Source organism: Triticum urartu, chromosome 5, assembly GCF_003073215.2.
Source record: "Triticum urartu cultivar G1812 chromosome 5, Tu2.1, whole genome shotgun sequence".
Taxonomy (NCBI): domain Eukaryota; kingdom Viridiplantae; phylum Streptophyta; class Magnoliopsida; order Poales; family Poaceae; genus Triticum; species Triticum urartu.
The window spans coordinates 538,633,444-538,705,532 of NC_053026.1; the positions used below are offsets into that span (position 1 = coordinate 538,633,444).

The 72,089-nt window shown below is 45.0% G+C and overlaps 1 pseudogene; it reads left to right on the top strand.

Annotated features, from left to right (window-relative positions):
* The first annotated feature begins 14,316 nt into the window (after window positions 1-14,316).
* Window positions 14,317-18,320, top strand: LOC125507335 (annotated as a pseudogene).
* Window positions 18,321-72,089: the final 53,769 nt, after the last annotated feature.

Here is a 72,089-nt window from a genome sequence, read left to right on the forward strand (position 1 = left end):
AGACTTGCCATGGGCGCTTGCATATTTCCTGGATTTATTCCAGGTTCTTCGCTGCTCTTTCAACGGTATGGTGTGCCTGTTGGGGAATGCAGTAATTGTTGGGGAATGTAGTAATTTCAAAAAAATTCCTACGCACACACAAGATCATGGTGATGCATAGCAACGAGAGGGGAGAGTGTTTCCTACGTACCCTCGTAGACCGACAGCGGAAGCGTTATGACAACGCGGTTGATGTAGTCGTACGTCTTCACGGCCCTACCGATCAAGCACCGAAACTACGGCACCTCCGAGTTTTAGCACACGTTCAGCTCGATGACGATCCCCGGACTCCGATCCAGCAAAGTGTCGGGGATGAGTTCCGTCAGCACGACGGCGTGGTGACGATCTTGATGTTCTACCGTCGCAGGGCTTCGCCTAAGCACCGCTACAATATTATCGAGGATTATCGTGGAGGGGGGCACCGCACACGGCTCAGAGAACGATCACGAAGATCAACTTGTGTGTCTAGAGGTGCCCCCCTGCCCCCGTATATAAAGGAGCAAGGGGGGAGGCCGGCCGGCCCTTGGGGCGCGCCAAGGAGGGGGAGTCCTCCTCCTAGTAGGAGTAGGACTCCCCTTTCCTAGTCCAACTAGGAAGAGAGAAGGGGGAAGGAAAGAGAGGGAGAGGGAAAGAGGGGCCGCGCCCCCCTCCCCTAGTCCAATTCGGACTCCCCATGGGAGGGGGCGCGCCACCTCCTGGGCTGCTGCCCTCTCTCTCCCCTCAGGCCCACTAAGGCCCAATACTTCCCCGGGGGGTTCCGGTAACCCTCCGGCACTCCGGTTTTCTCCAAAATCACCAGGAACACTTCCGGTGTCCGAATATAGCCGTCCAATATATCGATCTTTATGTCTCGACCATTTCGAGACTCCTCGTCATGTCCGTGATCACATCCGGGACTCCGAACAACCTTCGGTACATCAAAACTTATAAACTCATAATATAAATGTCATCGAAACCTTAAGCGTGCGGACCCTACGGGTTCGAGAACAATGTAGACATGACCGAGACACGTCTCCGGTCAATAACCAATAGCGAAACCTGGATGCTCATATTGGCTCCTACATATTCTACGAAGATCTTTATCGGTCAGACCGCATAACAACATACGTTGTTCCCTTTGTCATCGGTATGTTACTTGCCCGAGATTCGATCGTCGGTATCTCAATACCTAGTTCAATCTCGTTACCGGCAAGTCTCTTTACTCGTTCCGTAATACATCATCCCGCAACTAACTCATTAGTTGCAATGCTTGCAAGGCTTAGGTGATGTGCATTACCGAGAGGGCCCAGAGATACCTCTCCGACATTCGGAGTGACAAATCCTAATCTCGAAATACGCCAACCCAACAAGTACCTTCGGAGACACCTGTAGAGCACCTTTATAATCACCCAGTTACGTTGTGACGTTTGGTAGCACACAAAGTGTTCCTCCGGTAAACAGGAGTTGCATAATCTCATAGTCATAGGAACATGTATAAGTCATGAAGAAAGCAATAGCAACATACTAAACGATCGGGTGCTAAGCTAACGGAATGGGTCATGTCAATCACATCATTCTCCTAATGATGTGATCCCGTTAATCAAATGACAACTCATGTCTATGGCTAGGAAACTTAACCATCTTTGATCAACGAGCTAGTCAAGTAGAGGCATACTAGTAACACTCTGTTTGTCTATGTATTCACACATGTATTATGTTTCCGGTTAATACAATTCTAGCATGAATAATAAACATTTATCATGATATAAGGAAATAAATAATAACTTTATTATTGCCTCTAGGGCATATTTCCTTTAGTCTCCCACTTGCACTAGAATCAATAATCTAGATTACACAGTAATGATTCTAACACCCATGGAGCCTTGGTGCTGATCATGTTTTGCTCGTGGAAGAGGCTTAGTCAATGGGTCTGCAACATTTAGATCCGTATGTATCTTGCAAATTTCTATGTCTCCCACCTGGACTAGATCCCGGATGGAATTGAAGCGTCTCTTGATGTGCTTGGTTCTCTTGTGAAATCTGGATTCCTTCGCTCCTGTATTGTCACAAAAGATTTTCATTGGACCCGGTGCACTAGGTATGACACCTACATCGGATATGAACTCCTTCATCCAGACTCCTTCATTTGATGCTTCCGAAGCAGCTATGTACTCCTCTTCACACGTAGATCCCGCCACGACGCTTTGTTTAGAACTGCACCAACTGACAGCTCCACCGTTTAATGTAAACACGTATCCGGTTTGCGATTTAGAATCGTCCGGATCAGTGTTAAGGCTTGCATCAACGTAACCATTTACGATGAGCTCTTTGTCACCTCCATAAATGAGAAACATATCCTTAGTCCTTTTTAGGTACTTCAGGATGTTCTTGACCGTTGTCCAGTGATCCACTCCTGGATTACTTTGGTACCTCCCTGCTAGACTTATAGCAAGGCACACATCAGGTATGGTACATAGCATTGCATACATGATAGAGCCTATGGCTGAAGCATAGGGAACATCTTTCATTTTCTCTCTATCTTCTGCAGTGGTCGGGCATTGAGTCTTACTCAACTTCACACCTTGTAACACAGGCAAGAACCCTTTCTTTGCTTGATCCATTTTGAACTTCTTCAAAACTTTGTCAAGGTATGTGCTTTGTGAAAGTCCAATTAAGCATCTTGATCTATCTCTATAGATCTTAATGCCCAATATGTAAGCAGCTTCACCGAGGTCTTTCATTGAAAAACTCTTATTCAAGTATCCCTTTATGCTATCCAGAAATTCTATATCATTTCCAATCAGTAATATGTCATCCACATATAATATCAGAAATGCTACAGAGCTCCCACTCACTTTCTTGTAAATACAGGCTTCTCCAAAAGTCTATATAAAACCAAATGCTTTGATCACACTATCAAAGCGTTTATTCCAACTCCGAGAGGCTTGCACCAGTCCATAAATGGATCGCTGGAGCTTGCACACTTTGTTAGCTCCCTTTGGATCGACAAAACCTTCTGGTTGCATCATATACAACTCTTCTTCCAGAAATCCATTCAGGAATGCAGTTTTGACATCCATTTGCCAAATTTCATAATCATAAAATGCGGCAATTGCTAACATGATTCGGACAGACTTAAGCATCGCTACGGGTGAGAAGGTCTCATCGTAGTCAATCCCTTGAACTTGTCGAAAACCTTTTGCAACAAGTCGAGCTTTGTAGACAGTAACATTACCGTCAGCGTCAGTCTTCTTCTTGAAGATCCATTTATTCTCAATTGCTTGCCGATCATCGGGCAAGTCAACCAAAGTCCACACTTTGTTCTCATACATGGATCCCATCTCAGATTTCATGGCTTCAAGCCATTTTGCGGAATCTGGGCTCACCATCGCTTCTTCATAATTCGTAGGTTCATCATGATCTAGTAGCATGACTTCCAGAATAGGATTACCGTACCACTCTCGTGCGGATCTTACTCTGTTTGATCTACGAGGTTCAGTAGCAACTTGATCTGAAGTTCTATGATCATCATCATTAACTTCCTCACTAATTGGTTTAGGTGTCACAGAAACCGGTTTCTGTGATGTACTACTTTCCAATAAGGGAGCAGGTACAGTTACCTCATAAAGTTCTACTTTCCTCCCACTCACTTCTTAAGAGAGAAACTCCTTCTCTAGAAAGGATCCATTCTTAGCAACGAATGTCTTACCTTCGGATCTGTGATAGAAGGTGTACCCAACAGTCTCCTTTGGGTATCCTATGAAGACACATTTCTTCGATTTGGGTTCGAGCTTATCAGGTTGAAGCTTTTTCACATAAGCATCACAGCCCCAAACTTTAAGAAACGACAACTTCGGTTTCTTGCCAAACCATAGTTCATAAGGTGTCGTCTCAACGGATTTTGATGGTGCCCTATTTAACATGAATGCGGCCGTCTCTAAAGCATAACCCCAAAACGATAGCGGTAAATCTGTAAGAGACATCATAGATCGCACCATATCAAGTAAAGTACGATTACGACGTTCGGACACACCATTATGCTGTGGTGTTCCGGGTGGCGTGAGTTGCGAAACTATTCCGCATTGTTTCAAATGTAGACCAAACTCGTAACTCAAATATTCTCCTCCACGATCAGATCGTAGAAACTTTATTTTCTTGTTACGATGATTTTCAACTTCACTCTGAAATTCTTTGAACTTTTCAAACATTTCAGACTTATGCTTCATTAAGTAGATATACCCATATCTGCTTAAATCATCTGTGAAGGTGAGAAAATAACGATATCCGCCACGAGCCTCAACATTCATTGGACCACATACATCTGTATGTAAGATTTCCAACAAATTGTTGCTCTCTCCATAGTACCGGAGAACAGCGTTTTAGTCATCTTGCCCATGAGGCACGGTTCGCAAGTACCAAGTGATTCATAATCAAGTGGTTCCAAAAGTCCATCAGTATGGAGTTTCTTCATGCGCTTTACACCGATATGACCTAAACGGCAGTGCCACAAATAAGTTGCACTATCATTATCAACTCTGCATATTTTGGTTTCAACATTATGAATATGTGTATCACTACTATCGAGATTCATCAAAAATAGACCACTCTTCAAGGGTGCATGATCATAAAAGATATTACTCATATAAATAGAACAACCATTATTCTCTGATTTAAATGAATATCTGTCTCGCATCAAACAAGATCCAGATATAATGTTCATGCTCAACGCTGGCACCAAATAACAATTATTTAGGTCTAATACTAATCCCGAAGGTAGATGTAGAGGTAGCGTGCCGACCGCGATCACATCGACTTTGGAACCATTTCCCACGCGCATCGTCACCTCGTCCTTTGCCAGTGTTCGCTTAATCCGTAGTCCCTGTTTCGAGTTGCAAATATTAGCAACAGAACCAGTATCAAATACCCAGGTGCTACTGCGAGCTCTAGTAAGGTACACATCAATAACATGTATATCACATATACCTTTGTTCACCTTGCCATCCTTCTTATCCGCCAAATACTTGGGGCAGTTCCGCTTCCAGTGACCAGTCTGCTTGCAGTAGAAGCACTCAGTTTCAGGCTTAGGTCCAGACTTGGGTTTCTTCTCCTAAGCAGCAACTTGCTTGCTGTTCTTCTTGAAGTGCCCCTTCTTCTTCCCTTTGCCCTTTTTCTTGAAACTAGTGGTCTTGTTGACCATCAACACTTGATGCTCCTTCTTGATTTCTACCTCTGTAGCCTTTAGCATTGCAAAGAGCTCGGGAATTGTCTTATCCATCCCTTGCATATTATAGTTCATCATGAAGCTCTTGTAGCTAGGTGGAAGTGATTGGAGAATTCTGTCAATGACGCTATCATCCGGAAGATTAACTCCCAGTTGAATCAAGTGATTACAATACCCAGACATCTTGAGTATATGCTCACTAACAGAACTATTCTCCTCCATCTTGCAGCTATAGAACTTATTGGAGACTTCATATCTCTCAATCCGGGCATTCTTCTGGAATATTAACTTCAACTCCTGGAACATCTCATAAGCCCCATGACGTTCAAAACGTCGTTGAAGTCCCGGTTCTAAGCCGTAAAGCATGGCACATTGAACTATCGAGTAGTCATCAGCTTTGCTCTGCCAGACGTTCTTAACATCGTCAGTTGCATTAGCAGCGGGCCTGGCACCCAGCGGTGCTTCCAGGACGTAACTCTTCTGTGCAGCAATGAGGATAATCCTCAAGTTACGGACCCAGTCCGTGTAATTGCTACCACCATCTTTCAACTTTGCTTTCTCAAGGAATGCATTAAAATTCAACGGAACAACAGCACGGGCCATCTATCTACAATCAACATAGACAAGCAAGATACTATCAGGTACTAAGTTCATGATAAATTTAAGTTTAATTAATCATATTACTTAAGAACTCCCACTTAGATAGACATCCCTCTAATCCTCTAAGTGATCACGTGACCCAAATCAACTAAACCATAACCGATCATCACGTGAAATGGAGTAGCTTTCAATGGTGAACATCTTTATGTTGATCATATCTACTATATGATTCACGCTCGACCTTTCGGTCTCAGTGTTCCGAGGCCTTATCTGCATATGCTAGGCTCGTCAAGTTTAACATGAGTATTCTGCGTGTGCAAAACTGGCTTGCACCCGTTGTAGATGTACGTAGAGCTTATCACACCCGATCATCACGTGGTGTCTGGGCACGATGAACTTTGGCAACGGTGCATACTCAGGGAGAACACTTTTATCTTGAAATTTAGTGAGAGATCATCTTATAATGCTACCGTCAATCAAAGCAAGATAAGATGCATAAAAGATAAACATCACATGCAATCAATATAAGTGATATGATATGGCCATCATCATCTTGTGCTTGTGATCTCCATCTCCGAAGCACCTTCATGATTGCCATCGTCACCGGCGCGACACCTTGATCTCCATCATAGCATCGTTGTCGTCTCGCCAATCTTATGCTTCTACGACTATCGCTACCGCTTAGTGATAAAGTAAAGCATTACAGGGCGATTGCATTGCATACAATAAAGCGACAACCATATGGCTCTTGCCAGTTGTCGATAACTCGGTTACAAAACATGATCATCTCATACAATAAAATTTAGCATCATGCCTTGACCATATCACATCACAACATGCCCTGCAAAAACAAGTTAGACGTCCTCTACTTTGTTTGTTGCAAGTTTTACGTGGCTACTACGGGCTTAGTAAGAACCAATCTTACGTACGCATCAAAACCACAATGATAGTTTGTCAAGTTGGTGCTGTTTTAACCTTCGCAAGGATCGGGCGTAGCCACACTTGGTTCAACTAAAGTTGGAGAAACTGACACCCGCCAGCCACCTGTGTGCAAAGCACGTCGGTAGAACCAGTCTCGCGCAAGCGTACGCGTAATGTCGGTCCGGGCCGCTTCATCCAACAATACCGCCGAACCAAAGTATGACATGCTGGTAAGCAGTATGACTTATATCGCCCACAACTCACTTGTGTTCTACTCGTGCATATAACATCAACACATAAAACCTAGGCTCGGATGCCACTGTTGGGGAATGTAGTAATTTCAAAAAAAATCCTACGCACACAAGATCATGGTGATGCATAGCAACGAGAGGGGGGAGTGTTGTCTACGTACCCTCGTAGACCGACAGCAGAAGCGTTATGACAACGCGGTTGATGTAGTCATACGTCTTCACGGCCCGACCGATCAAGCACCGAAACTACGGCACCTCCGAGTTTTAGCACACGTTCAGCTCGATGACGATCCCCGGACTATGATCCAGCAAAGTGTCGGGGATGAGTTCCGTCAGCACGACGGCGTGGTGACGATCTTGATGTTCTACCGTCGCAGGGCTTCGCCTAAGCACCGCTACAATATTATCGAGGATTATTGTGGAGGGGGGCACCGCACATGGCTAAGAGAACGATCACGAAGATCAACTTGTGTGTCTAGAGGTGCCCCCTGCCCCCGTATATAAAGGAGCAAGGGGGGAGGCCGGCCGGCCCTTGGGGCGCGCCAAGGAGGGAGGAGTCCTCCTCCTAGTAGGAGTAGGACTCCCCTTTCCTAGTCCAACTAGGAAGAGAGAAGGGGGAAGGAAAGAGAGGGAGAGGGAGAGGGAAAGAGGGGCCGCGCCCCCCTCCCCTAGTCCAATTCGGACTCCCCATGGGAGGGGGCGCGCCACCTCCTGGGCTACTGCCCTCTCTCTCCCCTCAGGCCCACTAAGGCCCAATACTTCCCCGGGGGGTTCCGGTAACCCTCCGGCACTCTGGTTTTCTCCGAAATCACCCGGAACACTTCCGGTGTCCGAATATAGCCGTCCAATATATCGATCTTTATGTCTCGACCATTTCGAGACTCCTCGTCATGTCCGTGATCACATCTGGGACTCCGAACAACCTTCGGTACATCAAAACTTATAAACTCATAATATAAATGTCATCGAAACCTTAAGCGTGCGGACCCTACGGGTTAGAGAACAATGTAGACATGACCGAGACACGTCTCCAGTCAATAACCAATAGCGGAACCGGGATGCTCATATTGACTCCTACATATTCTACGAAGATCTTTATCGGTCAGACCGCATAACAACATACGTTGTTCCCTTTTTCATCGGTATGTTACTTGCCCGAGATTCGATCGTCGGTATCTCAATACCTAGTTCAATCTCGTTACCGGCAAGTCTCTTTACTCGTTCCGTAATACATCATCCTGCAACTAACTCATTAGTTGCAATGCTTGCAAGGCTTAGGTGATGTGCATTACCGAGAGGGCCCAGAGATACCTCTCCGACATTCGGAGTGACAAATCCTAATCTCGAAATACGCCAACCCAACAAGTACCTTCGGAGACACCTGTAGAGCACCTTTATAATCACCCAGTTACATTGTGACGTTTGGTAGCACACAAAGTGTTCCTCCGGTAAACGGGAGTTGCATAATCTCATAGTCATAGGAACATGTATAAGTCATGAAGAAAGCAATAGAAGCATACTAAACGATCGGGTGCTAAGCTAACGGAATGGGTCATGTCAATCACATCATTCTCCTAATGATGTGATCCCGTTAATCAAATGACAACTCATGTCTATGGCTAGGAAACTTAACCATCTTTGATCAACGAGCTAGTCAAGTAGAGGCATACTAGTGACACTCTGTTTGTCTATGTATTCACACATGTATTATGTTTCCGGTTAATACAATTCTAGCATGAATAATAAACATTTATCATGATATAAGGAAATAAATAATAACTTTATTATTGCCTCTGGGGCATATTTCCTTCAGTAATTTCAAAAAATTCCTACGATCACACAACATCTATCTAGGAGAAGCATAGAAACGAGCGGAGAGAGTGTGTCCACGTACCCTCGTAGACCGAAAGCGGAAGCATTTTATCAACGCGGTTGATGTAGTCATACGTCTTCACGATCCGACCGATCCTAGCACCGAACGTATGGCACCTCCATGTTCAGCACACGTTCAGCTTGATGACGTCCCTCATACTCTTGATCCAGTTGAGGCCGAGGGAGAGTTTCGTCAGCACGACGGCGTGGCGACGGTGATGATGAAGTTATCGGCGCAGGGCTTCGCCTAAGCACTACGACGATATGACCGAGGTGTGTTTCTGTGGAGGGGGGCACCGCACACGGCTAAAATATCAACTTGTGTGTTCTAGGGTGCCCCCTCCCCACGTATATAAAGGAGGGAGGGGGAGGCCGGGCGGCCCTAGGGGGCACGCCCAAGGAATTCCACCAAGAGGGAGAGAGTGGGAAGGAAGGAGAGGGAGAGGGAGTAGGAAAGGGGGGCGCCGCCCCCCCCTTCCCTTGTCCAATTCGGACTCCAAGGGGGGCACGCGGCCTACCCTGGCTGCCCTCCTCTGTCTCCAATAGGGCCCATGGTGGCCCATTAGTTCCCCCGGGGGGTTCCGGTAACCCCTCCGGCACTCCGGTTTTATCCGGAACACTTCCGGTGTCTGAATAACATGGTCCAATATATCAATCTTTATGTCTCGACCATTTCGAGACTCCTCATCATGTCCGTGATCTCATCCGGGACTCCGAACAACATTCGGTCATCAAATCACATAACTCATAATACAAATCGTCATCGAACGTTAAGCGTGCGGACCCTACGGGTTTGAGAACTATGTAGACATGACCGAGACACATCTCCGGTCAATAACCAATAGCGGAACTTGGATGCTCATATTGGCTCCTACATATTCTACGAAGATCTTTATCGGTCAAATCGCATAACAACATACGTTGTTCCCTTTGTCATCGGTATGTTACTTACCCGAGATTCGATCGTCGGTATCATCATACCTAGTTCAATCTCGTTACCGGCAAGTCTCTTTACTCGTTCCGTATTGCATCATCCCGCAACTAACTCATTAGTCACATTGCTTGCAAGGCTTATAGTGATGAGCATTACCGAGAGGGCCCAGAGATACCTCTCTGATACACAGAGTGACAAATCCTAATCTCGATCTATGCCAACTCAACAAACACCATCGGAAACACCTGTAGAGCATCTTTATAGTCACCCAGTTACGTTGTGACGTTTGATAGCACACTAAGTGTTCCTCCGGTACCCGAGAGTTGCATAATCTCATAGTCATAGGAACATGTATAAGTCATGAAGAAAGCAATAGCAATAAACTAAACAATCATAGTGCTAAGCTAACGGATGGGTCTTGTCCATCACATCATTCTCTAATGATGTGATCCCGTTCATCAAATGACAACACATGTCTATGGCTAGGAAACTTAACCATCTTTGATTAACGAGCTAGTCAAGTAGAGGCATACTAGGGACACTCTGTTTGTCTATGTATTCACACATGTACTATGTTTCCGGTTAATACAATTCTAGCATGAATAATAAACATTTATCATGATATAAGGAAATATAAATAACAACTTTATTATTGCCTCTAGGGCATATTTCCTTCAGTGCCCATCAACTACGAGGCATTCGTGACGACTTTGTCAATCTCATGATCTATCGGTTCAGTCTCTCGAAGGTGCTCATAGGGTGTGTGTCTGTGTTAATAGGGGTGAGTGTGAATGCATGCATGTGAGGGTTTGCGTTTGTTACTGTGTTTTTTTAAAGAAAGGGTAGTGGTGGAAGTGGTGGTTAAGATGTTTGGATGTAAGGGCATCTCCATCGTGGACCCTCAACTACCCACAACCGTCTGGACCGAGCGTTCCGGACACACTTTGCCATCCAACGCGGTAGCTCATCGGTCTGTGGACCGGTTTGGACGTCTGTTTCCTTGCAAACCAGAAGCAAACAAGGGGCTTTGCGGTTGTCCAATCCTCCTCCATATAGGACTCCGACACCGCAGGCCCTCCAAAACCGAGGCGGAGCCCGTGCATTTGGAGCAATCCGCAATGTTTCCGTGCCAAAACCCCCACATTTTCCATCCTCCCAGCTTTGGTCGTCGCCGCTCTCCACCCCAAATCCCACCCTTTTTGTATCGGCCTCCGCATGGACCCGATCCACGAGCAGCCGGAGCCGCTAGAAGTGTAGGATCCACTGAAGGCGGGGGCTTGGAGGATCAACTCAGCGACACGACAAACCAACCGCCTCAAAAAGAAGGCAAAGGAAGGTGCTAGCAAAAAGGGCGGGCGTGGCGGGGAACGGGGTGCATGGGCCAGGTGGGGCCAGGGATGCGGGGTGCCACCGCTGTAGTAGCCGTTCGTGTACACACCGTGCTGGCCGCGGGACTGCCGGACTGGATCTTTTGTGATCAAACGCATGTAAAAACTATGGACATCCGCCTCTTTTCCGGTTGTGATAGGCCACTATGAACGCCGCACTTTAATGTGATCCATATTGTTATGCATTTGAAATGAAAATTGGTGTCGAAACTGGGAAAACATATAGGGATGTGGTCCGGACCCGTCCATGAACAAATAGTGTGTCCGTTTTAGGGGACGGTGTTGAAGATGCCTAACACTACAATATGGATGAGTTTTTAACCCTCTCTTCTTTAATACTTCCTTCGTTTCATAATACTTGTCATGGTTACAAGTATTATGGAAGGGGTGGTGAATATGATATGCATGCTTTTGCGTATTCTAGAAGAAAAAAGTATAAGTTTAGGTTTTAAAGAAGAAATTACATGCTCTAACTTATGGACATAGATGTTTGATGTTTCAATGGTTAGCGTCAATTTTTCACTAAACAACATCAGCTATTTTGTGGACATAATCCAATTGTCACACATCAATTGGAACACACGATTTTGCAGAGAGTTGTCTAGTAGTATTTCAAAATTTCAAAGATTGGTGTCTGGTAGCGCCACTATCTCGGTGTGTCAATTTTGAATGTTTCTGTTGCGGGAAAATGGTACCAGGCCAAATTCGTATTCCCAGTTCTTTTTCTGAAAAGACTGGCAACTTTGACAGTGGATAGCCTGTGTACGTACGTTAAAGCAAACCAAACTGGGGAGACCAAGACCACCAGAGACCCGTCTCGACTAGAAATACATCAGCCGCCAGCCCGCACAGATCAGGCGGATTCTCTGTTCTGCTCTCCAAAAAAACCCACCCTTTCACCACTTCCGAAGCCGGTTCCTTTGCGATGGAGGCCTTCGTCGACGGTAACCACGTCTGGCTGCGCAACGTCGGCCGTGATCTGTACCTCCACGCCGACGCCGACGGGCTGGGAGTGTCCGTCCACTCGCGCCGCGCGGTGCTCCAAGCCGCGTGGACCGTGCATCTCTCCGGGGATCACGTCCTCCTCCACTCCGCCGCCTACGGCCGCTACCTGGGCGGCAGGGCTGGTCCAATATATTTTTGGGCCCGGGGCGATGTAAAATAATTGTTTTTCATATTAAACTTTTATACTTATTTTAAACTAAGTGTATCATATTACAATTGTAATTAATATTTTTTATTACTTAGCCACATAAAATGTTTTCAAATAACATTTATATTATTATTTGGTATGCATCTGTAATGTATATAATTGAATATTTTAATTTTACAAAATGAAAAATTTATGATGTACCAAAACTTTTCTTTACTGTTAAGACAATCTTTCATATTTATTTTTCTTATATTGCATAAACGGTGTAGTGTATACACATATAAATATACATGCGTGTGTTCATATATCTTTTCATGTTATATTGAATATTATGATAGAGATTTATAAATTATAGACATACAACAAATATTTTTATAGCAATTTCTAGTGTATATTAGGTGGTCATATTCATGGAAACTTTTAGGGCATAGAAAATGTGGCCTGCATGATAGGTTCAGTAATTCGAAGAACCAAAAATGTTGTTGATTATACTTTTACGCATGATTCGATTACCTAATGTGCTCGTCCAGATTCACTTGGTTTACTTTGGTGCAAATCAGATGCCTAGACGTTTATCAAATTAAAAATTGTGCATTGGTTTAAACATTGAAATCGATATATCATAAATTTTCATTATGATACTAAGACATGCATTGTAAAAGAGAGACTAATGTATTTGAACTCAACTCCGCAGTCGGATTGGTTTGCCTAAGCGTGGTATAACTTATCAGTATGTGGTGTGAACTTATGCTTATGCTAATTGAGGCTCTATTTTATCCATTGAATAATATTCCAGATGTAATGTATACTCTTTTTTTGGAGAGATCTCGCAAGCTTTATTGATTCAGAGACATGTTCATAGGTACAATAGTTGGGTTATGAGGATTGTCCAACCACACATCTCTACCTATGCCTAGATTATATGCATACTTTGCAAGATTGTGAGCCTCCAAATTAAAGTTTCTACGCTCAAAAATAAACTTGCAAGAAGAAAAACCAGAACTACGAGCTATTATTTCATGTGTGATTGCTGCGTTGGGTCCACTTGTTCTCCAGTTGATGTCATTAACTACTCCTTCGCAATCGGAAGCCAGAACCACATCATGAACATCCAGATCTTCTGCCAAAGCTAGTCCCTCTCAGCAAGAAAAGGTTTCTAAGACTGTTGGATCAATGACACCTTCGTAGAACACTGTCGAAGACCCCAGGTAGTTGCCATTCTCATCTCGACATAGTGCAGCCACAGCTTCACCCTTCTGCTCCGAGCTACTGCTTCATCACCGTTCACTTTGACAGTGTCGGTTCCCGAAGCGAGCAAGCGTTGAGTCCTGGCCGCCCGTGCTGACATGCTCACCGTCATGTTCACCTTAGGGATATGTTGCAAGTCCGCAAGGAAGTTGTTCACAAAAGAAATAATTTGGTGCGGCGCTTGAAAGATTGCCTCGTACACAGCTTTTCGCCGAGCATACCAAATCGCTCAAAGTGTGACAACCATTGTTGTAAACTTGGAGTGATCCATCCTGCTGCATAATTCAAACAGCCATCTCTTTGCACTTGGTTCTTCTAGTTCTGCCATCGCTAGTAGCACATCTGCATCCAATAGTGCCCACACACACCTCGACATCGTACAGGAGATCAAAGTGTGCCGCCACGAGTCTTGTCATCCACACAAAGGACATGTGCCCTGGGTTGCCATATTCCTGTGGTGTAACACATCTGTGGTATGCAGCGAATGCCGTGCCAAACGCCAGATGAATAGTTTGATCTTCGAGAGTATAGGTATATTCCAAAATGCCGACCAGGCTTTTCCTTCCTCCTGGCCTGCAGATGATCCCGATCTGCCCTCTAGCCACTCCTCTCGCTGCAGTTTTATGCTTACCAAAAATCTTACTGGTGTAAGTTTTAGTTGGGCCCCTCCCCTTTTGGGGCCCGGGGCGGTCGCCCCTTTTGCCCGGCCTATGGGCCGGCCCTGCCTGGGCGTGTCCGGACAGGCGCCGCGCGGCCATCTTGGCCGTGCCGCGACGCAGCTGGACTTCGTGGTCCGGGGTCTCGAGTCCATCGCCGCAGACGAGGGGTCCACTGATGATGCCGTCATCCTCCGCAACATTACCGGCGGCTACCTTCGTGCCAACGGCAGGATCCGCCGCTGGAACACCGCCGTCAGCGTCAGCGACGCCCCTGCTCCTGGTGAATTGAGCAATATGTCGTTCTGGGTGGCGGAGACCATCCCTCCTCTGCCGGCCCGAATGGACATCCCTCTTCCAGTTGAGGCGAGTACAGTTCGTAGAGTTCCCGAACCTTTCTTATCTGATTCAGAACACTGAGACGCATGTCATGTCACAAATTCAGGCGCCGCATCCGCTCCACCCGATTTCCCAGGTCGGCCCCTTGCGCCAAGTCTTCTACGTGCGGGCCGCTGCTGATGGGTCTGTCGATGAGGATGCGTGGGAAATGTTCGAGGTAGCCATGTCCCATTCCTTGGACAATCTGACGCTGGAGCTACGAAACAGGCTGGGTCTTGACGTGTACTTCACACTCATGCTGTGTATCCGCTCGGGCCGCTACGGGCGCTTAGTCCCCTTGGTGGTCGATCTTCCTAGGAACAACTACCCACTGCACATCGTTCTTCTCACTCACGGCTCACCAGGTGAGAGCGGGATCATGAAAGTTCACTCCTTTTTTCTTCTTTCTACTTTCTTCCCTCATTGTCTGAATCTCATGTGCATTCCATATTGTCATCTTGAATTCAGCGGAGACGGCACTGCGATACCCGAACGTTCATGCCTAGAGATCGATTCTCCAAGTTCAAAGCACTGCTATGATCACATCACTGCTGTGGAAGTCTACAGGATCTAGGGAACTGAGCAAATAAATCTAGTCTGTCTGTGTTCAATCATTTCACTTGTTTGTTTGAGTCTGAGTCTTAATATTTTGTCGGTATCTCTTTCGTGTGTCAGTGCAATGCTATTTTTAGGTTTGTATCAAGTCTTTTGAGACTATTAAGTCATGGACCAGATCAGTAAGCACAAACTTGTAACGTATGTTTGAGTTTGTATCGAATCTTTTAAGAGTATCAAGTGTTGTCTATCATTGGCGAAAACCTCTTGCTGCAGCTCAACTGTTACAGTGATTGTAACCGGCTACTGCAGGATGATGAACCTTGGCTCTTTATGATCTTGGATGTCATATCCGAGAAATCTCTGTTCTTCACGTTGAGTTGAATCATTTATGATTCCCCTGCAAAAAAAGAGAATTAATTATGATTTTCTTTCATTGATTGTATGGCATTGAGAAAACTTGGGACGTTTTTTCTCTTGTTTTCAATGAATCTCTCATTTCTGTTGGCATACCTGGATAACAGTTGGCCTACTCTCTGTTTATTTTGTATACCTTTGTTGAATATATATAGGATTTGGTATTGCTTTGATCTGTTGTGTTATACTGTCAATTTTAACTTGTTCTCTTCCCGCAAAAAAAATATGAACTTCTTCTCATTGAATAGCCTAGTAGTTTAATGACATGCCTGTAATTATATTATGTACCTTAGCTCGGTCACGGAGCTCAATATTGGCTAGAGGCATGTTTTTGTGATTGAGATGTTCATACTTATAATTTTTATACTGTAAATGCTGCTATTTTTTAGATAAATTAGGTCAGACTTTGTGTAGTTTGACTTCAAACAACAGATAAATCATGATGGAGAAGCCAATCGAGCTTGATATATGCCCCAAAATTCATTTATTACTGCTACCAAGACAGTCAGTGCAGATGTGTGTGTATTTGATTATAGCAAGCACCCATCAAAGCCTCCACTAGATGGCGCGTGCAATCCTGATTTACGGCTGAAGGGACACAACTCTGAAGGATATGGCCTGTCTTGGAGTATCTTTAAAGAGGGCCATTTGCTGAGTGGATCGGATGATGCTCAAATTTGCTTATGGGACATCACAGAAAATGGTAAAAATAAAACTCTTGACGCATACCAGATTTTTAAGGTATGGCTCATGATCCTCTTTCCATTTGAGCCCCTGAATGCATAGAGCTTAGTTTGTACCATTGGTTAAAGCTTTCCTCATGACATGCCTCTGGTAGCATTCTGATAGCATGTTTCTTTGAATATATTTGTGTGCTAGTCATATCTGGTATGCATACTTGGAGAAATAATATACATAATATATTCCTGATGGTTTTTGTGAAGGTTATGGTGTACATGAGGAAACAGTCTATCTGCAGCCTAATTACAATACTTTTTAATTTACACCCTCCTAGCTGAAACCATTCACATTTGGTCCAAAAGCAGCTTTCATGGGTAATTTTGGGTGATGCACCGCCCACATCAACAGTCCTGAAGAATAGAATGATAGTCTGTATTTCCCACTCAGACATGGTAGCTCTGCTAGTGTTATTAACCTAAGACCGTCAATTCCATCATTTTGGTTCTCTAGCTGTTAGTGCCGCATGGTCAGTTAAGCATAATAAGTCATAACAAAAATACTGTTTAGTGCTCAATGTGTTGAGTATGTGAACAAGTGAGATTACTGATCTGGTATTTGTGCTGATTTTGTTTTGAAGTTGTTCTTTGTAAGAAGCTGAGGTCAACTCTTGCTTGAACTTCTGCTTTCCAGAATGCAGGGCCATAAAAAAAATCAGTGCTTCACAGTCGCAATACTCAATTGGAAACATATTGGTAGTGCATGGATAACTTCACCTTTTAGGAAAATAATAAGGGGGTCTGTTTTTCTTCTCCACCAAGCTGCCAACGGAAAAAAAGAACTCTTTTAGCACCATGTGTATTTTCAGTCATTGACATGGTCCCCAGTACATTAGACCAACAATTTCCCTAGTTATACTATAGCAAAAACATGGAAGTTCCACTTGTATGATTATTCAACTGATATTTTTCATGTGACCAGCACATCTGTTAGTGGCTTAACACGATATTTTTTTGGTTCTGTCTGTTTAGTTTCATGATGGCGTCGTTGAAGATGTTGCTTGGCATTTGAGGCATGAATACTTATTCGGCTCAGTCGGGGATGATCATCATCTTCTATTCAGAGGACGCGGAAGATGGCATCTGGTAGCAATTTATCATATCACTCTAGTAGTTTCTACTCGTGCATGATTTCTATTCAGAGGCTGTTATCAATGGGCACACCTTGCTTTCCCTATATTATTCTTCTGGAAGAGCCAATTGCCTTTGTTTCTGTTGTTTGTATAAAGAAATATGTTCTTACACTTTCCACTTTGTTTCCTTATGTCACATTTATAGGTGAATTGCCTGGCTTTCAATCCTTTCAATGAATGGGTTGTTGCAACTGGTTCAGCGGACAAGACTGTGAAATTATTTGATCTTCGGAAGATTGATACTTCGCTGCACACTTTTGACTGTCACAAGTATGCTTCAGTTTCACCATGACTTATCTGTTCGAAGTTCCATCCTATTTTTTAGCTTAGAAGAAAATGAGCATGTTTGTGTTATTCATCGTATGCTTGTTTTTATCAATCTTGAATCTGAATTTGATTGTGTAATCAGAGAGGAAGTATTTCAAGTTGGATGGAGCCCAAAGAATGAAACTATACTTGCATCTTGTTGTTTGGGAAGGAGGCTGATGGTTTGGGATCTAAGCAGGTAAACAGCCGTCCAGCTTTCAAAGTTTTTTCAGCATTCCTTTCTGTTTGCTCACTTCCCTCTTGATGCGAATGATGTTTGTGTTGACAGAATTGATCAGGAGCAAACACCAGAGGACGCGGAGGACGGCCCTCCTGAGCTCTTGTTCATTCATGGAGGCCACACAAGCAAAATCTCTGACTTCTCCTGGAACCCGTGTGAGGACTGGGTGCTTGCAAGCGTCGCTGAAGACAACATCCTTCAGATATGGCAGATGGCGGAGAACATCTACCATGATGAGGATGATCTTCCCAGCGATGAGCCGGCAAAGGCTTCGTGAAACCCTTGATGGTAGAACACTCAGAAGGAGATAAGATAATACCTAGCTAGCTTTGTCGATTTTAGGAACCCTTGTTGATTGAACCTGTTGCTTTGGTCGGCTAGCTTTGCAGAGACAGCGTGTATGTCGGTTGTGTACTTGTACTTCTAGCATAGTACATACCAGTTAGACTACTTTCTGTGCTTGGATGCATTTACCTCTTCATCTTATTGTCGGGTCTTTTGATTATTCGGTTGGACTATATAGTAAATTGGGCAAGGTAGTAAAATCTCTTTTGAAAAAATATTTTTTAATTGCAGACTTCACTTTTGTTGCAAACTCGCCAGGGTAATTCAAGACGTTCTCTTGACGCCCGTTCAAGATACTCCACGATTACAGCTGATTTTCCCCTCAGAACAAACTCGTTTGCCTAAACGTCATGTAGAGATGCAGGTCCAACACGTTTATGTTTGTTCAGGGATTGGCACTCTTTGAACTTTGTGTTTTTTTGGGTACTCTTCACACTTATGTCAACCATCAGGGCAGAATGCACAAATTAGTGCCTCAGCACAGGCACTCGCTCAGCAGGGGCGGAGCCAGGATTTGAGTATAGGGGGGCCAAGCCAAGTAGATAAAAAAAAATCTAGTGCAAAGATAATCATCAAGAACAAGGTTCACATTGGCTTCATTGAAAATTTCAATACGTTGAAAACTCGAAGCAACCAGCTTAGAAAACAACATAATCTTAAAACTGTTCGGTGGCATTTTTTCTAATCATAGTAGCTAAATTTTGATCTTAGAATTTCGGTATATTGTATATGTTCAACATAGGAATTTTTTTGCCTCACAAATAGATACTCGAACAAAATAATTTGCATAACCATAATTTTTAAGACACACACAAGATCTGAAGCTTGATAGCGTCTCAAATCACACAAAGAAACAACTAAAATCTGATATGATATCTAGATGAGAACTGGGAGAGATTAGTATATATTGTGATGTGTTAACCTTGGCTAATTCGAGGCTGGAGCAGTCAAGTAGGCTGCATCGCCGCCGACTGCGCGTATGAATCAGGTGATGAGCAGTAGAGCAGGGAGAGTAGAGGCAGACGGACGGCAAGGGGCTAACCCCAGGTCCACGCTAATCACAGGAGAACGTGGCTTTCAGCAGAAGCGGAGGCTAACTGGCCAACAATCTGGACGGTAGTGGGCTTTTTACATGGGCTCCTTTTCCTTTTTCCAAAATACACGTTGAGATAGAGGGGGTCAAGTACGTGTGCGCGTGCGATTATATCACTAGTTACTCATACCTGTTACATGTTCGCTCGATCCTTGGGGGGCCAGGCCCCTGCTTGTCCCCCCTGGCTCCGCCACTGTCGCTCAGTCGTTCACGCTTTGCCTTTTGGGTCACCTGTATTATTATCTTCAGGAGTAGTAGTACAGTGTGTTCATTGACGTTCCAACCATTTTTCTGTGCGCCAACAGCCGTGCAATGTACAGCCGTTGAAGTTGACGGGCTACATCTGTGTCCCCGAGCATCCAGCTTCACAGTTGTACTGATTGGTGGTAGTTTTGGATGTACTCCTTCCGTCCGGAATTACTTGTCGAAGAAATGGATGTATCTAGATGTATTTTAGTTTTATATACATCCATTTTTATCCATTTCTATGACAAGTAATTCGGGACAGAGGGAGTATGTCTTGTCAAGCTTCTCATAGTCTTACGTGATACTATCATCAACTGGATCGAAGCTCTAGTAGATGAACAACATGGCACTTTCATAAGGGCATCTCCAACGCGGACCTTTAAGGCGGACACGCTCTTATTTTTATGGAGAAGCTCAAACTCACTTATGGCATTAGACATGCCATGCCAATCATTGAACATCCCGAAATCTTTAACTTGAATATACATTAGTTCAACGAGATATATGTTGTTATGAATTACCAAAATCACTCGGGGATTAGTTGTACTTTCAGTATGACATTAGAAGAATAATTATATTGAATCGACCCAAACTTGTTTGTTATACACTACTAGGAAAAGGGCTATAGATGGAGATTTTTTTTCAAAACTAGCATGTTTTTTACAGCAATTTCGGAAATTAGCAGTGCTAACAAGTTATTTGCAAAACTAGCACCCCGTCGGCCTCCCATTGGCCGAAGAGTGGCTCTTCGGCCAGCAGTTGACCGAAGAGGGCACTTCTGCCTCCCGTTGGCCGAAGTGTGCCCCAACTAGGCCAAAAAGGACTCTTCAGCCTCCCATAGGCCGAAGAGCACTCTTTGGTCAACCGTAGGCCGAAGAGTCCCCAGGTCCCACCTTTTGGCGTGAACGGTTGACCGAAGTTGCATGGCCGCGCTCTTCTGCTTACTGTAGGCCGAAAAGGGTTTTTTTATTATGACTTACGAATGTTGTGTAACCATTTTGCAATGAAAAAAAAATTGCACAGCCCTTTCCGTAAATATTTTCCCGCCAATTCTTTCCCCTCCATATGTTCCCGCCATATGTTCACGCCACCCGTTTCCCGCCAACCCTTTCCCGCCATATGTTCCCGCCAACTCTTTCCCTCCATACCCCAGTCGTTCTTTCCCGCCATTTTCTCTCCTCTCTACCTATAAAACCCCCTTGACCCGGAGGTGAATAAGCAGTCCAGTGTAGTCGAGATGTCCCATTATCCTTTCGATCGTAGTTTTCACCCTGAGATGAGCAGCACTCTTCTGAGGCTAGCTACCGATTTCAGGATGGACAATAGGATAGTTTCATGGGAAGAACTCACCGGTAGTGACACCATAATGAATGAGTTGGCTCACCAATTACGTAGGTCTGGGTGGCCTGAAAGGACCTATGAGGAGGTACGTAAAGAACTTCTTAGGTTGGATGAAAGGTGGAAGAAGGTAGTGGTGCCGAAGAGTGAAACTTTCAAAAGGACTGCAGCAAATAATCCATGTTTATGGACTGAGGAGAGCGAGGACGAAGATGATATCTTCATGCCGCCGCTTCCGGGTTCTTCATCATCGAAGGGCAAGAGTTCTTCATCGTCGAAGGGCAAGGTTTCTGCATCGTCGAAGGGCAAAAGCTCTTCATCGTCAAAGGGCAAGAGTTCTGCATCAACGGAGGATGACGATGATGACTTCATGTAGTATGTAAGCTGTATTCCAGTTGTACCTCAACAAGTAGGGCATTATGTTGTACCTTAATTTCATTTTGTAGTATGTAAGCTGTATTTATTAAGTTCAACCGCACCGTTTAATTCAGATGTGCTTGTATCTTAATTATCGGTTGTAGTCTCTTTGGAAATGTAACTGGAATAACAATGCGAATTAATAGTAATATGTCTCTCGCATACATAAAACGATATATGTCTCCTGATCAGATAGAAGCAAGTGCAATAGTAACACATACATGAAGCATGTCTCATACATAAATACTGACTCACATATGCGAATAGTCTGAAACTAACATAGATAATGACTCATACATACATAATCATATCACTGCGGGGGTCGACGACGAATCTGGGTCTTCCTCGGGCGAGGACCGGAAGGCGATAAGCGCTGAGGCGGTGGACGATGCTCACGATAACCATGACCATAGATAACCTCGTCTGTCACTATCTGTGTCTCCTGCGACGGTGGTGTGGTGGAGTGTGAAACACCGTGTGCGAGAAGTCATAAGTGTTTTCAGCTTGGTCATCGTCATCGCCATAGCCCTCTAATCCACATCCAGCACCACTAAGTATCGGTGATTGCACTGAATGCATGAACGGTTGCGACTGGTTGCCTACCGCAATATAGTAAAACGGGTAAAATTAATTTGTGAACCTACATTGTTGAAAAGAATGTACAAAGTAGTGTTACCTATTTCCATTTGATGAGACCAGGAAGAGGTCCCTCAGCCCACCATGGCCTCTCCTCCTCCTCACCCCATCATGACTCCACCTCACTTGTACGCACAAATAGCTATCCCATTGGGAAAAAATGACCGTAGGCCGGTGGAGATGGCTACGATCTATCATTTCTGTGCTTTGGATTCGAAAATAGGTGGAGAAACAAAGAGATCAGCGAGGGGGGCGATGTACAGAGAGGAACGAGAGAAACAGAGCAAGAACAGCGAGAGGAGAAAGAAGACGCCGCTCGGGCCTTATCCGCTACTCTTCGGTCGATGGCTGGCCGAAGACCTCTTCGGTCGCTGGCTGGCCGAAGAGGCCCATCTTCGGTCGCTGGCTAGCCGAAGTGGCCCGTCTTCGGCCCAGTTCACGCAAACTTCGGCCTGGCTTAACCGAAGATGTCACTTCGGGCTTCCGCAGGCTGAAAAGGTCCACTTCGGCCAACCGTTGACCGACGGGCTGCTAGTTTTGCAAATAACGTATAGACACTGCTAGTTTCCGAAATTGCTATAAAAAAACGTGCTACTTTTGAAAAAAAATCATAGATGGAATTGACACTAATGGCGCATCAGACATGTGGTGCGCCATTACTATATACTAATGACGCACCATGTGTTGGTACGCCATTAGTGTCCAAATACTAATGGCGCACCACATCCACGGTGCGCCATTAGTAAAATAAATTAAATTTTTTTTTCAAAACTACTAATGGCGCACCGTGGGAGTGGTATCCACGGTGCGCCATTAGTAAAAAAAATTTAAATTTTTTTTCAAAACTACTAATGGCGCACGTTGGGAGTGGTGCGCCATTACTTTGAACTAGTAATGGCGCACCATGCCACGGTACGCCATTAGTAACTTGGCCACCACTTCCACCGAATGCACCCCCTGGACCGCCTTTTCGGTTTAAAAAAAATAAAAAAAGATGAAAATGTCAAAAAAATAAAAGAAAATAAGTTTCCCATGTGATATGTGGTCTAGTTGTTGTGAAAATTTACAAATATGAATTTCGACTTTATTTGCAAAATCTCTCGAGAATTTGTAAAATAGACATAACTTTTGCGTACGAACTCGGATGAAAAAGTTTTTTATATGAAAAATCATTTACTCGAAAAGTTACATCCAAATTTAACAGGAAACATTTTCAAAATCCTCAAAAACCTAACAGAAAAAAAGATACGGGGCTTTTAAGATCTGGAGAGGCAAAAAAATTCAAAAAAAATCAAACTTACTAATGGCACACCTACCCATGGTGCGCCATTACTATCTTCCCGCCTTCAAAATTCAAAATAAGTCAAAAAAAAAGTTACTAATGGCGCACCTGCCCATGATGCGCCATTAGTATCTTCCCGCCTTCAAAATTCAAAATAAATCAAAAAAATAAAAAAAATGTTAGTAATGGCGCACCTGCCGCGGTGCGCCATTACTATGCCGTATATATGGCTGGGAGTGGTCCTCTCCTCCTTACCTCTTCATTCTTCTCCTCCACTCCACCTCTCCTCCACTCCATCTCCTCCACTCCATCTTCCCTTCTCTTCTCCACCATACTACCCTCCTCCTCTCCGGCGACCTCCTCCTCCTCCCCTCTCCGGCGACCTCCTCCTCCTCCTCCTCTCCGGCGACCTCCTCCTCCTCTCCGGCGACCTCCTCCTCCTCTCCGGCGACCTCCTCCTCCCTCCTCTCCTCCCCTCCCCTCCCCTCACGGTTTCTCCTCCCTCCTCTCCGGTGAGCTCCTCCTTCCTCCTCTGGTGAGCTCCTCCTCCCTCCTCTCCGATGAGCTCCTCCTCCCTCCTCTCCGGTGAGCTCCTCCTCCCTCCTCTTCGGTGAGCTCCTCCTCCTTCCTCTCCTCCCATCCCCTCATGATTTCTCCTTCCTCCTCTTCGATGCTCCGGTGAACTCCTCTCCGGCGACCTCCTCCTCCTCCTCTCCGGCGAACTCCTCCTCCTCCTCCTCTCTGGCGATGTAGGCGAGCGCCTCTCCGGTGACCTCCTCCTCCTCCTCTCCGGCGAACTCCTCTCCGGCAAAGAACACGGCAAAAGAACGTATAAGATCCAAAAACAGGAGCAAAATTTGAAATAATATCGTGCCAAAAACGAGCAAAAAATGGGCAAAAAAATCACGATCCAGATCCAAATTCAAAATTCAAAAATAGCAATGGCGCATGGTGGGGGTTAGACGGTGCGCCACTACTATTTTCCCGCCTTCAAAATTCAAAAATACTAATGGCGCATCAGTGGCCTATACTAATGGCGCACCAGTGGCCTATACTAATGGCGCACCACACTGGTGCGCCATTAGTATACCAGATACTAATGGCGCACCAGTGGTGCGCCATTAGTAAAAAATACTAGTGGCGTGATACTAATGGCGCACCAGTGATGCGCCATTAGTAGGCAAAACTGGTGCGCCATTAGTAGCCCTTTTCCTAGTAGTGATACTTTGAGAGTACGTCTGCGCGATCGTTCACTGAAAATCATATATTGTGGAATAGTGAGGGAGGAGATACTCTTCAACAAATCTTCTCAGATTATACGGAAGCCGGGGACGCAAGCGAATTCGTCGCAATAGCCACCAATCTGGCGAAGCGGTTTCGCCGCGCCGAGCTCGGTGAACCAGATTCTCCCGACCCCGATGCGCCTGCGGAAGAGCAGGAGGCTCAGAACTAGATCTTTTAATCCACATAATTGGAATTCCAGTGTGGTTCTAATCTTCTCCCTCTAATTCTCCGGCGACGATTAGCTTTGGACGGCGAAGCGCTGCCTGATCGTGAAGATTGTACGCTTGCAACTCGTGGAGAGGCTGTGCTTTCGATTTTCCGTTCGAGGGATTGTTCGTGGGTCGTTTGCAGGATCGTTCATCTACGTTTCGAGTGACTCCAAGTACGATCTACGTTTCGAGTGACTCCAAGTACGATCTACACTACCTCGTCTTCTTCTGCTGCAAGTCGGAGTTGGTAACGATCAAATCCAAACCGTTAATGCATCTTCATATTGTTCCTGGATGATCGTAGGACGCTTTTTTTTGTTTTCTACTACGTTTCTCAACAATGGAGACACAACTAGCTTCCGAGACCAGGCATGATGCGACCTATTACCTCTCTGATTCCTAACCCATCGCAACATGTGTCAGAGTTTATTAATACAACTACGGTGACATGGGATGAGGCACTAGTGTGTACGATGTTCTTTCTGATTGATGCCGAAGGAATATTGGGAATCCCTGTTTGCAATAGAAACATTAGTGACTTTTGGGCTTGGGATGGTGAGAAGAAGGGAGGGTTTTCTGTTAAGTCTGCGTAATGGATAATCTTGAACACCAGAATCAGTAGGGAAAATTAGATTCGTGAGAATGAAGGATCATATGGATTGGAACAGGAAAGCAACGCATGGCCAGCGCTTTGGAAAGCGAGTTTACCTTCTAAGATAAAGTTATCACTTCCGCTTCGGTAGACCCCCTCTAACACAAGGAAGGCCGAGATTGCTCGATACCCCTTCGTAACAAGGGGCATGATGGGCATATTTTTTAGAAGTGCCCGCCCGGCCGCGGCGTATACGTATACAAATACAGCGGGTTATTTTTTTCGGGATTGACATAGCGTCAATTACCCCGCGGGCGAGCATGCATGGCGCTGTTATCGTGCCGCTTCCATTGCACTGCGGGCGTGCATGCATGCACGGCGCTGTTATCATGCCGCTTCCCCCACTGAGGCGCTGCCGGCTGCCGCGCTGCCCGCCTGCCCCGCTGCCGCGCTGCCCGCCTGCCCCGCTGCCGCGCTGCCGGCTGCCGCCTCGCCTCGCGTTGGACTCCACGCAACCCTTGCCTGCTGCCCGCCTGCCGCCTGCCGCGCTGCCGGCTGCCGCCTCGCCTCGCCTCGCGTCGGACTCCACGCATCGTCTGCCCCGCTGCCCGCCTGCCGCCTCGCCTCGCCTCACGTCGGACTCCACGCATCGCCTGCCCAGCTGCCGCGTGCACCGACGTCTCTCGTTCGCCGCGCCCGTCCAACGCCCCCGACACGTCTCTCCCTTCCCATAAAGTGCCTCGCTCCTGACCTGCGCTCGCCTCATAGAAACCACCCCGACCCCACCTCTCCTCTTAGAAACCGCCCCGACCCCGCCTCTCCTCTTAGAAACCGCCCCCACCCCGCGATGTCCGATCGATCTCCGGCGGCGCAACTCTCTCCGGCGTGATGCCTCGTGGGCGTGGATGTTTCGGCCGGCGTTGGTTCGGTTGGGGAGGCGGCAGTGGAGGCGCAGGGAGCAGTCGTCGGGCGGGAGGCGGCGGTGGAGGCGGCGGCAGCGGCGGTGGACGCGTCGGCAGCGGTGGTGGACGCGGCGCCGCGCCCGGCGGTCTGTGGCCCTCTAGCCTCACCGGGCCGCAGACCGTGAATATCTATCGGCACGGCATCCCCGTGCCGCCGTCGTGTCGCCTAGCACACAGCTGGCACGTGACGAGCACCAGCTATGCCACGCCTGGGCCGGCACAACCCGGTCCATGGAACCCCGAAGGTCGCCTGAACTTTTGGCAAGGCCGTGACTTCGACACCGTGGTCAGCTTCTACAAGTCTCGGGGCATCCGCGCGGACGCTCCAAACGCGCCCCTCGCGCCCCCCGCCGTCCCGGTCGTGCAGGCCCGTGCCGGTCGGCGCGCTCGCGCAGGCGCCCCGGCTAATCCCGCCGCCGCGCCCGCTGCTCCATCAGGCGCCCCTGAGTTTCAGATCCCGCCGGAACTGGCAGCGATGCAAGAGGAGGGCGACCCGTTGGAGTCGCCGGGTTCGATCCGCGCGATCCGGAACTCCACGTCGGAGACCGGTTGGATGCCGTCGGCGGATATTGTTGACCCGAGGGACCCGGCAGACGAGCCGGGATACTGGCAGGCGATTAGGGACTCGACCGATACACTAGCGCAGGAGTCGGCTACCGCGGAGGAATTTTTCGGATACTTGGGCAGTTCCGATGACTCAGACGGCGGCGAAGACGGCGGTGAAGACGGCGGCCAGACCTTAGTGGTTGATCTTCTGAGTAGCTTGGAGGAGTAGTTAGATTTGTTTTAGTGTTAATCTTTTTTCATGTAAAATTTCGTTCGAATGTAAAATATCCTAAATATGAACGAAATTATGTTGCTTCAATGAGTAATGGAATGGTTGTATAATAAACAGGTCTTCGAATAGTAGACGCCCGGTGATAAGTTGAGCCCTCACGGAATCAATAAAAAGCCCCACACCACTGACATGTATCGAAAGCACACACCACCGATGACAGCGCACACATATGCATGTGCCATGCACGCAAACGCACGCATACACCATGGGGTGCACCTAACAGCACCAAGCGCACGTGCATGCGCCATGCACGCAAACACGAGGGTACGCCACAGGGTGCACCTAACACGAACACTGCACTGCACGCAACCAACACATGAAATACCGGCAAAAAATTTAAGTTACTTAAAAAAAAGCCCAACCACCGACGTAGGGCCCCACGCAAGGTTGGAACGAAAACTGACACAAAACGAACGTTATGTCATGTTCGGCGAGTGTTTCTGGCCATTTTCACCGGGAAAATCCTAGGAAATGCATCGAGTGCCGGAAAAATATGAAAATTGGCGTGGGTGCTGTCGAGGGTGATGGAAACGTGTGGAAAAAGTTTCGTGCCATTCGGCGGAGTGAAAAAGAAACGTAGTTGGGAACCCCGCCCCCCTCCGGCAGAACGAACCGGAGCTGGTTGCACTATGTCTATGTGATCGCATGCATGCAATTGCACTAAAGTGGGCGGACATGTGGGCACGGCCTACGTAGGGCCCCACGCAAGGTTGGAACGCAAACGGACACAAAACGAACGTTGCGTCACGTCCGGCCAGTGTTTTACGGCATTAACACAGGGAAAATCCTAGGAAATGCATCGAGCGTCGGAAAAATATGCAAACTGGCGTGGGTGCTGTCGAGGGTGATGCCAACGTGCGGAAAAAGTTTCGTGCCATTTGGCGGAGTCAAATAAAAAAGTAGTCGGGAACCCCCCTCCGGTAGACAGAAAAGAAGCTCGTTGCACTGGGGGTACGTGATCGCATGCATGCAAAATATAAAAAAAAATTGGGTGAGAAAATATAGTCGGTGAAATCAAATTGGCAACATATAACAAAACAAAAAGGTAGCAACTCACTTCTCGTTCAGACTACATGTAGCCTTGTTATGACCTGGGAGACTACACAGACTGCACAAAGGACCAGTTTTCTTCTCTGAAAAATCTTTTGGCCTACCATTCTTTGTAACGTCGGGGCCACCCTTCGACCGCCCCTTCTTAGGTGCACCCTTCGTCAAAACTTTATGAGGATCACCAATACCAGGCTCAACTTGTTGCGCTTGACTTGCCTCCTTCTTAAGCATAGCATACCTTCTACTTCCTATAAGTTCCTCCTCTGAAATCTTTTTCTGCGCTATTATGTTGTCCAGACACTTCATCAACTCGTCGTACAAGAAGGGATCATTTGCTGCAACATGAGCAGCTTCTGCGGTTTTAATGGTTATTGCACTATACCGTTCTCTCTCCAATGGCCCTGACCAACCCCATCCAAACATATCACTCTTCCGCTGCACAGGCAACCCATCTCTCGCATGTTTGGACAACCGATGCATGACACAACACTTTGGTATTTCAGTTAAGTTCAGATGATGGAGAACAAACAGAATGTGTTTGCATGGCAGCCCTTTCCGAACCATCCTACGACAACTGCATGTAATAGTTTGTTCTGAGTTACCTGGTTCATAAACAACATTGTACCTGAACTTGTGGTTATCCTTCCATGTCACCATGAATGTTTGACGCCCAATTCCCACGAGCGTCTCAAATATCTCCAGCTGACCCATCTTATGCAAATCATCTTGCAGGATGTAGAAATTAGCAGGTGTGAATACTTTGGCGGCATGCTCCTCAAGGGCCTTATATTCAGTAACCGACGGTGGTTCCTTCTGGAATGCCTCGCAGTCATCGTACGCCTCGTTCTCACGCAGGCGAACTATACAATTCTCATAATGCACGACCAAATCAATAATTGTCATACCGTAGTTCAGGTGAAGGTGAAGGCAGGAGTTGAGGCTTTCACTCCTCTGGTTACTTCGCATACCAAGGAAAAAACCATCGGAAAGATATGAAGCTGCCCAAAGTCTCCTCTTCCTGTACATCCTGTCAAGCCACTCTTCGGTTCTATCCGTCTTCCACTTATCATAGAAAGCTTTCCATCTCTGCTCAAAGTTCGCTTGAGAGGTGGCATAGTACAGGAGCGATCTGAACTCATCCAGTGACTTGTAATGCAGGTGCCTTTGCATATTTTTCTCGATATGCCAGGAGCAAAGACGATGGAAAACATCTGAAAGGACAGTCCGAATAGCCCGGATCATTGCAGCGTCACCGTCTGTGATTATTGACTTTGGCTTCACCTGACAGTTTGCCTTCATAAATGTCTGCAGCAGCCACACGTATGTCCCTTCCGTCTCGTCAGCAATGATGGCACAACCAAACACTGTGGTGCAACGGTGGTTGTTAACTCCGACAAAGGGGACGAATGGCATACCGTATATGTTCATCTTATACCTGCTATCAAACACGACCACATCTCCGTAGTCCTGATAGTCCCTCCGCGACTGTGCATCGCACCAGAACATACTCTTCAGTCGCCCTTCCTTGTCACGCACATACTCAAAAAAAACTCAGGGTCCTTCTCCTTCCTGCTCCTCATAATGCCAACTGCCGTCTCTGCATCACTCTTTGCAATGAGCTTCATTTTTTCTCTGCAACAAAGATTGTAAATGTCCCTCCTGATAAGCCCGCACTTATCGTACGAACCGTATCTGCTGATGAAGTTGTCCATTATAATATGCTTTCTTATCACGGCCGCTTCCATCGCCAATATCTCCGCCCTCTGGCCATCTCCAATCCGTCTGTGTGACCACAAAAAACAAACCTCATCGGGCCGAGCCATCGCGTGGTTGTGATCATCCACGAATGATGCGACGAACCAAACGCCACGTTCTCTGTCCAGCTTCACCACCATATGTGCACCGCAGTCGCAACGAGTCTCCGGTCTAAGCCTGCGCTTGCGGCCCTCCATGGTTATGAACTTGCTCTGCCTTCTCCTTGCCCTGGAGCAAAGAAACCGCCGGTACCGTATCATTCCCGAAGGGCCTCGTTTCACCTTCTGTTTCCTGATACTAAACCCGTGCTCTCTGGCGTGATTGTTGTAGAATATGTATGCATCCCCTTGCGACCGAAAGGTCATAGCCATGACCTTCCAATGTGTCTCAAGCATCTTCTGCTCCCTTTGAGCCTCCTCAATATCAATCTCTCCCTCATCGTGATCAAGTACAGGACCATCTGACTCCTCCTACAACATTCATTTGAAAATATATATGTCAATTACTATCATTTAAATCATACTATTGATCGATGTACAACATCTAACAACTAACCTGGCTCAAGTTATCTGCAAATGATTCCTGCCAACTATGTTGCACATTGTCAACATCCACATCTTCCTGTAAATTTGTACACAAAGATATATAGTTAGCCATGCCATACTTTGCAAATTCAAAAATAAAAACAAAATATACGCCACTTACGTTGTCGCTATTTGCGCCATGTTCATTATTATCAAAATCCTCTGGAGGTAAGATATCATATGACGAGACGGAATCGTTGTCGCTGCTGTCATCATCTTCATTCAAATTATCGTTATCGGTCTTAGTCACCTTATCAGTACCATTCTCGTCCCTCCCGAATGCGGATTCTTCGTCCATGTCAACACGCCTAACTCACAGAACTGCAAAACATCGTGTGTTAGGTTTAATACAATGCATCATGCCCAAAGCAATGCTAGTTCTGTAAATCATGCCCTAGTCCGTAGAGGAGGCGCTGCGGCGGGAGGTTTTGATGAACCCTAAACCCTAAATCAGTACATGCATGAACTAGCCCTCACTTCTATCCATCAGGCCCGCCCCATGCCCGCTAGGTTTAGATGACAAACCTTGGCCCGTGGTGTAGACGTCGCCGGCGTTCGATGACAGTGCTGCAGAGGCGGCGTCAGACGTCGGGCCCTTCACGTCCCCGGCGTAGGACGACGACAGTGAGATGCAGCGACGGACGACGTTGCGACAGCGAGGGCGGTGTCGGACGGGGTTCGGGCGGCAAGGGCGGCGTCAGACGTCGGGCCCTTCACGTCCGCGTCGTAGGACGACGGTGAGATGCGGCGACGGGCGACGTTGGGACGGTGAGATGCGGCGACGGGCGATGTTGGGACGGCGAGGGCGGCGACGGGCGACGTTGGGACGGCGAGGGCGGCGACGGGCGACGTTGGGATGGTGAGGGTGGCCTCGGACGGGGTTCGGACGGCGGCGATCGGCCACTTTGGAACTACCGTGATCGGCGGGCGGGCGACCAGATGGGTGGGCGAGAAGATGGGGGTGGGCCTAGATCGTGGCTAGTTTTTTTTTCATCCGCGCGGTATACGTATGCCCGGCAGAGCTGTACAATACGAGGTGGGTATACGTTTCTTCCGTATGCCTATTCTGCCCTTCTACATTTTGTTGGGGGGGGGGGGGTATTCCTGTGGAGGTTAGCAAGGAGCTCTATACCTATGGCGGATGTGCTTGAACATAGGAAATGAATACATCAGCGGCATGCATGTTATGTGGTGCAATGGACTCGTGGTGACATACTTTGATCAATTGCTCAATGGCAAGATGCGTTTGAGCGTTATTGGATGAGGATCTTGTTGAACAAATGTGCCAACATGCCAACCAGAGTCTGAGGGACCGGCTTTTCAGAAGGCGGTGTATCACTCATAGGACGATTAGCCCTATGGGTGATTTGGGGAGCTAAGAAGGCGGTGTATGAGAGGATATCTACCAAAGCCCTTTATCAACTCACTTATTTATCCAGTCATCCACTAATGATCAACAAGTTCCGAAGAAGTCGAGGACGCCGACAGGACAGAGTAGAAAAGCTAGGCCAACACATTGGCTACAACCTCTAGAAACATATCGTCAAGGTGAACGTGGACGCTGCTGTCGCCGGAGGTGCGGGTGTTGGATCAGTTGCATATATTTGCAGAGACATAGAGGGTTTATCAGCCAATGTCTGCAGGGGCATCACTGAGTCCACTACACTGGAAGCATTGGCAATTCGTAGGCCATGGCTTTAGCTGGAGATTTGAATTTGCAATCCATACATGTAGCATCAGATTGCAAGGTGGTGATCGGGGACGTCAAGCAGAAAAGTGGGGCAGTCTATGGTGCCATTATACACGAATTCATAGATTACTCTAGTAGTTTCATCTTATATGATTTCGCTCATGCGTTTAGGAACTTAAATTTTGAGGCTCACAGCCTAGCAAAGCGAGCTTCATAGTAAGGGGCTGGCCATCATGTTTGGTTAGGCCATCCCGATGATCTTTCTTTCATCCCTGTAAACATCTAGCAAAGCGAGCTTTACAGTTAGGAGTTGGCCGTCACATTTGGTTAGGACACCCGATGATCTTTCTTTCATCTCTGTAAACATCGTGGCGGGTTAATATAGCTTCGCCTGATTGTCTCATAAAAAAATAAAAAGGTGATTGCTGTGGTGGGTCCATGACCCAAGGCCCAAGGGCCCAAATTTTCCGAACAACTGTAAACATCAGTTCCATTGAAAAAAAAACTATAAACGTCAGTCAATGCTCTTCCGCAAGAATATTGTAAGTATAAACTTCAGTCAGTGCTCTGCCGCATGAATCGCACTTCAAGATGGATGCCGCGGATAGTTCGGAACGTCCAACTAGGCGTGGTGGGAATATATTTTCACTGTTTCTCCCATACCGATAATGCTACATCTACGTAAGCCTACTTAAAAAAAACTACCTAACTAACTCTCCTCACCCCTCCCCTCCTCCCCGTTTTCAAGTGGGTGGGCCCCTTCCTAGCCAATCCTCCAATACTAATCCCCCAGCTGGCTCCACGAGCAATGCTACATCTAATAAAATTTACTAGGTTAAGTTTTACGTAAATAACCAGAAAACTGTGATTGGGATTAGAGGGGAGGAGGGGCCCACCCCCTGGAAATCAGGCGGGGAGGAGAATGTGGTGAAGGAAAGTTTGGTGAGGCTTCATAAGTTGTTAGTAGACCCCCCTCCCACACCTGCCTCTCGTCTCCTTCTTTTTTGAGTTGTGGCTCTCATCCAAGGCAGAAGCCCTCTTGAAGACTTGGCTCCCGACAAACGCTCCCACTCCATCCCTCCTTTCCGTGACTAGCTCTTCCCCTGTTCTCTCTGACCGATCCAACCGAACCATGCATATCCTAATCACCAATCTTTAGATCTCCTTCCTTCTGCATTGGCCCGGCCGCCTCACTCCACCTGTGTGTCAGTGCGTGCACGGCAGAACATGGCTGACACAGCTCGTCACCCATTGCTGATCTTGCTTGCCGTTGTGGCCGCTACCGCGATCATCGTGGCCATCAGTGTGGTTGTAGTGTTGTACCACAAAAGGAACAAGAGGAAGAAGAAGAGGGAGCTCAGCGACGCCGGGTCACGCACGTCTGCAAGGTGGTTGCCGCAATACGCCGTTGGTAAGTCGTTCACATTCGAAGAGACAGGGCTGGCTGGTCCAATATATTTTTGGGCCCGGGGCGATGTAAAATAATTGTTTTTCATATTAAACTTTTATACTTATTTTAAACTAAGTGTATCATATTACAATTGTAAGTAATATTTTTTATTACTTAGCCACATAAAATGTTTTCAAATAACATTTATATTATTATTTGGTATGCATCTGTAATGTATATAATTGAATATTTTAATTTTACAAAATGAAAAATTTATGATGTACCAAAACTTTTCTTTACTGTTAAGACAATCTTTCATATTTATTTTTCTTATATTGCATAAACGGTGTAGTGTATACACATTTGCATATACATGCGTGTTTCATATATCTTTTCATGTTATATTGAATATTATGATAGAGATTTATAAATTATAGACATACCAACAAATATTTTTATAGCAATTTCTAGTGTATATTAGGTGGTCATATTCATGGAAACTTCTAGGGCATAGAAAATGTGGCTTGCATGATAGGTTCAGTAATTCTAAGAACCAAAAATGTTGTTGATTATACTTTTACGCATGATTCGATTACCTAATGTGCTCGTCCAGATTCACTTGGTTTACTTTGGTGCAAATCAGATGCCTAGACGTTTATCAAATTAAAAATTGTGCATTGGTTTAAACATTGAAATCGATATATCATAATTTTCATTATGATACTAAGACATGCATTGTAAAAGAGAGACTGATGTATTTGAACTCAACTCCCAGTCGGATTGGTTTGCCTAAGCGTGGTATAACTTATCAGTATGTGGTGTGAACTTATGCTTATGCTAATTGAGGCTCTATTTTATCCATTGAATAATATTCCAGATGTAATGTATACTCTTTTTTTGGAGAGATCTCGCAAGCTTTATTGATTCAGAGACATGTTTATAGGTACAATAGTTGGGTTATGAGGATTGTCCAACCACACATCTCTACCTATGCCTAGATTATATGCATACTTTGCAAGATTGTGAGCCTCCAAATTAAAGTTTCTACGCTCAAAAATAAACTTGCAAGAAGAAAAACCAGAACTACGAGCTATTATTTCATGTGTGATTGCTGCGTTCGGTCCACTTGTTCTCCAGTTGATGTCATTAACTACTCCTTCGCAATCGGAAGCCAGAACCACATCATGAACATCCAGATCTTCTGCCAAAGCTAGTCCCTCTCAGCAAGAAAAGGTTTCTAAGACTGTTGGATCAATGACACCTTCGTAGAACACTGTCGAAGACCCCAGGTAGTTGCCATTCTCATCTCGACATAGTGCAGCCACAGCTTCGCCCTTCTGCTCCGAGCTACTGCTCCATCACCGTTCACTTTGACAGTGTCGGTTCCCGAAGCGAGCAAGCGATGAGTCCTGGCCGCCCGTGCTGACATGCTCACCGTCATGTTCACCTTAGGGATATGTTGCAAGTCCGCAAGGAAGTTGTTCACAAAAGAAATAGTTTGGTGCGGCGCTTGAAAGATTGCCTCGTACACAGCTTTTCGCCGAGCATACCAAATCGCTCAAAGTGTGACAACCATTGTTGTAAACTTGGAGTGATCCATCCTGCTGCATAATTCAAACAACCATCTCTTTGCACTTGGTTCTTCTAGTTCTGCCATCGCTAGCAGCACATCTGCATCCAATAGTGCCCACACACACCTCGACATAGTACAGGAGATCAAAGTGTGCCGCCACGAGTCTTGGCATCCACACAAAGGACATGTGCCCTGGGTTGCCATATTCCTGTGGTGTAACACATCCGTGGTATGCAGCGAATGCCGTGCCAAACGCCAGATGAATAGTTTGATCTTCGAGAGTATAGGTATATTCCAAAGTGCCGACCAGGCTTTTCCTTCCTCCTGGCCTGCAGATGATCCCGATCTGCCCTCTAGCCACTCCTCTCGCTGCAGATTTGTGCTTACCAAAAATCTTACTAGTGTAAGTTTTAGTTGGGCCCCTCCCCTCTTGGGGCCCGGGGCGGTCGCCCCTTTTGCCCGGCCTATGGGCCGGCCCTGCCAAATACGCGCTTGCCTGCCAGCGGAACGGCACCCTGCCAGACGCCGTCGACCCGGTGATCAAGGACGAGATCACGCCAGAATGCCTCGAGAAATTCGCCGAGACTGCCGTGAGGTGCCTCGCTGACCAAGGCATGGAGCGGCCTACCATGGGGGGCGTGTTGTCGAACCTAGAGCTGGCGATGCAGCTGCTTAATTCCATGCCGATGCAAAATAAACCACTGATACAACAAAATCATATGTTGTATGTGTAGTGGTTTTTGCACTTATTTTAGCAGATTTGCTAATTCACTTCAGGTAGCAGCTTGAAATTTTGAAATTGTGTTAGTCGATTTCTTGTGAGCTGGTTTGGGCTATTTTGATTTTGTTTGAATTTTGTTTCATTTTCTTACTTTTTAAAGGGTAATACCAATGGCATTATCTTATAAAACTTCATTATTTTAATATTGATGTTGTTTTTGTTATTATTTTATTTTCTTTCTTTCCTTGTTATGAAATTTCTTTTTATGAAATATGCACTATCATATGCTTGTACACAACTTGGCTTAAGGGCATTAAGGGTGAACAAACTCCAGTGCGGACTCCGCCTCCAGCCGCAGCTCCTTTGCCTCTGGGTTCTTCAGGGGTACTCGCCCGACTCAGTTGCTTGTTCACCCTTGACACACAACTTGTCCGACATCTACCAACTGCATGCCCATTCTTGATACGTAACTTGGCCCTAGCTGGCCAGTTCCATGTCCTTCTTTGACAAACAACTCACCTGATCAAGTTGCATGTCCGCCCTCGACAGGCAACTTGCCTGCCCCAGTTGCAACTCTACCAACTATGCCCAACTAGGCTTTTTATTTGCCCCGTTTGCAAGTCCATCATTGGCTCGCAATCGGGGCCTCGACCTTTTTTATTGTCAAAGTTGTAAGTTCACACTCCACTAGCAAACTAGTTGTGACTTTTTTTTGTCATAGTTACAAGTCCAACCTCGACTCGCAACTGATCCTTTTTCCTTGTTTCGACCTTTTGCTTCAGTTGCAAGTTCATCCTCCACTCATAATTAGGCCTGATCCTTTTCCGTCCCAGTTGCAAGTACACACTCAACATGCAAAATAACCCCTCAACCTTTTTTGCCCAAGTTCCAAGTTCACCCCAGACTCGCAACTGGGCTGACTTTTTTTGTCTCATTTGCTAGCCCACCCTCAACTCACAAATTGGATCTGAGTTTTTTCTTCTTCTCAGTTGTAAGTCCATCCTCGACCTGCAACTGATCGTCGACCCTTTTTCTTGTCCCAACTGGAAGTCCACTCTTTGACCCGTAACTGGGCCCGACATTTTTTTGTACCAGTTTCACGTCCATCTTCGACTCGCATCAAGGCAAGAGCTACCTTTTTTGTCCTAGTTGCAAGTCCACACTCGACATGCAACCGGACCCTAGCATTTTTTTCCTAGTTGCAATTCCACCCTTGATATGAAACTGGCCCTCGACCCCTTTTTATGCCTCAGTTGCAGTCCGTCCTTTGACCCGCAACTTCACTCTCGATTCGCAACTAGACCTGAGCTATGTTTTTCCCTAGTTGCAAGTCCACACCCGACACGCAACCAGACCCTGGCATCCCCCCTAGTTGCAAGTCCACCCTCAACTTGCAACTGGGGCCCATTTTTTGCCCCAGTTGCAAGTCCACTCTTGACTCGTAACTAGGTATGACCTTCTTTTGTCCTAGTTACAAGTACACCATCGACATGCAACTGGAGGTGGCAAGACCATGATTTTTTCCTCTCTTTATTATTTATTTTATTTTTCTACTTTTCCAAAATTCCTTTCCTTTTCTTGTCTTTTTTCAATAATTAATGGGAATAGAATTGAAATATTTTTAAATGAATGATGTATATAATTTTAAATACACAACAAACATTTATAAAAGACAAGTAAAATATTTTTAAATACGCGAACTATATTTCTCAAATAATGTTAAATTTTTAAACGGATTTGCTAATTCTCATCTAGATGAAGCTTTGCCACATCTAAATTTTCCACTACACGATCAATTGCTAAAATATTTTGTCCAAACTATTTGATCGATGTGTCCTGTGTGTCTCTGCTGCATCGATATGTGTGCATGTCCGTCCCTTGTCGGCCATGTGTTTTGTTTGCATGCCAGTTTTTTTTTTGACGTTTGTTGGCATGCCCGTTGGGCTTTGAGGTTTCACGCATGTGTAGTGTAGGCTGGGGCCAATGGGTGCACGTGTTTTCCAGTATGTTTAAACTGGTATATAATGGGAACAGTGTCCTATGATTTTTTCCCGAAAAATCTTTTAAGAAAAATAACGCGATAGTTTGCATGTCTGCCTCTAATGCGCAATTACACATTGCAAGTCACCCTTAACTTTCAGCTGGTCTGATCTCCCCCACTCTCAGTTGCAAGTATAGCAACAATTTGCAACCAAGCCTAACAATTTTTTCTGCCTCAGTTGCAAGTCCATCCTCGACTCACAAATAGGCTTGAATTTTTTTTTCAGTTGCAAGTCCGCCATCAACTCGCGACTGGGCTCGATTTGGGCCCCACCCTTTTTTTGCCTTGGTTGCAAAGTCACCCTAAAGTTCTAAGTGGGAAAATATTTTTTCTGCCTCATTTGCAAGTCCACCAATAGCTAGGCCCGATCCTTTTTCTTTGCTTCAATATCAAGTCCACCCTCTACTTCTAATTGGGCCCGAAGTTCTTTTTTCCTAGTTGCAAGTCCACCATCGACTCGTAACTGGGCGCGATCAGGCCCAACCTTTTTCCACATCAGTTGCAAGTCCACCATCGACTCGCGATGACCCAAAGTTTTTTTTGTCTCAATTGCATATCCACTCTTGACTCGCAACTAGGCCTGATTTTTTTGTCCCAGTTGCAAGTCCACCATTGATTCGTAACTACGCTCGATCCTGGCCTGACTGATTTTTGTCTTAGTTGCAAACTCAAGCTCAACTTATAACTGGGCCCAACCTTTTTTGCACATCAAATGCAAGTCTATAGACAACTTGCAACCAAGCCCCATCTTTTTTTTGCATCGGTTGTAAGTCCACTATCGACTCACAACTGGTCCTGAAGTATTTTTTGTTCTAGTTACAGATCCATCATCGACCCACAACTGAGCTTGATCTGAACCCAACCTTTTTTGCATTGGTTGCGACTCCACCAACAACTTATAACCGAGGCCAACCCTTTTTTCTGCCTAGTCCTTGAAAAGAACGACATATCATTGGCCGGCCTTGTTAACAGGAGGCCACAAGTGCAGGTGTTTGCATCTCTAATAAAGAGCAACTAGTTGACGAGCGCTCATTCGAGAGCCTCACAACGATCAGCCCACTTGCGCTCTCAGCCGCCGCCACGTGTCGCGCTCTGGGTGCTCTTTCTGATTTTTTTCCGCACACGTTTTCGGCTTTTAAAACGGTTTTCTCGGGGTTTTTTCGGCGTTTTGGTTTTCCATTGGTCTTCCTTAGCTTTTGGACAAAAAAATCAAAATTTGTTTTGAGCGAAAAAACGTGTTTTTTCCTTCCGCGAGAGTCACGATTTTGCTTGTTAGAGAGGCCGAGCCATGATTTTTTCCTCTCTTTATTATTTATTTTATTTTTCTACTTTTCCAAAATTCCTTTCCTTTTCTTGTCTTTTTCAATAGTTAATGGGAATAGAATTGAACATATTTTTAAATGAATGATATATATAATTTAAATACACAACAAAATTTTATAAAAGACAAGTAAACTATTTTAAAATACATGAAGTATATTTCTCAAATAATGTTAAATGATTTTTAAACGGATTTGCTAATTCTCATCTAGATGATGCTTTGCCACATCTAAATTTTTCACTACACAATCAATTGCTTTTTTTAGGCAACATTGCGAAGCTTTTATTGATTCGTCACAATGTTTACAGGGACGAATGGTAAGTTCTCGGGATGTCCTAACCAAACATGGCGGCCACCACCGAGAGATAAAGTATGCTTCGCTAAGTTGTGAGCTTCAAAGTTTGAGCTCCTAAACTCATGACTGAAATTGCAAAAATCAAAAGCTAAAGACTGTTCTACTATTTCATGAATAACTGCTCCATAGCTCGCCAGATTCTCCTTATGTATGTCTTGCACCACCGTTTTGCAGTCCGATGCGACTTGAATGCGTCTCAAATAGAGCTCATCCGTCAAGGCGAGTGCTTCTCTGATGGCGAGAGCTTCCAGAGTTGGGGGATCCACAATATATTTGAAAGAAAGAGTCGACGCTCCCATGAACATACCTCTGTCATCTCTGCAAATGACCACGACTGCTCCACCATAACTGGTTACCGCCGCGTCGACGTTAAACTTCGCATCACCTGAGGGCGGGGCTAGCCATCTCCTCGGTCTAGCACTGGTTGGAGTGGTCGTCGATTGTTGCCTGGCACTGATCACTTGTAGCTCACCCAAATATTTAGTTATAATGCTATTGAAAGAATAAGGTGGCTGAAATATGTTCTCGTGAATTGCCTTCCTCCTGGCAACCCATAGTGCTCAAAGCGTCAACACTAGTCGATCATAGAGCTCTTTCGTCAATATTTCATGCATTGAAAACAGCCACTCCTTCGGGCCCTCTTCCTGGCGATCCACCATATGCTGCACCAACTCCTCCAGGGCCAACGCCCATACACTCGCCGTCATCGGACATGAAAGAAGATCATGTTTCCATGTGTCAACACCCCCACATATCAAGTAGGTATCCTCTGTTGCCAAGCAAGTATCATCTGTTGCCATGTGACGGTTGCTAAAATATTTTGTCCAAACTATTTGATCGATGTGTCCTGTGTGGTTGTGTTCCACATCGGCCCATTTTTCTGGTCGCGCTCTAGGGCCTCTATGTCCCGTGTGTCTCGGGTGCTCCTAATCCGCGCTTTCTGCGCCGGTTACGATAACTGGCACTCATAGGTGGGCTGTATCTGCAAGAGCACATACTCGTTCATTCGACGCTATAAAAAAAAGCTTATTTCGTTAATTGGGAGTAGCCGGACTCAAACTCCTCTCGCCAGCAACAGCAGGAAGCCGCAATAACCACTAGACCGAGCTCCCCCTGACGACCAATATTAGGAAAGTGCACTATTTGACCTTCTTCTAGTACAGCATTAAGAGTACTATTATATACCTTATATAAATTATATGAAAAGAAACATAAAATTTGAAAATAAATTAAGACACTTACTGAAACCATGAATTTTAAAAAAATTAAAAGATTCGTACAAATTAAAAAAAATCATGAAATTTCGAAATAAGTTCACAAAGTTGAAAACTTTCATCGAATTTAACAAAAATTTCATCCAAATTAAGGAAAAGTTCATCAAATTTGAAAAAAATATCGATTTTTAAAAAAGTTCATCGAATTTGGTTCGAATTTGAAAACATGAAAAAAGTTCATTGATTATGAAAAAGAAGTTCACGAATTTGAAAAAAAGTTCATCGATTATGAATTTTTTTTCACGAATTTAAAAATAAGTTCATCAAATTTGAAAAATGTTCATCAAATTTGAAAAAAAAGTCAGTTATGAAAAAAAGTTCATCAAATTTCAAAAGAAATCATCTAAGTCTAAAAAAATTCATCAATTTAGGAAAAAGGTTCCCGAATTTTTTAAAAAACCACGCACTAAAAAAGCAGAAAAGGATAAGAAAAAAGAACCGAACTGGAATACCGAATATAAAAGAAGAAAGCCGAGTAACTATCCAAATGTGGGGTGACGTCTTGATGGTTATGGCATAGCCTTCTCAACAAAGGAGTCGCAGGTTTGAACCCTGGCTACTGCACATTCTTTTACGTTCCTAGAAACAGTAAGAACAAAATATAGAAATGGGCCGGCCCAGCTGGGAGTGCTGCAGGCGTCCGTTCGCAAAATACACATTAACGGGCGCCTGCAGCGCCAAATAGAACTCGCCTTGTGTCTCTGCTGCATCGATGTGTGTGCATGCATGTTCGTTCCTTGTCGGTCATGTGTTTTGTATGCATGCCCGTTGGGCAGATTTCACGCATGTGTAGTGTAGGCTGGGGTCAATGGGTGCACGTGTTTTTCAGTATGTTTAAACTGGTATATAATGGGAACAATGTCCTACGATTTTTTTCCAAAAAGCTTGGCAATTTTTTCTGCTTCAGTTGCAAGTCCATCCTCGACCCACAACTAGCTTGAAGTATTTTTTTTCCAGTTGTAAGTCCGCCATCAACTCGCAACTGGGCTCGTTTTGGGCCCGACCACCTTTTTGCCTTGGTTGCAAAGTCACCCTAAAGTTCTAAGTGGGCAAATATTTTTTTCTGCTTCATTTGCAAGTCCACAAATAGCTAGGCCCGACTCTTTTTCTTTGCTTCAATATCAAGTCCACCCTATACTTCTAATTGGGCCCGAAGTTCTTTTTTCCCAGTTGCAAGTCCACCATCAACTCATAACTGGGCGCGATCTAGGCCCAATCTTTTTCCGCATCAGTTGCAAGTCCACCATCGACTTGCGACTGGACCCAATTTTTTTTGTCTCAATTGCATATCCACTCTTGACTCGCAACTAGGCCCAATTATTTTTTTGTCCCAGTTGCAAGTCCACCATTGATTCCTAACTACGCTCGATCCTGGCCTCACTGATTTTTGTCCTAGTTGCAAACTCAAGCTCAACTTGTAATTGGGCCCAACCTTTTTTGCACATCAAATGCAAGTCTACAGACAACTTGCAACCAAGCCCCATCCTTTTTTGGGAGTTCCTATGCGACGCATTCTGCGTCAAGTAGTCTGGCGTTCGCATAGGGGAGTTTGTTTGTGGGCTTACTGGGCCACGATGCGCTGGTTTCTCTGTTTCTTTGTTTCGTGCGCATTTCGTTGTTTGTCTCGTTCTGTTTCTGCAGTTTCACGCGCTGTATTGCTTCTGCTGTTTCTATCTGTTTCTACTGTTTGTGAAAAGAAGACGAGTTCCAATAAAGTGATCTTCTGTTTCTACTGTTGGATATATGTATTGCTTCTCCTGTTTCTACTATTTGTGAAAAGAAGAACAGTTACAATAAAAGAGAAAACCAATGCCAATCTTGTTTCTATTTGTGAAACTTGAGAAACAGTAGAAAAAGAAGAGTTTCAAGACACCAAGACGGTGAACCTTGTTTAAAAATCCAAGTGTCCAAGAAAGTATCAGTATAGGAGCAGAAAAAGAAACATACAAAAAAAACTATATGGAAAGAAGCATATAAATGTATGAGCTTCTTTACAAACTTATCCTGCAGATTTAAACCTTCTTTAGAACCGAACGTAATGCAAGAAAGTATCACTGGGGAACCATGTTAAAGAAACAACAGATTAGTTTCCTCATGTTACTGTTCCTCATGCTGTTTCTGTGTTTTCAACTATTTTTAAACTGTTGTAAAGAAGATTTCCAACAAGACCATACACAAAGACAAGGTACATACAAAAGAAAGTAGAAAATCCAAGAAAGTAGATTTCAACTATTCTGCTGTTTCATCTGCTTGCTGAAACAGTTGAAAATCCAAGAAAGTAGATTTCCAAGAAAGTATGAGTATAGAAGCATGTTTGAGCTTCTTTACAAACTTTTTCTGCAGACTTAAACCTTCTTTACAACTGAAAGTAATGCAACAAAGTATCACTGGGGAACCAGCAGAACAGTTTCATTGGGGAACCTTCTTTACAACTGATAAAGAAACAGCAGAAGAGTTCCCTCATGGTACTATTCCGAGACCTTTGTAGTTGCTAAGATACTGGAGAAGGAAAATTCCTGAGTCATACCTGTACAAAAAAAGAGAGACATGGAAATTCCAGTCAATTCAAAATACTTTCTATCTTTTATTGATAGTATAGAACAAATAAGTTGTTCACCACTCATATAAAAGCACATGGGAGAGTTCCAAAAAAGATAGAGAAGGCACCTGAAATTGACCTTCGAAGCTGGTACAAATCTCAACTCAAAATTCCCTATGTTAAAAGTAGTATTTCCGTATGTAGCAGCAAACAAAGCCTTGAAGTTGTAGATCACAGCACTAATTGCAGGCAAAAATGCATCGCCACTGTAGTACGGGTTCATGATGTCAAAACATTCCGCTCTAAAGTTAGCAACGATTAATATAAATTGTTTTTCTTTGAATACAGGCATTTTTACCTACAGAAATGTAGATAGGATAAAAATATTAGGCTAATCTCTGACCAAAATAAAATTCTAATGAAAGCACTTGTAACAAAGAAACCTTTTTTTAGAACTATAACAAAGAAACCTTGCTTACCAAAGAAGCATTCAATAAACTGAACCCGACAGTACTTTCCTGTAAGATTAGTTTGTTTGCGATCTGAATGATTTAGCATAGGGTTCATTAACTTCTCCTACATGTTTGTTTCCCAGGAATTGATTGACAGTTAGAACAAGGACAAGATGGTTGAAATTGAAAAGGAAAACTGATGTAAAGAAGACAAAATATAGGCTCAGCATTTCATCAGCGCTAACTATCTGTTATTCACTGTATGGTACGAGGCCTTTTCTTCCTCGGTTGAGCTGGTCTTTATTCTTTAGTTTTGAAAAACAGGCAACAACATGAGGATTTATCCAACCACCAGTCTAAGGATAAAGTGATGGTTTTCTGGTCTACCCAAACTCCTTCAATCTCAAATATCCTCTGGCTGTTAATGGCAGAAGAGCATCATGAATAAAAATTTAAAAAGCCATCAGAAAACAGTTTATAAAATCATACATTTGTTCGTGCTTGAATCATGTGGAATAGATGACATTTCTACATATGCTACTTAATGGCAGAAACATTTTTCAAGTATCACGGAACATTATTTCGTTTTTGAATAACTCAGCAAACAATAATTACAAAACATTATTTAGGGGTCAAAAAATATTGAACAAACAATATTCATGGAACATTTCGAAATGAACATTATTATGGGACATTATTCAAGTATTGAGGGAACATTATTCAGTGAACAATTTCCAAGGAACATTATTTACGAAACATTATTGAACGGAAAGGAACAATTTTGTAGGGAGCATTATTGGCGGAACATTAGTTAGGGATGAAAAAAAATGAGTGAAAAACTTTATTGAAGGAACATTTCGAAGTGAACATTATTAGGGGACATAATTCAAGTATGTAGAGAAACATTTTCCAAGGAACAACATTCAAGTGTTATTCAAGGAACATAATTCAAGTATTTAGGGAACATTATTTGGTGAACAATTTCCAAGGAACATTATTTAGGAAACATTATTGAAAGGGGCATAATTTAGGGATCAAATATTCAAGGAACAATTTTGTAGGGAACGTTATTTGGCGGAATATTATTTAGGGAACTATTCCCAAGGAACATTATTTAGGAAACAAATATTAAAGGAACAAAATTGTAGGGAACATTATTGGAGGCACAAAAAAATTTGAGCGAAAAACTTTATCAAAGGAACATTCCCAAGATAACATTATCAGGGAAACATTATTCAGGTATTTAGGGAACATTATGTAGAGAACATTTTTGAAGAAACATTATTTATAGACCAAATACTGAAGAAACATTATGTTTCCCTAACATTATTAGAGAAACAATTATTCAAGTATTTAGGGAACATTATGTAGAGAACATTTTTGAAGAAACATTATTTATAGACCAAATATTAAAGGAACAATTTTGTAGGGAACATTGTAGAAGGAACAATTTGAAGTGAACATTACATAAATTAGGGAAACGTTTTTCAAGTATCATTATTTAACGAACACTATTTGAACAAAAGGGTCCAAAATATTGAACAACCATTATTCAAAGGAACATTTCAAAATGAACATTATTAGGGAACATTATTCCAGTATTTAGGGGACAGTTTCGAAGGAACATTATTTATGAAACTATGTTAGTACTTAAAAGGGATTGCTAGACAAGTTTCGCTTTTGTGTGTGTGCCCAAACGAATAAGAGCTAAGCAACACAGAGGACAAGGACACCATGAATTATCATGTTATGATAATACTTGCAAGGAGATGATACAGAAGTATGGTAGATGAATGACACCATACGACAAAATCATTCTTAACTAACTATGTCCACGCAAAATGCCGCAATTAACCACAAAATTCTTGTCTGTATAATTTCACAAATATGGTGTGAAAAAAATATTTGGTAGTACTGCTCCTAGAACAACAGAGGAAATTACCTAAAACACCAGAACACTCTACTGTGCAAGAAAAGGACTATTCAGGGCATCAAATGCAAATTAAAGAAAACTTTTCAACATTAAAAAAACGAAGTGGAGCGGGTAGGATGCAACATATGCATCGTTTATCAATACAAACATGTGAATAAATTCATGGCCTAGCATTTACAAAACTACTCCAGCCTATAATATGGAACAAGCGACCTAAATGTTAATAGATGCGTGCTTATCAACAGCTGAATAGAAGAAAACCTAATACATGCTAACAAGTCTCCAGAACTAATCCTGTTGATGCTACAAAATTCATAAAATAAACATAACATTTTTAATACATAGAAAAACTTCTACATCAACCTACACAAACCACCCTATCATCATCAACAAACAAAAACAAAAATCGCAAGGCCAAGTGCCAGAACACACAACCTCCTAACAACAGCATGTTGAATCATACCCCTGAATCCGAAATCTCTGAACACAACCCCTTGTCTAATCTCAGAAACATCCAAATCAAATAAAAAACGCTCCACCACTACAACCAAAGCCTCCTACGAACCCTAGCAACACTAGACCAGCGCTAAAACGGGAAGAAAAATCATGGGCTCCATCGCGCGGTACCACACACAGAGCAAGTAACATAACAGGGGAATTTGGGCGCGTTTACCTTGTCGACGCCGAGCTTGACGAAGCTTGACGGGGACCTAGACGATGCTGACCTTGACGGAACCCTAGATGACGCCGACCTTGTCGGAATCCTAGACGACGCCGACGCCAGAGACACCGACGACCTGCAAATAAACATCCAACGCGACGAAGTCAGCCAGATCTGATGCGGTGGCTCGGATGAGAAGGAAGCACAGGGGCCCGGCGGCTCCTTACGAGGGCGGCGGTCTCTTGCCGGAGTAGGATCCCGGAGGAAGAAGCAGGTGAAGAAGCAGCCGAACGACGGAGGAAAAGGGGATCCAGACACAAGGGAGGAAGGGAAAGCTTCTCTATAGACAACGAACGATGCGGTCGAGGGAGGAACCAGGACAGTGAACAGGAAATAAAAAGGCCGGCCCAAACGAGTCGAGGGGGTGTGCGGTACCTCGACAATTTGAGCAAAACGCGTCAAATAGGATATTCCTCCTTTTTTTTGCCTCGGTTGCAAGTCCACCATCGACTCATAACTGGTCCTGAAATATATTTTTTGTCCCAGGTACAGATCCATCATCGACCCACAACTGAGCTTGATCTGGGCCCAACCTTTTTTGCCTTGGTTGCGACTCCACCAACAACTTATAACCGAGCCCAACCAATTTTTCTGCCTAGTCCTTGAAAAGAACAACATATCATTGGGCCAGCCTTGTTAACAGGAGGCCACAAGTGCATGTGTTTGCACCTCTAATGGAGAGCAACTAGTTGACGAGCGCTCATTCGGGAGCCTCACAACGATCAGCCCACTTGGCACGCTCTCAGCCGCCGCCATGTGTCGCACTCCGGGCGCTCTCTTCGATTTTTTTTTAATTTTCCGCACACGTATTCGGCTTTTAAAAGGGGTTTTCCGTGTTTTTTTTGATGTTTTGGTTTTCCATCGGTCTTCCCTAGCTTTTGGACAAAAAAAATTCAAAAAAAATATTTGAGCAAAAAAACGTATTTTTTTCCTTCCGCGAGAGGCACGGTTTTGCTTCCGCGAGAGTCATGGTTTTGCTTTTTAGAGAGGCCGAGCCATGCCTCTCGGAAACGAATAAAAAAACGCGTTTTTTGTATTTTTTTTCTTCCGCCAGAGGCACGTTTTGCTTCCACCAGAGTCACGGTTTTGCTTTCACGAGAGGCACGGCCGTGCCTCTAGAAACGAAAAAACTGTGTTTTCTGTTTTTTTTTCTTTCGCTAGAGGCACGGTTTTGCTTTCGAGGCACGGTTGTGATTTCGCGAGAGACACAGCCATGCCTCTTTCGGAAAGGGGAAATAAACCGTGCTCCCGGGACGATTTTTTCGTTAGTTTTTTTCCTAAAAAAAGCTCGTCAAAACCTATCAACATGGTATTCAGTTTTGAAAATCTCGACGCGAGTATTTCAACGGTGAGAACGGTTCGAGATTTGGACACACGGTTTAAGAAATAAATTGTTTTGAATAATCGGATCTATGAAAAAAGAGAAAACTCATAGGTTACGACAAATGACGCACATGCAGCACACCACGTCACAATTTGAGAAGGTGAGAGTGATCTTTACAAGAAGTACTTCTCAATTAGTGATTTGGTCTCTAATGTTAGTCAACAAGTCGTTTCCTGTTCGGCGCTTAACGAGCCCGTTACAACGTATTCCGTAGCGAGCGCCCACGTGAGAGGTGTCCTCGCTGTTTGATGGGCCAACCCACGTTAGATCCCCTTTTGCACCCGTTTTAGAAAGCTTCCAAATGTTTTTTTGCCTTTCTTTTTATTTTCCTTTTTATTAGGTTTTTCTCTAGTTTTCGTTTTCAGTGGTTTCACCGTGTTTTTTTGGTTTCCTTTTTCTTTCTTTTTCTTTTTTTATTTTCATTTTTTCCTTTTTCTTTTTTCTTTATCCATTTTAAATTTCATGATTTTTTTAAATTGCATTTTGTTTGAAATTTTTTTAACTTCTTCAAATCGATAATTTTTTTATAATTTTCATGAAGATTTTTAAATCTATGCATTTTTTTCAAACCCACAAAATTGTTTCAAATTTGTGAACTTTTTGCAAATCCGCTTACATTTCTCAAATTCCTGAAAATTTTCTAAATTCGTGAACATTTTTAAAATATGCGTACTTTCTTCAAATTGGTGAAGATCTTTTTCAAACGCGTGAATTTTTTTCAAATCCATGAAGTTTTCAAAATCATAATTTTTTTGTTTGAAATCGCAAACTTGTTTTAAGTGTTACGAGAAAAATACCAGAATGATCAAGATATTGATCCGTGGACAGCAGTGGGAAATATCCTTATGCACCTGAGAAGTACTTAGGGCATATTTCTCGTAATGGACATGATGAAGAGCTAAGTTGTAAAAGATTACACCGATGCAAGCTCGTTCTAAGTTACATCAATGCTATCTTCACCAGTGATACAGATGGTTTTCGATTTTAATTATGGTTTTGTAATTACACAAAGTGGTGGCACAGTAAGTTGGAATTATTTTGAGCACAAACTGTGACATATTTGACAATATAGGCTAAAGTATATCGTTGCTTTGGAAGTGGCAATGGAGGGTGTTTGAACTAAAGAAGTTCGTCATCAAGTATCGTGGTTTTGTCACGACAGATATCCTCGTGAAAGGATTAAGTCTCCAGGTTTGGCCCGTCACGGTGGAGGTAAAATCCTACTCCTACATGATTGATATTGATGATGATCTCAATTACAAGGATTCGCTTTCGCTACCTAGATTTCAAGAGGTTGTAACCTAACTTTAGGTCCTAGGAACTACCATTTATATAACAGGTTGAGTCCCTAGTTTTACAGAAGAATCTAGGTCGTACTCTTAACCCGTATCCTGCTCTATCTCATATTGATCGTGCTCTCCAAGTTTAGGAAAGTTCTCCTAGGCCTCCGCATGCACAAGGCTCATGTGAGAGCCGGTCATCAGGCCGAGTCTTGTTTTAGACCTTCGGTTTCTGTTCTAGCTTGGCTCTTCCATGACCCGGAAATGGTGTGAATCCTAAAGCTCAAAGACCAGGTCATACTTATGTCGGGTCTAAACCGTGGGAAATATCCCCAACATTAGCTCCGAGTTTAGCTTGGATTCATCCATGTTAAACTCCATCCTGAAAATAAGATAAGAGAAAATATGTGAAGGGTTGTACCCCGGGTCCGAATTCCTTCAGAGCCAGCTTCCGCTTCATCTTTCCTATCTTGTCGTTTCTTCTTCCTTTAAATCTTATGGACAGGGTCTCCGACTCTCCGCCCAAAATCCAAATGTTTTCGGGTCTCATAATTCTTCCACACTTCGTGTTTTTACTGCTTCATATGTTACATGATTTCAGCCACTTTGACACGTGTCCATGACCTCGTAACGAATCTTTGAGTGGATATATGTCAAATCTTGTCAACACGAAAATGGAGGCGCCTTTTTAGCCAAAATTTACTGCGCCGCCCGGACGGGGCTTCCCTGCTCCCGCACCATACTCCCATCCGTGCTCCCTGCTCTCTCTTTTCCATCCAACGGCAATGCTTTCCCGTCTCTTTTTCTATCATAAAAAGGCAAACAATTCCTGTATTTTTTCTATCGCTCACGTACGAAAATACACACACTCGCCGAGAAAAGTAATTCTCCCATGCACGGGAGGTCCCGTGCATGTGAGAGCCCTTGATTTGCTTTGAGATCCGGAAACATGCGTAGGTACTTAAAATAGGCAAGCTGTTTCTTTGACCACATGCAAGGACACTGTTCAGCAGCCTACGCTCCACCATCCCATACTTTTTCATCTTATTCCTAAGTTTAAATCTATTCTATCTTCTATCCCAAAAGTCTAAGTTATAATTTATTTACACATTTGTGTTTATGATGACGTGGACTTTAAAACAAGACCAATTTTGAATATATTTAGATAAGTTTTAAAATACAAATTTTGAAACATGGTGATTCAGTTGTCAAAATAATAATTTCTAAAAATATATTCTCTTGTTTTAAAGATCTTGTTAGAAATAACACAATTTTACAGAAATAATTTAAGTCAAACATTTATTTCAAAATATTTTAGACATCCATTTACCTGAATGAAAACTAAATCAGTAGGGAATAATATGTGATTGCATGTTATAGGAGAGAGAAAACACTATCCATATGATGTCAGAGATTCCATACAACATTAATAAAAAAAATGATGGATGCATGCACGGGAGGTCCCGTGAATGGTAGAAAATCCTCTCTCCACACTCGCCGTCTTTCCGACGGGCTCATCTCCGCAGCTGGTCATTCGTCAACAAGCCCCGCCGCCGTTAGCATCACGCGCCGCCGCACACCCCGGTAGCACGTGATAGTATCTTGTCAGCTTTCAGCCCTTCTTCACCATCTTGTCACGGCATGCCTGGTCACCGCGGCGGCGGCGCGCACACACAGGCATAATCGTGAGGAGCAGGTCCCAGCAGCGTGCGCTGCGCAAGCATGACTGCAGACGGCCGTCCCGCGTGAGCACCAGGTGTCGGCGTGGAGCAGCCTGCTGGGTGCGTGCCGGCTGCACCAGAATGTGGAGCTCGGCGAGTTCGCCTCCGAGCGGCTTTTCGAGCTGGAGCCCGGCGAGGCCAGCCACTACATGCTCCTCTGCAACATCTACTCTGCCGCCGGGATGTAGGAGAAGTCAGTGGCGATGCGGGCGACGATGCGGCGGCAGGGCGTGGCCAAGGAGCCCAGGTACAGCCGGGTCGAGCTCGACGGCGCGATCCACCGGTTCATGGTCGGCGAGTCAGCCCACCCGTCGAGCGCCGAGTTGCACGCGCACATGGACGCACTCTGGGAGCGGATGCGGAGCGAGGGGTACGCGCCCACCACGTCGTGCATGCTCCACGAAGTCGGCCATGCCACGGTACCACAGCGAGAAGCTCACCATCGCCTTCGGGCTGCTGCGGGCGCCGCCAGGCGCGGGCATCAGGGGTACAAAGAACCTGTGGGTGTGCAACGTCAGAGCAAAGGTCCACACGTTCAGGGCCTTCCTCATAACCTTTGCCTCGCCGCCGGCAATGCGTGCACGATGTGCACCATGATAGCGACTAAAGGGCATGCCAAAGAATCAATCTAGAGCAAGCTAGTTCTTGCTCCTGCTACTAAATCCATCAAGAATCCTCGAGTCCAGTCAATTTCTTCGAGCAAGTTTGGTACGGTCAGGCTAAGCGACCTGCGGTAATGGTTGTGGTTGTGGACGCGTATGAACGACGGCGCGCGACATTGCCTTGGATCCCGGCGCAGACGGCGCCGCCTAGAGTGCGGGCGGCGCTGACGATGGTGTCGAGTGATGCGACCGAAACCACTGCTAACCGACGTATGTTGGCGGCGTCATGGAGCTGGAGGAGAGTGCGTCTCACGCGTTGGCCGATCAGAGCGGAGACGAGGATTGGTTCTTGTCCACGTGAAGGAGAAGGATTAAGGACGAAATTATACGTACCAGTGAGAGACAGAAATACGGCGGCTACCTGGTTTATCTTTGACGGAAAAGGAGATGCGGGAGAGAAATAAAGGAGGCCGTTAGATGGTAAGGAGCACGGATGGGAGCACCCAGACGGGAGCAGGCAAGCCCCGTCCGCGCCGCCCCGGGGTTCCACCCCGTCTCCTTGATTCTACCATGCCTATAAATAGGCCAGCGGGGTCTCAGATTCACTTTTTACCCCGCCCCTTCATGCTCTTCTTGTTCCTCTCGACTCAGTCACCCTCGCGAACACCTCGAGCCCGTCGACTTCAACCGCAGCGGAAGCAAACCCATTGACGCTGTCGCCGAGACTCAACAGAATCGTCGCAGCCGCATCCATGAAGCTTGAAATCTCCAACCCAATCTTCGTACATCTGTAAGTCTTGCATCTCATATGTAGCATTCTTCCAGTGCCATAGTTCTTCCGTAGTTCATCAAGTTCATCGGTGATTCGTTTTAGGAAAATAATCGTAGTTCGTCCATAGATCTATTTACCATTTCTTGTTAAAACCACTCCGTAGTTGATTTGATCTTGTATTGAACTCCTTTTACTGCTGAAGTAGATCCCTTTCGTAACAATCCCGTAGCCGTCGCCATAGTTAGGGCTTTTATTTTCCTTTTTTCTCATTATTTTTCAGATCTATATCTGTCGTTGCATTCGAATAGTAACTGTTTGTAACCATTTTGACCCGGAAATTGCTCTGTAATCCTGCTGGCTCTTACTTTAGAAAACCTAAACATATTTCGAATCGCCCTCTTCTCGGCTCTTGAATCATGATAATCCCTTTGCCGGATTATACTTTAAACATCCTTAGTCACCTTTGATATTCATAATGCGTATGCTTCTAGCGGACTTATAATTGTCCTCCCTTTACTTTGTAGACTGATTTTTTTTTGCGGGATTTTGTAGACTGATTTTGTATGCGCTTGAAAACCATGGCTCCCAAGAAAGGATCGAATGTTATCAAGCTGGTGGTCAGCAAAGCCGCCAACTGGACCAAGTCTTGTATGCCAGAGCTCATGCTCGATGACCTGGTAAATACTGGTTTACTGCCGACCAAGGATCAAATCAAATGGCGGGTTCCAAGTTTTTTCGCGATATCCTGAACTTCCAGGTTTCTATCCTAAGGAGGGCAATCTGGAAGAGGTGGAGGAAGAGGAAGAAGATGCGGTAGAAGAACTTGACTCCCATGGTCGCTGATACGTCTCCAATGTATCTATTATTTTTTACTGTTCCATGCTATCATAGTATCAATTTTGGATGTTTTGTATGCAATATTATATCATTTTTGGGACTAACCTATTAACTTAGTGCCAAGTGCGAATTGCTGTTTTTTGCCTGGTTTTGGTTTTTCAGGAAATCAGTACCAAACGAAGTCCAAATGCCACGAAACTTTTTGACAAAATTTTCTAGACATAAGAGACTCTAGAAGCTTTGGCAGGAGGCCAGAGGGCAAAGGAGTAGGCCACAAGCCACATGGGCGCACCCAGCGGGGTAGGCGCGGCCATGTGCCATGTGGTCCCCTCGTTCCTTTGTTTGACCTAATTCCAGCTGTATAAATTCTCTAAAATCGAGAAACCAACACAGAGCCACCTGAAACATTTTTTCCGACGCCACAAACTTCTGTTCTCGTGAGATCCCATCTGGAGGCCTTTTTTAGTACTCTGCCGGAGGGGGGATCGATCACGGAGGGCCTCTACATCAACCTTCCAGCCCTTTCGATGATGTTTGAGTAGTTTACCACAGACCTACGGGTCCATAGCTAGTAGCTAGATGGCTTCTCTCTCTTTGATCTTCAATACAATGTTCTCCTCGATGTTCTTGGAGAACTATCCGATGTAATCCTTTTTTGCGATGTGTTTGTTGGGATCCAATGAATTATGGGTTTATGATCAGATTATCTATGAATATTATTTGAGTCTTCTCTGAAATCTTTTATGCATGATTATTATAGCTTTGTATTTCTCTCTGATCTATTGAATTGGTTTGGCCAACTAGATTGATTTATCTTGCAATGGGAGAGGTGCTTCGCAATGGGTTCAATCTTGCGGTGCTCTATATCCAAGTGATAGAAAGGGACAAAACACATATTTGTATTGTTGCCATTGTGCCGGTGGGCCGTCCGGGCGTCCATCGAAATCACGACACTGAACTCAAAATTCAGAGAACTGAAGCTCGCTGTTGTGTAGATATGTGCTGGCGGGCCGTCCAGGCATCTGGCCGTGGGAGGCACGGATGTGTGCGGTGCGCCGGTGGCTGGAGCCTGGTGGCCAGCGGCGTGCTATGCCATAGCTCCGCCGGTGCCTGCAGTAGCGTGACTATCTTCTCCTCGGCGCGACGCCTAGCCGCACCAGCTCCACGCCAAACACCTCGGCCATCCACTCCTCGCGCACCACCGACTGCACCAAGCGCGAAAGGTCCAGCCTGCCGTCGTTGCCCTCCTACAGGGGCGCGTGCGTCGGGGACTTGACGTTGAGCAGCTCCAGCAGGAGCACGCCCAGGGCGTGCCGCCGCGTGTCCAGCACGTCCTGCCCCCACGGCAGCCGCCCCTGCCATCCGAGGCATGTGCTGCTGCTCTGCTTGAGCAGCGCCCCGAAGAGCGGGAACTTGAGGTCGCCCAGCAGAACTTGAGGTCGCCCCTTCCTCTCTGTGCGCCGCCTCGTCCAGCAGCGCCGCATTGGCTCTAGACGTCTGCCGCTGCCGTGCCCAACGAAGAGGAACGGAGAGTGGAGGCGCCGACAGCAACCGTGGAGGGCGCTGGGCGCCTATAGGGGGCCGAGGAGAGGGGGCCGTGGAGGCCAGAGGCGGAGGAGAGGCCGAGAGAGCCGGAGGCGGAGGGGAGAGCCGGAGGCCGAGGTCAGGGGTGGGAGAGGCCGAGAGAGCCGGCCGGAGGGGAGGCGCGACGGTCGCCGACGAGCCCAGCCTCTTGCTTAAGATCGGTGCATGTCTTTTTTTTTTGCAAAAACACAACGTTTCAGATTCACTTAAAAAAGCACTACGGGTTCAATTCATAAAAATCACAGGGACTTTTGTGCAAAAACGCCGTGACGGTGAACTCAACCCGTGCTTTATTATTAGGGAGAGATGAGTAGGGCATTTTGGTGACCGAGCTCCATGGAGCCCTTTATTTTTGAAAAATTCAAAATTCAAAATTTTTGACATCAAAAAATTCTGAAAATAAATATGCAACTATACACGGATGAAATGTATGTGTGTGTAAAAATTTAAGATGAAATACTTCGAAATGCGATCTATACAAAAAAGACAAATTTCTGGACTTTGAGAATGAATAGTAACATGTGTCAAAAAGCCTCAGATTTGTCTTTTTTGCACAACCTTCATTTCAACGTATTTCGTTTTAAAAATTTATACACATGTGTGTTATGCCTCCATGTATATCTATAATTTTTTTCAGATTTTTTTGAATTGTAAAAATATGAATTTTCATGAATTTTGTGTTTTTAAAAAACCGGCCTCCATGGAGGCCGAGCTCCAAAAGGCATTTTCGGGGAGAGATATGCTATTTTATATGATTTTTGGGACTAACCTATTAACCTAGAGCCCAGTGCCAGTTTCTGTTTTTTCCTTGTTTTTGAGTTTTACAGAAAAGGAATACCAAACGGAGTCCAATTGGCATGCAAATTTTTGATGATTTTTTATGGACCAAAAGAAGCCCCCGGAGTAAAATAGTTGGGCCAGTAGAGTCCAAGCCATCCACGAGGGTGAAGGGCGCGCCCTACCCCCTGGGCACGCCCCCTACCTCGTGGATGACTTTGAGGCCCCTCTGACGTGAGACCGACGCCAAAAATTCCTATAAGTACAGAAACCCCTGAAAAGAAACCTAGACCGGGAGTCCCGCCGCCGCAAGCCTATGTAGCCACCAAAAACCAATCAGGACCCTGTTCCGGCACCCTGCCGGAGGGGGGAATCATCACCGGTGGCCATCTTCATCATCCCGGCGCTCTCCATGACGAGGAGGGAGTAGTTAACCCTCGGGGCTGAGGGTATGTACCAGTAGCTATGTGTTTGATCTCTCTCTCTCTCTCTTGTGTTCTTTATTTGGCACGATCTTGATGTACCGCGAGCTTTGCTACTATAGTTGGATCTTATGATGTTTCTCCCCCTCTGCCTTCTTGTAATGGATTGAGTTTTCCCTTTGAAGTTATCTTATCTGATTGAGTCTTTAAGGATTTGAGAACACTTGATGTATGTCTTGCATGGGATACGTGTGGTGACAATGGGGTATTCTATTGATTTACTTGATGTATGTTTTGGTGATCAACTTGCGGGTTCCGTGACCTTGGGAATCTATGCATAGGGGTTGGCACACGTTTTCGTCTTGACTCTCCGGTAGAAACTTTGGGGCACTCTTTGAAGTTCTTTGTGTTGGTTGAATAGATGAATCTGAGATTGTGTGATGCATATCGTATAATCATACCCACGGATACTTGAGGTGACATTGGAGTATCTAGGTGACATTAGGGTTTTGTTGATTTGTGTCTTAAGGTGTTATTTTACTACAAACTCTAGGGATATTTGTGACACTTATAGGAATAGCCCAATGGATTGATCGGAAAGAATAACTTTGAGGTGGTTTCGTACCCTACAATAATCTCTTCGTTTGTTCTCTGCTATTAGTGACTTTGGAGTGACTCTTTGTTGCATGTTGAGGGATAGTTATATGATCTAAATATGTTATCCTTGTTGAGGGAACTTGCACTAGTGAAAGTATGAACCCTAGGCCTTGTTTCAACGCATTGCAATGCCGTTTTCGCTCACTTTTATCATTAGTTACTTTGCTGTTTTTATACTTTCAGATTACAAAAACCTATATCTACCATCCATATTGCACTTGTATCACCATCTCTTCGCCGAACTAGTGCACCTATACAATTTACCATTGTATTGGGTGTGTTGGGGACACAATAGACTCTTTGCTATTTGGTTGCAGGGTTATTTGAGAGAGACCATCTTCATCCTACGCCTCCTACAAATTGATAAACCTTAGGTCATCCACTTGAGAGAAATTTGCTACTATCCTACAAACCTCTGCACTTGGAGGCCCAACAACGTCTACAAGAAGAAGGTTGTGTAGTAGACATCAAGCTCTTTTCTGGCGCCGTTGCCGGGGAGGTTAGTGCTTGAAGGCATATCTTTAGATCTTGCAATTGAATAATTTATTTTCTTGTTTTATCACTGGTTAGTTTATAATAGAAAACTACAAAAAGAAAATGGAATTGAGGGTGCCTCATATGCTACATCTTTTTAATGTCTTTCGTGAAAATAAGGATTCCGATAATTGTGCCGAAGTGTTAGAAGAAGAATGCAATAAAATGTTTGGAATACAATCTTTGGATTGCAATGTTGCTAGTATGAACTCTTTGAATATCCATAGTACTAATGATGATTGCACTAGTCATGATAAAAATATCTCTTATAAGCATGTAAATTTTTGTGGAGTGCATAGAGCTTGCAAGCACACACCAAATAGGGAAGATAGATTTTGCAAGAGGCATAAGTATTTAGAAACTAAATGGTTGCAAGAGAGGATAGATGCTTGTGCTAAAAATTTAAAAATTTCTTTGCCATCCTTGTGAACTTTGCAATGAACGTGATCATTTAAATATGCAATGCAAATTGTTTCATGATCGAATCATGTCCAAAAATTGTGATGACTTGATTTCCCTTGCACATCATAATGAACTTAGTTTGCTTGTGGGTTATGAACAAATGAAACATATAACTAATGATCTTCCAGAATTTGTTCTGGATAAAGTTCTTGATTTTGATCTAGAGGAAATTTATATGTATTGTGCAGTGAATTGCATTGAAAATCCTTATATTGCCAATTACATAAAGACAAGAAAATAAATGGAAGATGAAGAGAATACTAATGAACGGGAAGAGATTTCCCAATATCCTCCTATTCTTTCTTATGATAAATCAGGTAATGAGGAGGAGCTTTCTATTCAACCAATCTCATTAATAAGGAGCTCCAAAAAGAGGATTAAACCCACACATGATGCGAAGAAGAAAAACAAAAGACGGAGAAGCAAAGGTAAAAAGGTATCCCTCCCAAATGATGTTGCTCCTATTACTCATTGTGATGATGATAATTGCTATACTATTGGTGCTATCCATACTATTAATGATGAGAGTGATTATGCTTATGATATGAAAAGGTCCAAGCTTGGGGATGCTATGTTTAATGAAGATGATATTTTTAGTCTCCCAAGTTTTGATGAGCAAATTTATTATGATGATAGCATGCCTCCTATTTATGATGATTATATTGATGAAAGTGGGTTTTGAAGAGTGTCAACTTTAGGAAGTAATGATCCCACTATTTCGGAGGATGTTGAATCTTATTGTGATAATTATAAAAGTGGACTTGGAGAGGTCATGACTTTATTTAGTAATGATTCCACTATCTTGGAAGAGGTTTCAATTGATTATGATGAGAACAAAGTTGCTACTTATGATGATTATTGTGATGATACTTATGTTATAAAAAGTAGTCATGATTATATTTACAAAACTTGTCATGATTATGATTACTCTTTTTCTGAACATTACTCTTTTAATGTGGAAACAATTTGTAGTATTCGAGTTTCTTATGAATTATGATACTCCCACTATTCCGAATGAGGAGAATTTTGCTTATGTGGAGAGTAGTAAATTTTCTATGCTTGTAGATCATGAAAAGAATGCTTTATGTGATGGTTATATTGTTGAATTTATTCATGATGCTACTAAAAATTACTATGAGGGAGGAATATATGCTTTTAGGAATTGCAATAATATCAAGTTTCCTTTCTATGTGCTAAAAGTTTTGAAGTTATGCTTGTTTTGTCTTCCTATGCTAGTTGATTCTTGTTCCCATAAATTGTTTGCTCACAAAATCCCCATGCGTAGGAAGTGGGTTAGACTTAAATGTTCCAGTCATATTCTTCATGATGCTCTCTTTATGTTTCAATTCTTATCTTTTATGTGAGCATCATTGAAATCATCATGCCTAGCTAGGGGCGTTAAACGTTAGCGCTTGCTGGGAGGCAACCCAATTTTATTTTTGTTCTTCGCCTTTTGCTCCTGTTAGTAATAAATAATATATCTAGCCTCTGGTTAGATGTGGTTTTATGTTTTAATTAGTGTTTGTGCCAAGTAGAACCTTTGGGAAGACTTGGGTGAAAGTTAATGTGATCTTGCTGTAAAAAACAGAACTTTGCGCTCACGAGATTAGCTGTCATTTTTTTTACAGAAGAGTGCTTTTAAGTTGATTCTTTTTGCAGAAGATTAATAGACAAATTCCTCACCTCCACCAATTTATTTCAGAATTGTTGGAGTTACAGAAGTATTCGAGAGTTACAGATAACTACAAACTGTTCTATTTTTGACAGATTTTGTTTTCTATGTGTTGTTTGCTTATTTTGATGAATCTATGAGTAGTATTGGAGGGTATGAACTATAGAGAAGTTGGAATACAGTAGATATTACACCAATATATATAAAGAATTAGTTCACGACAGTACCAAAAGTGGTGATTTTATTTCCTTATACTAACGGAGCTTACGAGTTTTCTGTTGAGTTTTGTGTTGTGAAGTTTTCAAGTTTTGGGTAAAGATTCGATGGACTATGGAATAAGGAGTGGCAAGAGCCTAAGATTGGGGATGCCCCGGAAGGCATCCCCTCTTTCGTCTTCGTTCATCGGTAACCTTACTTGGAGCTATATTTTTATTCACCACATGATATGTGTTTTGCTTGGAGCGTCATTTTATTTTATTTTGTTTTGCTTGCTGTTTGAATAATATCCCAAGATCTGAAATTCTTAAATGTTAGAGAGTCTTCACATAGTTACATAATTATTCAACTACTCATTGATCTTCACTTATATCTTTCGCGGTAGTTTGTCGTTTGCTCTAGTGCTTCACTTATATCTTTTAGAGCACGGTGTTGGTTTTATTTTGAAGAAATAGATGAACTCTCATGCTTCACTTATATTATTTTGAGAGTCTTAAACAGCATGGTAATTTTCTTTGGTTATAAATTTAGTCCTAATATGATAGGCATCCAAGAGGGATATAATAAAAACTTTCATATGAAGTGCATTGAATACTATGAGAAGTTTGATTCCTTATGATTGTTTTGAGATATGAAGATGGTGATATTAGAGTCATGCTAGTGGAGTAGTTGTGAATTTGAGAGATAGTTGTGTTAAAGTTTGTGATTCCCATAGCATGCACGTATGGTGAACCATTATGTGATGAAGTTGGAGCATGATTTATTTATTGATTGTCTTCCTTATGAGTGGAGGTCGGGATCGCACGATGGTTAACTCCTACCAACCCTTCCCCTAGGAGCATGTGCGTAGTACTTTGTTTTGATGACTAATAGATTTTTGCAATAAGTATGTGAGTTCTTTATGAGTAATGTTGAGTCCATGGATTATACGCACTCTCACCCTTCCACCATTGCTAGCCTCTCTTGTGTCGCGCAACTTTCACCGGTACCAAACACCCACCATATACCTTCCTCAAAACAGCCACCATGCCTACCTATTATGGAATTTCCATAGCCATTCCGAGATATATTGCCATGCAACTTTCCGTCGTTCCGTTTATTATGACATGCTCCATCATTGTCATATTGCTTTGCATGATCATGCAGTTGACATCGTATTTGTGGCAAAGCCACCATTCATAATTCGTTCATACATGTCACTCTTGATTCATTGCACATCCCGGTACACCGCCGGAGGCATTCACATAGAGTCATATTTTGTTCTAAGTATTGAGTTGTAATTCTTGAGTTGTAAGTAAATAAAAGTGTGATGATCATCATTATTAGAGCATTGTCCCAGTGAGGAAAGGATGATGGAGACTATGATTCCCCCACAAGTCGGGTTGAGACTCCGGGCGAAATATAAAAATAAAATAAAAAAGAGGCAAAAAAAGAGAGGGCCCAAAAAAAGAGAAAACAAAAAATGAGAGAAAAAGAGAGAAGGGGCAATGCTACTATCCTTACCACACTTGTGCTTCAAAGTAGCACCATGATCTTCATGATCGAGAGTCTCCTATTGTAACACCCACGATGCGGCTATATCTCTCACGTGTCGAGGCACGACTTAGAGGCATAACCGCATTGTAGGTTTAGTCGCAAGAAGGGTCATCTTCACACAATCCCATGTAATGAACAATAATGGGATAAAGAGTTGGCTTACAATTGCCACTTCACACAATACATAAATTAAACATGCATCATTCAGAGTACAATCAAGGTCCGACTACGGAACCAAAATAAAAGAAGACAACCCCAAATGCTAGATCCCCAATCGTCCTAACTGGGCTCCACTACTGATCATCAGGAAACGAAACATCGTAACGACCACGTTCCTCGTCGAACTTCCACTTGAGCTCGGTTGCGTCACCTGCACTGGCATCGTCGACACCTGCAACTGTTTTGGTAGAATCTGTGAGTCACGAGGACTCTGCAATCTCACACCTGCGAGATCAAGACTATTTAAGCTTATAGGAAGGATGGGGTAATGAGGTGGAGCTGCAGCAAGCACTAAGCAAATATGGTGGCTAACATACGCAAATGAGAGTGAGAAGAGAGGCAAAGCACGGTTGAGAAGCTAGAAGTGATCAAGAAGTGATCCTGAAACTACTTACGTTCATACATAACCCAAACCGTGTTCACTTCCCGGGCTCCGCCGAAAAGATACCATCACGGCTACACACGCGGTTGATGTATTTTAATTAAGTCAAGTGTCAAGTTCTCTACAACCGGACATTAAAAAATTCCCATCTGCCACATAACCGCGGGCACGACTTTCGAAAGATAATACCCTGGAGGGGTGTCCCAACTTAGCCCATCATAAGCTCTCACGGTCAACGAAGGATATTCCTTCTCCCGGGAAGACCCGATCAGTCTCGGAGTCCCGGTTACAAGACATTTCGACAATGGTAAAACAAGACCAGCAAAGCCGCCCGAATGTGCCGACAAATCCCGATAGGAGCCGCACATATCTCGTTCTCAGGGCACACCGGATGAGCACTCCGTACAACTAAAACCAGGCCTCAAGTTTCCCCGAGGTGGCGCTGCAAAGGACTCTAGTTCGGACCAACACTCGGAGGAGCACTGGCCCGGGGGGGGGGGGCTAAAATAAAGATGACCCTCGGGCTCGCGAAAACCCAAGGGAAAAGTATAGGTGGTAGGTGGTCAAATGGTAAAACCAAGGTTGGGCCTTGCTGGAGGAGTTTTATTCAAAGCGAACTGTCAAGGGGGTCCCATAAATCACCCAACCGTGTAAGGAACGCAAAATCAGGGAACATAACACCGGTATTGTTGGGGATATAACTATTTGTGTAAGCTGCCTAGGAGGGGCCGGGTTACGCAAAGAAGACTCATCAGAAAGAAGCCCAAGACCAAGCATGAAGATGGCGGTTCATAAAGGGTTTAAGGCCCACAGGCGGCTTAAGGCCCATAGTGGTAAACCGCCATGATGGCATGACTTGTAACATAAGGTAGAATTAACTAGTCACCGAGCCGGACACTGTCTATGAGCTGGCCGGGACTCTGTAGGCTGCAGGGCGTCAACCCGTGTATATAAGGGGACGACCCGCGACGGCTTAGGGCAAGAAACAACTCATTGAGAGCCGGGCATAGCGTATCTCGCTCCCTGGTTATCGAGACCTCAGCAATACCAACCCAACTAGACGTAGGCCTTACCTTCACCGTAAGGAGCCGAACTAGTATAAACCCTCTCGTGTCCTTTGTCCCGATTAACCCCTTTAAGCTTCCTAGTTGCGATGGCTCCACGACTAAGTCCTTGCAAGAGGACATCTGCCGTGACAATTCCACGATAGTTGGCACCGACCTTGGGGCAAGCGCACGGTGGATTTGAGTTCTTGAAGGGCAGCTTCGAAGGGCTCAAGGGATACGCAGACGGCCGGATGACCAAGAGTCGTCGCGGCAAAATCTACATCGATGACGAAGGCTGGGCCCCTGACGCCGGCTCAATTGAGTACGGGTATCGGGTCCCCTTCGGCGGAATCCACGTCTTCATCGGCCGGATTGGTGAGCCGGGCCCTGAGCCGGACAACTGCACCGACCTCGTCGAGACGGCTCAGTGCGCAAGACCCGCCCGAGCTCAACCCATCATGAAGCGTGCCTTCGTGGGTTGCATCCACGGAGGGGAGCTGTCTGAAGGATCTGTAGATGGTGGTGAGACGGCCGTCCTCTCCGATGGTGATTCGTCTGCCGGTTCAACAGATTCATTGTACCCACTGCAAGACGGCGGGCTTGGGGGCTGTTCCAATGGCAGCAGTATTCCGGACCCCTCTGAGTCGCCAAACTGGGCAGGAGTCTTCATGGCTGGTACTCAACCCGGCCAAAACTCTACAGCCGCAGCAGCAATAACGTCCGGGTCAGGAGCGGCCGGGGCAGGAGGCCCTGTGCGCCCGCCGGCTCAGGTGCTGATGGATCTCATGGATAAGCTTACAACCCTGTTAACCGCCACAGTTATCCCTGCGAACCAAGATGAGCATAATGCAGAGGTGGCACAGGTTCGTGAGGAGATAGCTCAGGCCAAGGAGGCCTTAGCAGCTAAGGACACCAGATTGGCCACAGAATGGGCGGCTCTGGATGCACGGGCGCAGCAGCTCCAGTCAGAGGCTTTCCAGCTTACGATGAGCCTGAACGCATCTAATGAGGTGATGAGAAGGAGGCACCAGAAAACTCAATCCCGTTTGCCTCGGTTTATGACCCTCGAAACCTTTTTGCTACACCCGGAGCCGGCCCTAGTAACCCGCCAGAGGTGAATAAGTTCATGACAGCCGGGGGCCCGGTTCAGCCTCAGGTGATGGCACCTCCTCATGGAAATATGGCACCGCCCTGTTATGTGTCGATACCACCGGGTCACTTCTCCAACCCCGTGGAGAACTTAATCGCAGCATCGGCACGTTTGGCGGCTCTCACAGTGGACGGTGATGATCCGACAGCGGTGGAGACCCAGAGGATTAGAGAACTTGTCCAGACAGCTCTGTCTCAGCAAGAGACATACTCCTACAGCCGGGACAGGATTCATTCAACTCCTCCACCCTGGTTAGCTCCGCCTCGTCCAAACCGGAGCCCGAGTTAGAGCAGACACATGGAGTCAGAGGCCTTGTCAAGTAACGCTCAGCACCGAAACCAGGCTGGCGGGTATAACCCGGTACAGGACCGGATACGTCAGGAGGACGAGCGGGCGGCTCAGCTAGCGGCTCAGCTAGCAGCTCAACAGATGGCCCATTAGGACTTTCCAGCTTATCCGATGACTTCCGTTGAGACGGGAGTGGCTACCAGAACCGGCGGTGTTCCTTGTTTGGTGTCGGCTCTACGTAATGTATGTTTACCCAAGGATTTCAAGGGACCTCGAAAGGTGCCAAATTACACGGCCGACTTACAGCCCGGAGCGTGGATCGAGAGTTATGAGATGGCCATGGAGCTGTTGGAGGTTAGTGACGCAGCAATGGCTAAGTACTTCACCATGATGTTGGATGGAACAACCCATTCTTGGTTAAAGGGCTTGCCACCCAATTCCATTAGTTCATGGGCAGAGCTAAAGGCTCGGTTCATCCAGAACTTTAAGGACACTTGCAAGCAATCTATGTCGATTGTGGACTTGACAAATTGTAAGAAGGAGGAGGGTGAATCCACAATTCATTGGGTGCGCCGGGTCAAGGAGATAATACATTCGTCTGACAATATGGATGTCGGCTCTACAGTCCTCATGTTGGAGAAGAATTGCCGTTTTGAGCCGCTGAGACAAAAGCTGGGGCGCCTTAAGCGTGATTGCAATGATATGGGTACGCTGATGGTAGCTTTAGTCAAATACGCCGATTCTGATAGTACCAAGGATCCCGCGTCTGATGAGGAAAAGATAGGGAAGGGAAAGAAGAACGACAGTGGAAAGGGTCAGCAGCATAACCCGATGAATCAAGGAGGCAATAAGCGCAAGGCAGAGGGTAACCCAGAGTTTGTGGCCAACGCCAATGCGCAGGGTAACAATCAGAGACGTAAGGGAAAACCGCCCCCTCGATCTGGCGGGGCCGGTCCATCCCTTGAGCAGCTACTCAATGAGCCTTGCCCGAGACACGACACCCGGGAACGACCCGCCACTCACTTGTGGAAAGATTGCGCGATCATGAAGGCTTTCAAGAATTCCAATGCATTTGATGGTAATCATGGGTCGGGTGGCGGTTCAGGTGCCAGCGGCTTTCATGGCCCGGGCGGTGGTTCAAGTTCCGGCTTTCAGGGAAATCAAGGCGGCTATAATCAATAGCAGTCTGGTCAAGGAGGACAACAACCGCAGTAGTCGGGTTATCAAAGCCATCCGAAGCAATTGAATAGTGGACAACATCATGTGTTCACCACTAGCTTGTGTAAACGTGACCAGAAGATTCATAAGAGGGCTGTGAACTCTGTTGAGCCGGCGGTTCCCCGTTATTTGAGGTGGTTAGAGCAGCCCATTGTGTGGAGTAGAGAGGATCACCCTCCCCGGGTTGATAATCCGGGTCAGTTAGCCTTGGTGGTGGCACCTCAGGTCGGTGGATATAAATTCACTAAAGTGCTCATGGATGGAGGTAGCAGCATCAACATCCTTTATTACGAGTCCTTTCGGCGTATGGGTTTGACTGACAAAAATTTAAAGACGTCCAACACCATTTTCCATGGAGTGGTGCCTGGTAAGTCGGCATACCCAGTCGGTAAGATTGAACTAGAGGTGGCTTTTGGAGATGAGTACGATTCTAGGGCTGAGAAGTTAACTTTTGAGGTGGTCAAAATCAAGAGTCTATATGATGCTCTGTTTGGGCGACCGGCTTATGCCAAGTTCATGGCCCGGCCGTGTTATGTTTATCTGCAGCTTAAGATGACGGGTTACAAGGGCACCATCACTATGCATGGGAGTCGAAAGATAGCCCTGGAATGTGAAGAGGGCGATGCAGCTTATGCAGAATCTATGTGTGCTGCAGAGGAGTTGAAATTTTATCAAGATAATGTTGACCCGGCGGATATGACCTCTCTCAAGAAGCCAACCACAGAGCATGACCCGACGATGAAGTTTAAGTCGGCTGCTGAAACCAAGCTTGTTGATTTTACTCCAGGCGATTCATCTAAGCAGTTCAGTACCAGTGCCAATTTGGATCCTAAATAGGAAAGCGCGCTCATCGAGTTCATCCGTGAGAACCGGGACATCTTCGCATGGAAACCTTCTGACATGCCGGGTGTACTGAGAGAACTCGATGAGCACACTCTTAATATTGATCCGAAGTATAAGCCGGTCAGGCAGTTTCTTCGGCGGTTCAATGAGGAGAGACGGAAAGCTATTGGAGAGGAAGTGGCCCGGCTCTTGGCGGCCAGGTTTATTGTTGAAGTTTTTCACCCGGAGTGGTTGGCTAACCCGGTGCTCGTGCTCAAGAAGAACGGTACCTGGCGGATGTGTGTGGATTAGACGGACTTAAATAAGGCTTGTCCGGCTGATCCCTTTGCTCTCCCCCGTATTGATCAAATCATTGATGCCACGGCGGGTTGCGAGCGTTTGAGCTTTTTGGATCCTTATTCTGGTTATCATCAGATCAAGATGGCAGTTAAGGACCAGGAGAAGACGGCTTTCATCACTCCGTTTGGAGCCTTCTGCTATGTATCTATGCCATTTGGGCTCAAGAGTGCCCAGGCGACTTATCAACGATGTGTACAGAACTGTCTCCACGAGAAAATTGGGCGCAATGTTCATGCTTATGTAGATGACATCGTGGTGAAGTCCAGAGAGAAAGAAACCTTGATATCTGATTTGAAAGAGACCTTTGATAATCTCCGGGTTTATAAGATGATGCTTAACCTGGCCAAGTGTGTATTTGGTGTACCTGCAGGCAAGCTTTTGGGTTTTCTGGTCTCAAACAGAGGCATTGAAGCTAATCCGGAGAAGATCAAGGCAATTACCTCTTTGGCTAAACCAGCGTGCATCAATGATGTTCAGCGACTGGCGGGTCGTGTTGCTGCTTTAAGCCGGTTCATAAGCCGGCTAGGTGAGAAGGCCCTACCGCTGTATCAGATGATGTAGAAAACAGACACATTTGTCTGGAGTGATGCTGCTAATGCTGCCTTTGAAGATTTAAAGAGACAGTTGTCTAAGCCGCCGGTCCTTGCGGCTCCCATTGATAGAGAGCCATTACTGTTATATGTGGCTGCTAACTCACGAGCCGTCAGTGTTGCTATCGTGGTGGAGCGCAAGGAGGCTGGCAAGGAGCATCCGGTTCAACGGCCGGTTTACTACATCAGTGAGGTACTCATTGAGTCTAAACAGAGGTATCCACATTGGCAGAAACTTGTTTACGGAGTGTTCATGGCAAGCCGGAAGCTGAAGCAGTACTTCCAAGGTCATCCTATCACTGTGGTAAGTTCTGCCCCCTTGGGAGACATTATACAGAACAGAGAGGCCACAGGACGAGTCGCCAAGTGGGCCATTGAGCTTGGGCCTCATGGTTTGAAATACATGCCTCGGACTGCTATCAAGTCTCAAGCCTTGGTGGACTTTATCAATGATTGGACAGAGTTGCAGGCACCTGAGGAGAAGCCGGATAACACATATTGGACTATTCACTTTGATGGGTCCAGACAGTTGGAAGGGTCGGGGGCTGGAGTCATTTTAACTTCCCCCCGAGGTGACAAATTTTGTTATGTGCTCCGGCTTATGTTTCCTTGTACTAACAATGCAGCTGAGTATGAGGCCTTACTCCATGGCCTCAGGATGGCCAAAGAGATGAATTTGAGCCGGGTAAGGTGCTTGGGTGACTCAGATCTCGTGGCTCAACAGGTGTCAGACAAGTGGGACTCTAAGGATCCCTTAATGGCGGCTTACCGTCATGAAGTTGATGCTGTGGCTGGGCACTTCAAGGGTTATCAAGTGGAGCACATTGACCGAAGGAAGAATGAGGCGGCTGATGCTTTAAGCCGGCTGGGATCTCAACGTAAGCCAGTACTGCCTAACACCTTTCTTGATGTTTTGCATAATCCTTCTGTCAAGTTACCCACAGAGGAAGACCTAGCAGTACCAGACCCGGAGGCACAACTGGTAGCCGCTCTTCACGTTATTCCGGATTGGACAGTGCCATATTTGGCTTACATGACCCGGGGAGAGTTGCCTGAGGATGAAACCTTGGCGAGACAAATCATCCGGCGGTCCAAGTCCATGACAATTGTTCATGGCGAGTTACATCATCGCAGTGTCACTGGGGCGTTTCAACGTTGTGTGTCGCCTGCGGAAGGTCAGGAGATACTTTGTGAGATCCATGAAGGGGATTGTGGTCATCACGCCGGCTCAAAGTCTCTTGTGGCCAAGGCTTTCCGTCATGGTTTTTATTGGCTGACGGCTCATGCTGATGCGGAGGATCTGGTCAGTAAATGTGATGGATGTCAGAAATTCTCACGACGAGCTCATGTGCTGGCTCAAGAGTTGAGGATGATTCCAATTACTTGGCCGTTTGTAGTCTGGGGGCTTGACATGGTTGGACCTTTCAAAAGTTGTAAGGACAAAAAGACACACATCCTGGTGGCAGTGGATAAGTTCACAAAGTGGGTTGAGGTAGAGCCGGTCAGTAAGTGTGATGCAGCCATGGCGGTTCAGTTCATGAAGAAGGTGATCTTTCGTTTTGGCTTTCCACACAGCATCATAACTGATAATGGTACCAATCTCTCCAAAGGTACCATGGAAGAGTTCTGTCAACGAGAACATATCCGGCTTGATGTTTTGGCTGTTGCTCATCCTCAATCCAATGGTCAAGCAGAAAGAGCAAATCAGGAGATCTTGAAGGGTATCAAACCCCGGCTCTTGGTCCCCTTACAGCGGACGCCGGGTTGTTGGGTGGAGGAGTTACCCTCTGTACTTTGGAGCATCAACACTACACCTAACAGATCTACGGGTTACACACCTTTCTTCATGGTGTACGGAGCAGAGGTGGTCCTGCCTAGTGACATCCGTCATGACTCACCCCGCGTGGCGGCTTACGTTGAGACTGATAACGAAAAAGCTCGTGAAGATGCACTTGACTTGTTGGATGAGGAGCGAGACTTGGCAAAAGCCCGCTCGGCAATTTACCAGCAAGACCTGTGCCGCTATCATAGCCGCCGGGTTAGAAGCAGAACCTTTCAGGAAGGCGACCTAGTGCTCCGGCTCATCCAGGATCAGTCTGATATGCACAAGCTATCCCCTCCTTGGGAAGGACCCTTTGTGGTCAGCAAGAATCTGAACAATGGTTCATACTACCTTATCGATGTTTGAGAGCATAAAGACTCACGTAAGTCAGAGGAGGAGACCCGGCGGCCGTGGAATATCGCTCATCTTCGGCCTTACTATACTTAAGCCATCGGCTCTCAAGATGTACATATTTTGATGATGTATATATTATATAAAGTAATAAAGCAGGACCTCTGTCCTTTTCACCCTCAAAGGTCTACATATCGTCTTTATCATGTGGTGGAAACAACCAACAGGGAGCGGATCATATCTGAATCCAGCTTTCCCTTTGGTCCGGCTTGTGATCATATCTGAATCTAGCCATGATCACTTGGGGGCTTCCTGTTCAAACATAGGTCGTATTCGAACCAAAGAGAACATAGCTGTCGATACCCACTTGATCGGCATACTGCCAAACCCACTTGGGGGCTTCTTGATCATATTTGAATCATAGCTTAACCCCTTTGGGTCTGACGTGGATCGTATTCGAATCAACGTCATTAAACAACTCTTATGGTCACTTGGGGGCTTCCTGTTCAAACATAGGTCGTATTCGAACCAAAGAGAACATAGCTGTGATACCCACTTGATCGGCATCGCCAAAGCCACTGGGGGCTATATGATCGTATCCGAATCTTAGCTTAACCCCTTTGGAACGGTTCACTGATCGTATTCGAATCAGAAACCTTTAAATTTTATTTATTATTCCTCATACTTTGTAAGTGCAATTATTTGACTATCTTGAGGCCCTCTTGAAAGTACTATGGAGTAGTTCTTGTTCCACCGGTTTAATATTGCTCACCTCAGGTTGTTAAGTACCAGGTGAACATTATATGTGCCAACTTTCAGGAGTTAAACTTACCCTCATGGGTTGGGTCATATAAGCTGGTGAGATTACCGAAAGGATCGCAGGTATGCTATTGTGATTATGTTTAATAGATATAATCATAAACCGGCCTCTATATGATGTTTTCGTTCACATTCCGGGTTATCAGTACCTTATGTGACCCCCGATGCGATAAGTCGCCAAGGGATTTCTGTTTGTTTTATATGCAGGACAAAGCAAACAACTTTTTTGTTTAACATGAAGGAAATGGAAGCTCGATATAAGCTGGGAGTATATAGCAATGGCGGTTTAAGAAAGTATTGAGCGCCATAAAGCATGTGCGAAGGCATGGCAAAATGGAGAGTTTTTTCCTACCCTATTACAAGACTCCCCGAGTCTGAATAATGAAGCATTGTTTTCACGAAGACATAAATATGACGCCTGGCGGTTCACTCCTTTGGTTGGCTTGAAGATTCCAGGTTATCCTTCTCCGCCTCTCTGCCAGCTGCCCTGTCCTGGAAGGTGGACGATGCCCAGTCAATGCCACTCAAGGCTTCAAACTCAGCTTCATCATCTATTAACCCGGCTGGGTCGACTTCAGGGGCAAAGGTATGCTTACGAGTTGGTGGGATCAGACTGACTTCATCATAGTGAGGTGTTGGAATTCTCCGATTCTCGTTGTCATAACCCGGCTGGTACTTCGTAAGGTCGGTATCGTTCCCAATGAGAGTAGCCACAGGGCGTATATCTTTCACGCAGGCAGTGAAATCCGTCTCATTGAATAAGGTGCCATCCTCCTTCAAGCTTGGATACCCAAGAGCAATGTCAGCCGGCTCTAGCTCTGGAAGCCACGCCTTGGCCCGGCTCAATGCGGCTATAGCTCCGGCTCTTGCAGATGCTCGTCTTAACTCTTGAACCCGCTGAGGCAGCACAACAAGCCGCTTTAGCACATCTTGCAGGAGATGGGGAACATCATTTGATAAAGCCACAACGGCCAAAGCACATTGTGACCTGGTGTAGAGTTGCTCCACCAGAGTGTAAACCGCTTTCAGTTTGATCTGCATGTTCTGTTTAAGGTTTGTGCTCCTGGAACCTGCATGCATGAATATAAAGTGAGACAGAGATAGCAATTAAATAGTCATCAAAAGAAGGCTTGTAGTACTTGAGGTTTATACGCAGCAACTTACCGAAGATTGCTGAGACCATTTGGGATATCTGGCGCTTTAAGCCGGACAGCTCGGCTGTTGTTTCCGCAAGTGATGCTTCTGCTGTCTCAGCCCGGGTCACTAGTGAGGCCTTCTCATCAGTCCAGATTTTCTTCTCCGCTTCAAAATTCTTCTTCAACTTCTCTTGTTCAGAGACGCTGAATTCAAATATGGAGTTGGCCTTTTGGATTTCAAGTTCTTGAGCAGCCAGGCGGCTCTTCAGGTCAGCAATCTCCGACTCAAATTGATTTATGGTGGCCTGCATTGATGCCAGGTTATAGTCAGAATCATTGTAAGATAACATTAAGTCCCAAGCACTTTACAAGCAAAGGTACTTGACACTTGGGGGCTAATGTATGCTGAATAATTCTAACTTACTATGCCGGTTCATGGAAATTAAGTCCCAAGCACTTTGCAACCAAAGATACTTGGCACTTGGGGGCTAATGTGTATCGCAAGTTCAAGGTATCATGCTATAGCCGGATTAAATATCTTCTTTCTAAGCCGGACAAGTAGTGCTAGGCAGTTTTCTAAGTCTACAGCATATTTATTCATAAGCAATAGACTTGGGGGCTGGTACAGTGAATATGATTAAGGAAAAGTAGCATAAGTCATACCTCAGATTTTTGCTGTATTTGCTTCACCATATCAATTTCCAGGTCACGGCTGCTATGTACTTGATTGGTGTAGCCAGAGACGATCTCTCCAATACTC